Source organism: Typha latifolia, chromosome 12 (genome assembly GCF_019914945.1).
Source record: "Typha latifolia isolate L0001 chromosome 12, TyphaL0001v2, whole genome shotgun sequence".
In the NCBI taxonomy this organism is placed as follows: Eukaryota; Viridiplantae; Streptophyta; class Magnoliopsida; order Poales; family Typhaceae; genus Typha; species Typha latifolia.
The window spans coordinates 690,552-745,985 of NC_133097.1; the positions used below are offsets into that span (position 1 = coordinate 690,552).

Sequence of the window (55,434 nt, forward strand, 5' to 3'; positions counted from 1 at the left end):
TGGCAAAAGGCCTTATTCTCTTAAGCAAATATAAACTAGATAAATAGACTCATCCTAATGAACCCAAAGCTGTGAGTGAATCTAATCTGACCGAGTCGTATCAACATAATGATCTAGAACTTTTTTATTCGGAGTTTCTTCAAATTCGAAATATATCTACAACAAAATAATGAATTTATAGTTTAAGTATGAAATTCGTAGTTTAAGTATGAAATTCTAAAAAAAAAATTCACAATTTAAACTATTTCTAATTAATATATTATTTTATTAATTAAAAAGTGATTAGAGACTTGTATAAAAAAAAGAAAAGATTAAGAGATAGAAAAAGGAGTAGTAGAAGAAGAAGAAGATAAAGAAGAAGAAGAAGAATTAGCAACAACATATGAATTAGAAGGTGAAGAAGATGAAGAAAAAGATGAGTACAGATCATTTGTTATGACCCAAGCCCAAGCTGATCTAGCCTAGCCAAGCAAAATCACTTGATCTAGTATTGGACTCACACACTATCCATCTTAGATTTGCCTATTTCCTTTAAGTTGTTCAATTAAGACCTTATGGTATGTTGCATTTGCTTATTAGACTTAGTTGGTAATTTACTTATTAGCATTAGTCGGTCCAAATGAGGGTTAAACAACCTAATTTGGAGTTAGCCACCTATAAATTATGGTGTGCAACTCTTTTGCTCATTATGAAATGAATCAACTAATTTTAGCCATAGGAGTAGCCATAATCTAAATAGCCACCTCCAACACCTCCGAAATTTCCCTCTACACCTCCATTGCAGCCTTCCACCACTCCTCCACCAAGTCGTGGCCACCCTCTCTCAACCCCAAATGAGAGAATTACCACACCTAGAAGCATCTGCAACTACTTCAAATCCAAATATGCTTTTCTAGAAATTGGGCCACTATATCATGTCTCTCTTCTAATGTTCCGGCAATGTTTAATAAGGCACTAAATGACAGAAAGAGCAAAGTTGAAAGAAAAGTTAAAAAAAAACCTCAAGTGCAAGAGAAACTAAAAATAAACCTGCCTTACCAAATTAAAAACCAAGTGGCCAAATAAAAACCAAGTAGATTTTCCATACAAATAACCCTTTTACAAATGTGTGTTCTTAAAAAGTAAAATTAAAAAGAAACTGTGCACAAAGGAGCTGCCAAAATTCAATAAAGAGAAAGATCTTTCTCATTAAACTTTTTGTTTCATCAAATTTTCTGAGGACTGTATCATTCCAGAGTATAGACAAAAACCTCAGCAGTGTTATAGGTTCAAATATGGCGCGCTTTCCAGAATTGAACAGAGCATTCATCAGCTCAAGAGATAAATGGCACAAAATTTACCAGACATATTTATTCATTATGTTTTCTAGAAAATGATTAGAAAATGAACAGTTGATATGAGATTTATAAATAAATAAATAACTTGCTTATATGCATGAATAGCATGCTCGCTGAGACTACATAAATGTGCAATAATACATGGCTCACAACAAAGAAGAAGCTCAGCTTTGTTCCTTGACACAAATGAACTAGAATTCTCGCATTCTTCCCCAGTAAAAGGAGGATTATTCTTTCTGGCAGCAGAAGCAAGTCCAAATGCCACAGAACAATGGTACCTAGTCTTCCTCTTCATAAAGCAATACAAAAGAAAATGGTGCAAACTTGTATCCATCACCCTCATAGAACTTGTTCTGGAACTCCACCCAGTGAAGCCTCAAGGCATGTAAGAATGCACTTAAAGTTTCCATCACAAGCAAGACACCAATAGTGGCAGAGATGAATACGACTAAGCCAATGATGAGAATGAAGATATTATTGTACCTGATGAAATACCAGTTATTCACTTCAAATAAGAAGAAAAGAATACTAGATGGAAGAATAATAACTATAGGAAATGAATCAAATAAAGGAAACTCACCCCCAAGCAAGTAGGAGGACTTTCTCGTAAAAAACACTGGACAACTCCGAATGGGCAAGACTGCAGGCAGCACATCAAATATGTTGTTAATTACTGTTGGTGTAAGATCATGGAGGAAAGTAGTAATAAGATAACAATACGGAATAAAAGGAACATGAAGTCCATATGGATACTAAACTAAGCTGCTGCTTTCATATGCAGATAGCAGATTGTCTACTTTACCGTGTTCTTTCTCTAGTACAGCCTAGTGACTTCAATCTTGCATAGTAAGCCGGTGAATTTTTCCTAAATATATAGCAGATACTGAAAAAAAAGGAAATCTCAAGAACAATTTGATCACTTTGATACCTTAGAGCCCATAAACGAAGATATGACGCAGTATTTGAGACAGCTTCAAGGACAAATTCGATTGTATGTATCAATTGGTGCACAAAAACTTCAGTAAAGTCAAACTCCTCATGCTCATGAGAATTGTGATCATGGTCCACCTCAAGTGATTCTTCTGTTCTCTGAAGCATGGTATATGATTCCCCTTGATGCCTCTGATTTAACAATCATAAAGACTAATCAGCAGGATTTAAGAACCTAGTCACTCAAGAACAAAAAGGCAATCTGAACAAATAATTACCTCCTGATGTTGCTTCTTCAAAAGCAATGGCTTCGGAATTAACATCCAGGGCACAGAAATAAGAGCCAGAAGAAGTAGCACAAGCTAACCACATGATGATAAGCATGTTAGTGTAAAAATGAACAGAACAATCTAATAGAGATGCATATAAAATTATAACAAACCTGCAGTGTTTTCTGTCCAGGAAATAGCTGGTTCTCACGAAGATCATCTGTTGGACTGAGGAACATATATATCATTACATGGTATAAATCTGCTTTTGACCCAGTGCACCATTTTACAATGATGAGAAGTGACAGATAACCGAATAGACTGTTCAAGTAGATTAACTGAGGAACAAACTGATACCTGTGACAGAACAGCTGAAGCCATTAACTATATACTTATACGTTCATTACTGAATATAAACTTATATTTAAGTTAAGAAAGGTTAAACCAAAACGGACTAGCATTCTAAACGATGCCCTCAGAGGATTACTATAATCTGAGCATTCAAGATGATTAAACAAAATATTAACGCTTTCAAGTTCTAATGATTATATGATCCATACAGATAGCTTTCTAAGACCCCTTCATGATAGATTTAGTTGTTTAGGTGATAATAATGCATCCAGAGTTATATTCAAGTCTTGACTGAAAGAAGTAGATTGTCTTTGACAATTTCAATTGTCCTCTCAGCAACTAGTAGAAGCACATAAGAAACAATACACAAAGTAGCAGATTATAAGTCATAATACTGAACCTAACATCAAATTTATAGAAACTAAATAAGTACAGCAAGTATAGGGAGTGTGTTCATGTGGGAGGAGAGAAAAAAAGGAGAAACCAGACCTTATTAAATCTATAACAATTGGAACCAAAAAAATTTCACAATAGGTAGCATTTTCAAAATTGGATGAATATGATCCATTAGATTAGATGCTATCCATATCCACAGCCATACTCTGAGACAAACAAAGTAAGGAGAAGGATATCAGATCCGCAGTGAGCACTAAATCGAGCAGTGAATCATCAGTATGGAAACTAAAAATGGAAATTAGATTATTGCAATTACCAAATATTAATGCTATTCCTGAAGAATTTTGCATTAAAATAACTCAATAGAATGCCCAGATTCATTTGAGCTACCCCAATGAGGATAGACATCTTCATCTTCAATGAGTTGAGAAATGGCAGCTCACTACGGCTACCATGCCACTCAGGATCCACACCAAATGGGTAAGTACGCCTCACCTTAATCAAACCCTCTGTAGTAGAATCTCTATGAGAAAGACAAAGGAAAACAAAAATCATAACCTACAAAATAATCAGAAAAAAAATATCTTTCTAAACAGACTTGCACTTACCTGCAAGAAGGATCACGACAGGCATAGGCTGATTTACCGAAAAGCTCAAATGGGACTGAGAAGAACTCATTGTAGATTAATCCAGTATAAATCGAAAAAAGTCCCATCATCATAATCACATAACGCCCACCAAACATCATTTCCATGATATCTCCAAGCTTCTGTGAATCCCAAACAAATTTAATAATCATTAAATTATTATAGCAGTCATATAAACTAGTAAATGAACAATATTTAGGGAGAAAAGAAAAGAAAATTTTAATGAGCTTGGAATTGTTCAGGAAATCATAGAGTTTATCAATCAAGACTTCAAGAAAAAACAAAGAAACAAGAACAGCTACAACTATCATGATGATTATTGCATTAGTTAAAAAGCACTTGGACAACTGTGTTCATCATCATATTATAAGAGGAATTTGAGCACATATTAATTTATTCACTCAATGAAGAGAAACAAGATTACTCCACAACTAGCGAAAATTCTAGTTTTTGTCCACAATAATCTCTGTCTTTTCTTTAGAAGACCAACATAGTATATGGAGGGGAGACCAAAATGTGGGATGTTGGAGGAGATTCATTTAATTCTAACCTCACATTTGATGAACCTGCTTTGGAGTCCATCATATTCACTTATGAAGATAATGAGGAGAATAACTTAGATGGAGATGAATGATTAATGTCATTGCCAATTACACTACTGACTTATGGCTACTCTTGTTTTGATGTTATGAAAATTGTGAAATGTTGATCAGTTGATGTAAACTTTATTATTTGGTAGATGTACTTTATAAACTTTAATGCCATGACCCTACGAGTTGCTCATATTGAATACAATGATATCTACTATTTTTATTTTGGTGCATTGTTGAATGTTGATGCATTCGTTGTCTAATTGTCTTTAATATTTACTACTCTCATTTTTACTATTATATGCTTATGTAGATGATAGATATTATTTGTACATTGTCAATAGAATATGAATTTCTTTTTTGCACATATACAAGTATAGGTTGTCATTAGAATATAATTGTTTATATAATTTATTTATTGTTGTATCCGAGACGTACTGTATTATGATTTTTGAGAATTTGCCATATCCCATATCTGTATCCTGTATCCGGTTCCGTGCTTCATTGGTAGTTACAACTGGTACTGATATTTATCATTCTTTTCTAGTGACCGATGTTGATAATGATATCGATATTTAGAGCCTTGGTGGCAATAGATTACATAGAGGTTGAACTACGTGCAAGATATACATCTTAACATGTCACTTATTGGACACTTATTTTGAACACAACTCAAAACCAAGTAAGTGGGCTAGTTTCTGATTATCAAATCCAGCAATGAAATCCAAACCTAATTGATACGATTCGGAAATCACCGATGACGTCTCGAATATGGATACACTTTAGGGGTGTCTTTTATTCTTGTTTTAGTGTTTATTTCACTCTGATACGATCTCCCCTTTAGGATAAGGTTCGATCTCTCCCGATTTCCAAATCTGGACAGAATCTGATACGGAACTTCAGAAATAGATCTCGAAAGATACCGTCATCAGATCGACGTGAGAATTTAATATGTTGTAGCCCCGGAAAAGAGCTTTCCAATAAATAAAGTTTCAGGCAAATCAGATGTAGGGATCTCGAGATATCGTCCAATTAGTGGATGAACGTCAGGGGGTCTGTCTTAGGATCCGTGGATGGAGGCACGAGATCCTAGATGATGGTGGATGGTGGTGGACCGACGTTAATGGGGTGGCACCGGTGAATAAGTGGTGGTGAAAGGATTATAAGTGATGGAAGGATTATGGCAAGTGTTGGATAGATTGAAAGAAGGGGAAGAGTGGGCCGCCCCTAAGGGACTAGGGTGATTGGCCGGTCGAGAGAGGTTAGAAGCGGTGTCGCCGGGGATCGAGAGAACGGGAGCGAAGAAGATGAAAGAGACAAAGCAAAAACTCAATTCATCAATAATGATTCTATGGTTGTCATCCACACTTTTAGAGACTAACCAAACAATTCAAAAAATGACGATTATTAATCCTAAAATAGTAGATTTTCGCCGATCGCGTTCGAACGCACCTGATCGCGTTCGAATGCACATTTTGCGTTTTTTGTATTTGCGAACCTGATGCAGGCGTTCACAAGCGCGTTTGAATATACTCCATCTGCGTTCGAACGCACATTTCACATTCTCTATTTTTGTGAACCTGATACAGGCGTTTACAAGCGCGTTCAAACGCACTCCATCTGCGTTCGAACGCAACATACAAAAATAAGAATAAAAGATACCCATAAAGTGTATCCATGCTCGAGACGTCATTAGTGAAGTCCGAATTGTATCACTAACAGTATAGTTTATTGCATATGACTTATTACATATGAATAAAAGTTTCCTACCAAATAATTTTTCCACTTCAAGGAAAAGATATAACCAAAAATTTTAACATTCAACAATGCAGATAATGTAGTATGATTAAGTACAGAAGGCCATGAATCCCAATTGCATCCTCTTAAGTAGTCCACTTTTATTGTGGTAGCAAGAACTGAGAAACTAGAAGCTAATAGACTTTCTCCCATTCATGGTGGAAAATAGTAAAGGGGTATAGAGCACCCTGCATTTTAGGCAATAAAAGAAAAAGGCAAGAATCGGAACAAGAGGTCTAAATGGCAGTGTGTAAACGATAATAAATGCAAAGTACAAAATGTTATTTATAAATTTTCCTAAACTAAATTGTCTATATGTTTGAGCACAACAGTAGAAAAAGAATTGCACTTTTTCAAATTTTAAAATTTTATGTTTGCACATTATGTAGGGAATAGAATTCACCTAATTTTGAATAAGCACTCATGCATATTACACATAGATAAGAAGTTACAAACAATATTTAGGGATGCAATTGAAGCTAAAAGGCATATGAAATCAAGTCAGTGATTTGCTTAATTTTTGAATTGCAAGTGCAAAGCAAATGGTCTAGATAAGTGTGTCTTCTGATTCCTCAGCTGAATTTATATGTATAATTGACATTTGAAAAGCCCAAGGAATTGAACAATTGAAGTATTCAGAAGTCAGTGATTTGTTTAACTTTTGAATTGCAAGTGCAAAGCAAATGGTCTAGATAAGTGTCTTCTGAGTTCTCCTTAGCTGAATTTATATGTATAATTGACATTTGAAAAGCCCAAGGAATTGAACAATTGAAGTATTCAGAAGTCAAAAGAATAATGAAAGAACTTAAAAGAGCTGACCTGTGAAGAAAGTTTCTTTTCCCGGAATATGAGATACAATGTTGCCAATAATAAGCAAAGGCCATGGCCCCAATCTCCAAACATGACAGCAAATAGGAATGGAAACGTAACAATGGTGTATACACCAGGGTTTGCTTCTTGATACTTAGCAACCCTGCAGTTTTCATAGAATTTGCTATTACTATAAATCCTTCATATAGGCAACATCCGAGATAGAATATCTTTTCATCATATTAAAAAGTCAGAATTGCTTATATATCAGCAGCTACTAGTTTTATTGGAGGGTCAGTGTGTACATTTATAACATAAAGTTGCTTCAAGATCCTCCTCAAGACAAACAAAAAAAAAAAAAAAATATGGATGCTCCAAAGTAGTGTGTCTACATAATGGCAGATAAGCAAAAGCAACGATGGCCGTGCCACAGGCACAGACCGTGCCGACCAACACTTATCGGCCATGTTGTAAGAGGAGGGAAAAAAAAAGAGATGCCCACCTTCGCCTTTGCCTCCGCCGTCGCCGATCGCCTTCGCCGTCGCTGTCGCTGTCGCCCGAGCACTTTGAGTGCCCTAGCCCGAGGGAGGAGAGACCAAGAGAGAGAGAGAGAGAGATAGAAGTTATCGGTTAAAACATATGGAGCCATTTTTTTTTCAATTTTTCCTATTTTCATCAGTTATTATTAAATCAACTGATCAATTGATCATTTAGAAGGCTTAGATGAAATTAATGATAATGAGACTAGAGATGATAATGATGATGATGATGGTGATAATAACGAGACTCAGTCTGGTAGCGGTGATAATAGAGATGAAACATGCTTCCCTATTACACAACCTTTTCAAAGGTATTATTTTTACAGAGGACTTGAATTTGTAGATAACAGGACATTAGTTGAAGTGTACCCATAGGATGATATGAGTTCATCATAATTACCATCATATTAACCACACCCACCAGAGTCAGAACACCATTATTATACTCTATATCTACAATTTGTATATACTTATGGTGTGTCTATGCTTATCCCGGTGCCGTTTATTCCCATGCATGTTCAACATTCATATCATATCATAGGAAAATTATAAAATTTCTATTTATATGAAGACTATGTGAGATGTTACAACGAACAATACTATCAGTGAATGAGTTTTGAATAATATTGACAGTATTTAATACAACATTCTCATGTTATTCTTGTGCTGACAAATGAAGTATTTGATTCTCCTCATCATTTTACATTCAACTAGATATTAATTTTAATTATTAAATTATTATCGATTAATATTATGTTCAATCATTAATATTAGTTTTAATGAATGTCTTCAATCCTAGTATGTGTTGAATAATATTTATATTTAACTGTTGCTTTATCTTTAATAAAATATGTTATTTATAAAATAATCTAAAGATAAAATATTATACTGTAGGTTTTAAACTTTTAATACATATATTTAAACCAAAAATTAAAAATTGACATATCAAAGACCAAAATACATCTTTAAATATCCTAAAAAATTTATTAAAAATATTTTAAATGCGTGCCAGTGGCACACACAACGGTGTGCCACTGGCACGGTGGGGTGTGCCACTAGCACGGCCATCGTTGGTTGATAATTTGGCATAACATACTCAAAAAGAAAACATCTTCTCTATCCTATGGTGCATTAAAGTTTAACCTAAAAAATCAAATTAAATACATCATTTTGAAGATTTGCTTCTCAAGGTTTGACAAATATTGACGTTGGCAAAAGAAAGCATTATGAAATAAGTGCTAAATCAAAAAGAAATAATTACTGCAAGAAAGAGAAGATTCCATTGAATATGTTTCATTTGATCGAACATATCATTGGGAAATCATCCATGATTTATTTCAATGCATTTATTGGATTCATAAGAGGCGCTCAATGCCTATACTTAATGCTGACATCATAGAAATAGAAGACAACTTACTATTTCCTCAAATTGTTTTATTTTTCCTCAATTAACCAGATATCCATCTCAAATTTTAACTTGTACCGCATTCATGAAGTTATTCCTGGACAGACTAACCATCAGAAGTAGACATAACAACTAATACGAATAAATGGAACACAATTTCAGGTCATAAGCGCTTATAGCTTTTGTATTTACTATGCTTAGGAACCTAATCCAATACTTCTAAGCAAAGATACATCGTAATTTGTTCTCTCACTGAGAATTTTCTGCATTCTAAAGTGCTATCACAGCACTAATGCAGACATTCTAGCCTTTTCCAACAGAATGACATTTAAAATATTTATCCTTTCCTAATCACTTGAAGCTGACAACAATGTCTGTGGCATCAAATATCAAGCCCTTATTAGTCTTTAAACACCTCACAAATATCGAAACTTTGAAACCTGTGAATCTAATCACTTGTATTCTAAAACATAGGTTGAGTAAATGTTTCCTTGAGCTATGATTCTTCAGTACCCCAGAATTATTGGTACCTATTCACAGAAAACAGCCGAATAATGCCAATAATAGTATAATATTATTGATTCTGTAATACTATCCAAACAAGATCTGCAATTTCAGATGTTTGCTTGGAAATGTGCAGGAACTAACCCATAAGCATCAACAATTTCCTGAAAAGCGGAAGTGAATTTATTTGTCCGGAAATATGTAGGAGGAGATTCTTTCATGTGAAGAACCTGAAATATTGAGCCAACTTGGGAGTTACTGGCATAGGTAGCGCGCTGCAATGCATTTTGAATCTGCAGAAGTGCATGCAGAGAGATACTAATAAGCCCATACAAAAACAACATGAACATGAAGGTCTGCGGCAAAATAATACCAGAGACATTAGGATTACAAGGGCATTGAGGTACCTGGCCTGTTGCAAAAATAGGGCTCCAGCCCTCGGCAACTAAGCATTTCTTTGTCACATCAAGGCTCAGCATGTTTAAAGTGTGATAAACAGACTTCTCTCTCCTTACCTGTAATAATTAAAATTTAGATACAAATGGAACTAAAGAACTATCCAAGATGCCTATCACTAAATATTAGTACCAAATGATTTGGGTTTCAACTAGCAAAATAAAAAATTGAACCACAAGCCAAGTCACATGAAATAAGATAGAGGGAAAATGTAGGAGTAATTTTATGAACATGAAAAAGAATAAATATGTAATAACTTACCGAGTGATTCCATTGCTCAAACTGATGGCCAATATTTTTAAGTATGTTGTCACGATGAAGCAATCCAACATCAATTGTAGACTTCAGCTCTGAGATCTTTCCTTTGGCCTGAACTTTAACAGACACACAAGTCCATTAGTTCATATTACAATATTATCAGCAAGCAACAATAAGAAACATAGAGAATGCTTCCACTATGTCTGAATGCCTGATCACAAAACATTATGTAACATTATTTTGTTGGCAATAAAGTGAACAAAACTTTATATCAATTGTGTAGATTGTGTAAAGAGCATGATATAGAGTTGATTTCAAGCCGACGTTCGAACGGCCTTTAAGGCGTTCGAACGCATCAGCCCAAGGATAGAAGCCCACTTAAGGCGTACAAAAGGTCCCCTGGGCATTTGAACGCATATGACTGAGAACAGTTGATCACTTTAGGCATTCAAATGGCCCCTATAGGCATTTGAATGCATGAGCTTGAGAACAGACAGCCTCCTTAGGAGTTCGAACGACCCCACGGGCGTCCGAATGCGCCTCACGAGAGCAAATAGAAGGCTTTAGGCGTTCTAATGGCCCAAAGTGCATTCGAATGCAAATGCCCGAGCGCACAAGACACCTTAAGGCATTTGACCGAACTTGCGGGTGTTCAAACAGCCTAGTCTGTATAGTCCAACTTGTTATGTGGCGTTTGAACGGGATTTCGTACCTTCAAATAGCCCTATGGAAATGACTTATCCTAGACTAACTTGAATTAAGTTCCTCATCTAATACAAACCTATATAAGTCCTTGAACCCTAGAAGAGAGGAACTTGATTAAAGAACGAAGATTGAAGCCCTAGTGGAGAATTTGCTGAGAGTTCTTCATTGATCAAACAAGATAAAAGATTTGAGCGCTTAAAGATGCTTCTTGATCGTTTCATCATCATTTGTTGATACAACTTATTGTCTCGAGGATCACTAAGACAAGTCATTCAATCTCAAGCAAGGTTCGTCGGATTGGCCGATCCTGATTAGACCCGATCCCGATCTAGATTTGATCCCAACCAAATGACTAGAATCGGTCGGTTTTGATTAAACCGAGCTAGATCCATTATGTCCCCAAGCTTTTCTCTCTCTCTCTTTACTCTTTTCTACTCACGCTCTCTCTCTTTCACTCCTTTCTCCTTTTCTTCTCACTCTCACTTTCTAACGGAGAGATCTAGCTCCAACAAACTCTGACGAACTCTGGCAACGCAAATCTCATTCCAGCGAACTCTAACAAACTATGATTCATCAAGTATTCATTGTTTGAAACTATCACATGATTCATATGCTGGTTATTATCCTCTTTCGTATCCTCAGTATTCTTAGACAATAAAATCTATTTGATATGAATGATATGATGCAATTACTTTTTAGAGCATTAGACCCTAGATATTATTAGTTTTAAATTTATGGTGATTATGATGACGACAACCACAGAGATTTACGAGAGCCAGCTCATCGAGTTTTGAACTTTGAGTAAGTTAGTACTTTTGTTAAAGTTTTAAGGCTCATATGTGAAAAATTATTATTTTATTATTTCTTTGTCATGTTTTCTAAATTTTTCAAAAAATTTCTGCATTTTTAAATAATATATTAAATTTTACATAATTAAAAAGTCTGATTCAATCCGGGCAACCGATACGGCCAATTCAACCGATATGTCTCGTTTTTCCGGAAGGCCGATCTTGATCCCCATTTTTCAAACTTTGATCTCGAGGGTCAAAAAGATTGATACAATCAATTACATGAAGCAATTCATCGTAGGTTTTAGCGAATAAGAGGTCTTCAAGATATAGTGCGGGATTCAACGAGTAATATGTAAGCAATTCTCGTATTGGCTTTTTATTAATAGTTGTTTTGATCCTAGTGAAAAAGACACATGGTTTTTACTCTAGTTTGGGGTTTTCTACATAAATCTCGTATGTTTGCATTGCTTACTATTTATCGATCATTATTTGCTATTAAGTCTTCAAGTAGGAGGTTGTATAGTTCTTATTAGGGTTTGTCTTAGATTTTTCAATTGGTATCAGAGCGAGTCTTCCTTACTTTAGAAAGAGATCTTTTGGTATATGGATTTTCATAGGGAAGAGTAATCTATGGCTAGACTTCCCTTGCTCGATGGATCTAATTATTTAATGTAATTTTTAGTGGTGTCTCTCCTAATGAATTTCACAAAAATTTCAATTGTAAAGTTGCTAAGAAAGGTTGGGATATTCTTGAGACTATACATGAGAATACTCCTACTGTCAAATTATCTAAACTTCAGAGGCTTACGACTAAATTTAAAACCCTGCGTATGGATGATAATGAGTCTTTCGATGATTTTTATGCCAAACTTAGCGATATTGTTAACTCTAGTTTTAACCTAGGTGAGAAGATTCTTGAAAATCGTATTGCTAGAAAATTTCTTAGATCTTTATCTGAGAGATTTCAATCTAAAGTTACTGCTATTGAAGAAAGTAAAGATGATGATATTAGAGTTGAACAACTAGTTGGGAATCTTCAAACTTTCGAAGCCACTCTTTGTTTTGAATTTTGTGCAAAAGGTTGAGGATGACAGCAATGATGAAAGTGATCTTGATTCTGAGATGATAGCCTCTTTGTTAAGAAGTTTAGAAAATTCTTTAAGAAACCAAAGAATGTTTCAACTAAGATCAATAAGTCTAAGCCTCTTGACAAGAACAAAGGGCCTAGTCCTAGTGGTGGTATCCAACGTTACAAATGTAAAGGATTTGGACATATTTGTAACGCCCCCGCCCGACACTGGCACGTGCATGCCCACACGCCCACATGGCACGCGCGGCACACGCGACAAGTCGGGCGGGACCTATCACGCACAGATACTCTCCTGTGCACATATAATCATGACATCATCAAATAAAACTTGTTAACCTATCCATGATTATATAATCCATCATCAAATAAATCATACTATTAACCAAATAAACCTGTTAACATATGAATATCCCAATCCACAATAATATAATTAAACTACTACATAATCTGGTAGGACCTACACAAGCCACAACAAACCATCAAGATACAACTAAAACAACTAATATAAGAGTACACTATGATTCGACCTGTATTATCCAAATCATTGTCTAATATAAAAAAGTACAAATATCAAATACTGGTACAACTCAATATCTGGTTAAAGTATCATCTATACTGTCTCGCATCTATAGCTCACCTCATCATCGCTCTAAAATATCTTCTCAAGATATCTCAAGTCGCTATCACATACTACATATCTGAGAGGGTTAGAAAAAAAATAAAGAGTCATGAGCTAAAGGCTCAGTGAATAGACCTTACCCCCCGAATCAGTGAAGCCAAACAGAAAATAAATCAAGTACTGGATAATATAAATCAGAAAGAGTATCATGTCATGAATGAATATATAAATGTATTCTCAATAATACATAAATAAAAAGTAGATAACATGTCATAATTGATAAAAGTATATAATCATCGACAATAAGTAAACAAATCTCCATGTCATACCATCATCATAACTTTCTCTTAAATGACACATGATGCATACCGACTATGACCATGCGATGATATCAAATGCAACCATATGATGTATATTGACCACTCGATAATTAGGTAATCAGATGATAATGAAATCATATGCATTTCTCAATATCTCAGTCATTAATGTCATCTCTATATGTCATCATCATACTAGACCACTGTGCACAGTCAACACCTAGTACCCGGTCTCAACATCTTGTCTAAAGGCTCAAAGTATACTCTGCCACCCGCAAGAGTATCTCAAATATAACCATACCCCGCCACCCACAAGGGTATCAACATCATCCAGACCGGGCACCCTTCTAGCTGATAGAAACCTCGTGAGGATAACTCGCCACATATGCCCTAGCGAATGGCATGTATCTGAATGTCTGCTGCGCACACAGACTAACGAACTCGGACGTAAGGCCAACAGGATCGCGACTATGTCGAGCGATCAATCATCTCCAGGCACGCCCTAACCCTCGCGCCCACTCGGGTATTCTCACACTTTCTATTAACTATCCAATCAATCACATTTCATGCTTTCCTTCTAAATAACAGATCATATGCATATATCTTGTACAATAACAAGTCAACGCATAACAGGAATTTAGGTAGAATAGGAATCAAGAGAAAAAAAAATGCAATGTAGTCTCCAACCATGTATCTAACACATGCATACCCCTCCCCCCCCCCGCTCGTCTATCACATACACACTCATGCTAGAGATCATCTCAGTACACAATCATAACAGTGGAATCATCTCTAATCATCTCTATATATCACCAATGTACTCATATCTCAGATCAGTCTAATTAAATGTATGATAAAATATGCTCGCCTGAAATCATCTCTAGATAAAGTCATATATAATCATCGGAGGCCAAAACATGCATGTACATAATATTTAATATATCCTAATTTGAGAAAGGCGTTTAGGGGATAAAACTACTCATAGTTTGATCAGAAGACCCAATACACATATCCCTCACATCCACCGATCAATCATCACAAATCACTAGCAAAGTCCACAGGGGTCTCAAATAAGGGGTTGGGATCTGAAAATGTTTAAGTAATATAAGGTTAGTTATTTATCCAATTAGGATCCGTTTGTATAACATATGATGATTTATTAGGTTTAAAATTTCTTCTTTTATTATTATTAAATAATTTGATCTATATCATATATTTAATTATAATAATATTAGTATGTTATTATTCTAATTGTAGATTTATTTATAAAACCATAGTTTGCTAATTATATATTAAGTATATAATAGTCAATCTCTTTTGATAAAGAAAAACGTAAAAGAGCTCCATGTACAATAATATAATTTAAGATACAAGCACCTATATTATATAATATTACATAATTATACTTTAATTACTTTGTCACTACTACCCTTACTAAACAAATTAACAGTTGCATATAAAATAGTCTTTACTTAATCATGTAATATAAACATTAAGTAAGCCTACTATTATATTACATGCATAATAATGTATAAGTTGTACACATATATATATATATACCTAATTATAAAGACGTATTAATCTTATAAAATATATGAAGTTAAAAATATATTTATGTACAAATATTTATAATTATAATTAACTAAAATTACACTAATTACACTTACCATGTTATTAAATATATTTTTATTTTTGACAAATTAAACTAAAAATCTAATTTAGATTAACTAAATAACATAAGTACTTTACACGTGTTTTATTACCAGAGAAGGTAAAACGAACAGAGGAAAAAGAAGTAGAGGAAAGGAGGAAGAAGAAGAAGAAGAAAAAGGAGAAGACGAGAAGGGAAGGGAGGGAGGCTCACCTCGGCCGTAGCGGCGGCGGCAACGGCGACGACGGCGACAACGGCAAGCCGGCGTCGATAAGCGAAGGAGAGAAAAAGAGAGAGAGAGAGAGAGAGAGAGAGAGAGAGGTGATTGCGAGAGAGAGAACGAGTCTTTAGAGAGAGAGAGAGCTTTAGAGAGAGACGGTGAAGGTGGTATTGCGGCGGCGACGGTAGCGACGGCGACGGTAGGCCGGCGTCGGCAAGAAAATGTGTGTGTGAGAGAGAGAGGGAGAGAGAGAGAGAATATGTGAGAGAAAGAGAGAGGCGGTGGGGATGTCGGCGCTGCAGCTGCAGCACCGGTAGGCCCACCGGAGCTAGCTGGCCCGGTCATGTCGTGTCGTGCCATGCATAAGGCCATGTCGTGCCATGCATAAATCTTTTTTCATGTTGGGTTATTACAATATTCCTCAAGAATGTCCAAACAGGTTGAAAAGAAAAGGGAAAGCAATGAAAGTCAATTGGGATGATTCAAATGAGTCAGGTGGCAGTGATTCTAAATCTAATCATGAAAATTTGTAGCATTTACTGCATCAATTGTTTCATCTAACTATTTTCGTGACAATTTGAGCACATATGAGGAGGAAGACCATAATGAAGACGTGAATATTCAAAAGGCATATGATAAACTGTACCACGAGTCATACGAACTCAAGAAGAACTACATCAAAACTTCTAGCAAACTAAAGCTCTCATAATCAAAAAAAGAAAAATTATAGGTTCAATTGAATAAAGCTTTAAAAAATTTGAAGTTAGAAGAAGACAAAAAAGAGCTTAATAACCTTCCTGAGAAGTCTAAATCTTAAACCGAAAGACTTATTAAAGAAGTTACCTTCTTAAAAGGAAAAACCAAGCTGAACGAGATCTTGAATGCTCAAATTACTGCAAAAGGGAAGTACAGTCTCGGGTATACAGAAAATTCGAATAATCCTAAGACAGGTTTTGTTTTTATAGGCACTCAAGAGAGTTCAAGCAAAAAATATGTACCCATGACTTGTAGTATTCCATGAAATCCAAAGGATATGAAAGCTACATCTTAGGTAAACGAGAAAAAAATACCTTCAAATTTAGAAACTATACTCAGGTGAGGAGATCAAAATTTATACCTATTTGTCATTATTGCGGTGTTTTAGGCCATATAAGACCTAATTGCTATGCTTTTAAGAATTCAAAGATTAATAAAATAGTTGTGAAAACTAGACAGCTATGGAGAAGGAAAAATGATCTTAAGTGCCATATTGTGCATATTCTCCTAAACTTTGAACTCTGACATGTGATACTTAGATAATGGATGCTTTAAACATATGTCTAGTGAGAAATTCTTGTTTTAATCTCTTGAAAATTTCAAGGGTTGTTGAGTGACTTTTGATGAAGGTAGCACTACTACGGTTGTAGGAAGAGGTGTTGTGATCACTCCTAGCTTATTGAGATTAAAAAATATTCTATATGTTGAGGGTTTAAAAACAAATCTTTTGGCTCCTATTTGCTTTGAGTTCGGAGGAACTTGGTTCAGTAACCAAACATCAAATTATATTTTTTTTCTAATCTAGTTTAGTATCCACTTCATAAATAAATACTAATATCATTTCAAATTGACTCAAATTTTGCCCTTGACATATAAGCCCGCAAATGGCTATTATAAACACTATATAAGCCAACAAATATCCACTTAAGCAAATACATATTATAATATACGACAATGTTATTATATTATATTATTAATAATAATATAATATACGAATATTATATAATATTTATGTATTATAATAATATTACAATATAATATAGAAATATTATAATATTTATAATATTTATAATATTTATGTATTATAATTTAATAATATAATAAAATATTATTATATATTATAACACCATTCGAGATCGGCCGAAACTGGAAACCATGATAGTTACATCCTATATAAGTAAATCCCTGCAGATCTTTGAAAAGAATGGAAGAACTAAAAAGGAGCTAAAGATCAACAATGAAGCATGTGAAAACTTGAAAGAATTACTACAGATAATCATTTGACTTGGATCACAAAGTTATGCTATTCAACCACAAGTTCTGTGTAAGTTTAGAAAGTTCTGAAGCTTATTCATTAACAGTACAAATCATCAAACAAGTGTTTGAAGGGAGGAAGGTCAAAAATGCAAGAAAGCGCAAGCACAAACCTCCTCAATCATCTGTATCTGTTTTCCAATGTCTTCTGTGAATGGATAACGGTTTGCTCCAAAAGCTTCGCAGATCTTTAAAATCTTGGTCTTTGCTCTTTCTCCCGAGTAGAAGACAACAAAAACATTTTTGGCAACCTAGAATGTTAAAGCCAAGCAATGGGCATGATGAAATATAATGTAAAGCAAATTGAGATTTACCACCTATCCTTATTGCAAGAACAATAAAATAAATTTGTAAAAACAACCAAAAAACAATCATATAACAAAGGCAAACACCAAGTTAAGGTCACTAAGCCAGACAGGTTATGCAGGATTGCCAAGTATATTTTAATAGGTTTCAGCTAGAATTTATTCTCTGTGTCCTAGTCCACACAAGCGCCACATATGCACAAACAAATACAACAGATGCTTAAACCTGGCAATTCAATTGATTGGGTCAAAGAGTAATACTAATCCTTGAACACTAAAAATTGATTATTTAGGAGAAAGATTGGGACACAACATATATAATTCATCACAAAGTTTATAAGGCAAGAACCTTTTCTCCAGATATGGGTTCTGTGACTAGGTCATCAATTGGTACTTGTCTAAGGAATATGTTGCCCCTAGTAGCACGAAATAGAATCCGTTCAAAAGCCAATGACTTATCTTTCGGCACAAGGCCACTGACAAAGCCAAGCTTGACTTGCTTTGATGGATCCATTAGCATTTCCTGAAAACAGAAACAAAACAAAACAACAACAAAAAAAAGAAGCAAATTTTCAGATGAAAATAAAAATTAATAAATAAGAAAGACTAAATGTTGTCCCCTATACTACCTGCTCCAGTAACAAAGGGCTCTCAAGAAAACCATCACCAGTTTGATGTGCTTCTAGTTCTCTTTGTTGATCTGTAGCACTACTTTGAGCTGAGTAGAAAAATTCACCAGCCTGAAAACCAAAGCAGGTCAGGGTCAGAAGTCAGAACAATATACAGATGAGAACTATGGGTAAGATTTTTCATTTCTATAAGCGTCCTACTATTGGAAACAGGCTTCCTCTTCTAGTGGTCCACTGTGCTCATTTTTTGTAACAGTGGTGTCAGAGAGCATCAAGGAGATGATGAATGGCTTATGCAAGTAAATAGAAAGAATAATTGACTTTAGGTACTTCTTTTTCTTTACTTTAAATAAGATGAAATATTCTTACTTTGATTCCACTCTGTTAATTGCTCCCTGGTTAAATTTAATCCAAGGTGTTTCTAGTGATTAAATAGATGATAGAGGGATTGTGTCAAAGAGACTGAAAAGGTAGGGTGTAAGGTGTAAAAGGTAAAAACACAATTGGTGTTAAAAAAAAATCCCTAACTAGGATAAGTTTAGATATGGTAAAGTGAGTTTTCCTTTATTCCAATTTCTTGATTAATGATTAATGATGCACATACAAGCTTTAGGGGAAAAAATAATTTAAAGTCCAATCAAAGACAAGCAATTATTATCATGACAGAAGTTTCTTAGTAATAGAAGCAATTTGACATTTACTTGCAAAGCTAAAGAGATTACAAGCACTAGGACATTTGCTCACATAAGCACACCATTATGTTCAAACTATAGCATACAATAAAAAAATTAGCATTTACTAAAGATACTCCAATATACGGATTATTTGTGTTAAGATAACGCATACCTTTTGTAGAACAAGCATATATTCCAATAGCTCGTTATAAGTACGTTGCAACTTTTCACTATTTGCATTAATTTCAATTAGCTCAGCTTCTAGTTCTCCAAGTTTTATCTGGTACACACAGAGGTCCAGATAAGGACTATTAATTTATATACTTTGCCTATTTATTCAATAACTGGCATACCTCTAAGTCATCGAGATCAATATAAACTGGTGTCGTAGGCATTGGAGAAGGTGAAATATATGCCTTTGTCATTTGTTCTCGAAAAAACCTTAGCTTGCGAGCCATCTCACCACATCTTTTGATCTGCAAACAATTTCATTAACATTGCAAATGTTATTATCAACTTTTAATTAAATAACCACTCATCGTGAGTCAGACTGTAGGACAAATTTCCCAAAGACTACTGTTTAGCCAATGAAAATAGGGGATGATATGATTGCCGTTCCACCAATAGAAAATCCATGATATCTTGTATTGCATGATCAATATGTACCTGAATCATGAGGCATGCCCTTTATCTAACAGGTCAGTGAAGATTGAAAACCACATTAAATGAAGTTCTTGACTAATTCCCCTATTGAGAGGTCAGCTCCATGACTAGAAGACTCAAACCAATGACCACTTGGGTACAAGAGGTAACCTTTCTCATCACACTAAGCCCTCAACTAGTCAATTGCAATGGATAGAATTTAATGTTTTTATTAAAGCCAATCTTGTTCCTTTTAAACAAGGCATATGAAAGATGGCACGTGTTTTTTTTTCCAGTGTTTTGGTAAACCTATTTATACTAAGATATAACATGAGACCAACAAATTAATTTGCAAATCTCGCTATCAAACTGTTTGTTCCAATTTCGATCAGATTTAGTGGTGTGGCACTTACAACTGGATGTATAAAGTCCAAATTGATGCATAAAGTTAGTTGTCGGTGTTCAAGCATGACAACCAATAAAATGTCGAGGTAAACCATAATAGATGGGATTTGATGATCAAATGCGGCTTGTGTGTTGAGAGATCTTTACTTCTTAGTTCAAAATTTGAAATTATTAAAGATGTTGGTTGAGCATACAATTACATTGTTGCACAATTGTGAAAGTTTAGATGATATAAGAAAGCATTTAAATTTTGCAACTAAAAAACTATGTATGTTTGTTCCCTATCAAGGACGGCCATGCCGCGTCACTTGCTGACCATGCCAAGAGAAAAACGGCTCCATTACCGGCCCAAAGGGAGGGAGAGAGGAGAGGGAGACTTGTTGTGCCCCTTCACCATCACCGCTGCTTGCTTGCTGCCGCTCCCACCTTTGCCCTCAGTTCACTTCATCGTGCCCTAGTCGAGAGGAAGAGAACGGGAGGAAGAAGATGACCCATAACGGGACATATAAAAACTTATGTTAGCGAATCTAACTTAAGGTAGGCGAGAGGGACGACGAGAGCGGTGGCAAAACATGGCGATGGCAACACGACAAGTCTCTTCCTCTCCTCTTATTATCTTTTTCTATCCCTCTAGGCCAATGATGGAGACGTTTCTTGGGGTGCCATGTGGCACCCCTTGTACCTCATGTCAGTATTATGTCAGCACGGCCATCATTCCCTATAGGTAATCCCATTGAGATACATAGCAACAGATTACAGGTTTACAAGACAACATCAAAGAACAAGCAGAAAATATAACAACAATTTAGAAATTTATGCCAATGCTTAAGAGATATAGGATATACCTGGTTAGCATATGTCCGTTGGAAGGGACTTTTATCTGCATTAAGCTGAAAGCATCATATGTTAGTACTGATAAACATTTCAATCTGTACCAAGAAAAAGATTAAAACAAAAGGCATAGGAAAAAAAAATCTCTCAACATCTTGTCAATCTTTCACCAAACTCTGCTACAGTTCAAGTACAATCTAATCCATGACCCCAAATATAGACTACAAAGATAAAAATAAGAAACTCTCACTAAACTGTCACATCATGAATGATTCATCAAATCTAAAGAGTTAAAAATTAGATAAAGGCCTTATAACTAATGTAAAATGGTTTCCTCATCAATGAATTTGGAAAAAGGCAAAGCTTGACCTTACCAATTCAGCATATGCCTAAGACTATCGACTTTGTATTATTATCACAAATACATTTCTGCTAAATCAGAGCTTCACAATAACTTAAGGAAAAAAAATACTAAGAAGTCTGTGTCTATCCCTATATTTCCAACTGTATGCAGAGTGCGTCTAGGTCAACTTCATTGTCATAGATTCCATAATTTCAGAATAAACATTTTCATATTTAACCTTTAGCACTAAGAGACAAGAAATGATAACATAAGCCTAATGAGTTAGTGTAGACTGTATACCCTTCTAGGCACAATATTTCTTTTGGATCATTGTTGGCGGAAATTAAGATTCTTCACCGTGGGGCTCTGTCAAAAATCCATAGATTTTTGCTATATAATCCAAGTTTAAGGTGAAAGTTCCAACAAGTGATCAATCAGCAATAATGAGCAAGTAGCTAATATTTCAAAAAGATAATAAATACATGAACAACAACCATTGAGAATAACTGACAGTATCATCATGGAAACTGTTGATAAACAGTAGTTCATTTTTTCGAGTCAGCAATATATCATACTCGCAATTATGCAACTAGTCATGCAATTAACATCATCTAATGGGTACTTGGCAGCCAGCTTTAATTTCTCAAATTCAAACCACAAAACCCAAGTAAAAAATAATTCAAAAAGAGAATATGCTTTTTCCTTGCCCAAAGAAAAAATAAACTTAAAGAAGGAATTGCAAAAACTTGCACAAATAGAATTTTACTGAACGGTCAAGATCAGTCAATCCCAACAATCGAGCTAAACTATGTATACAATACAAGACAGCCTAGTATTGCAAGAATGAGAAAATTTCTGATGTAATTCAACATTCATAGGTCAAAAGAGATTTCTAGGCCACTATACACATCAGAGGTTGCATCTATAATTCATCAAGGTTGCATACTAAAGTAACTGTATTGAAACAAATCCCATATAATTCACAAACCTAAGAGTTTGATCAATCACAAAAATCAAGCTAAAGAATATGTATCATAAGGCATATCATTTTTGGACCATGAAGGAAGAAAAGTTCCCCAGTCATCTGGTAATGCCTCAACCACATGTAGCTAACAAATTTCTGACTAGTGGGGGATCAAAAGAGAACTCAAAAATAACATTGGAGGTTGCATACCACTACCAATCAAGGTTACAGTAGCTTACCGATACGACATTAAAACTACTTTTCTATCTGTCTCCCAACATTATTGAGGCAGCCAACAATGATAGGAATTACTCAGATGAATAGGGTTCAAAGACAACATAAAACACGAACCAACATTGTGGTGTTTTTCATGGGATAGAGTATAAGACCAGATCTGGAAAGAAAAAGAACAGCTTTGATCATCTAATGCACAAGTTTTATGGAAGTTATGTGCTTTAGAAACACAAGTTCATCTTGTCAAGTTAAAACCCTCATAGCAGCAGTTGTTTAATTCCATGTGACCAACAGAGTAAAATTAGAGACCAATACATGGCCAAAATTAGAGACCAGTAAAATCGATCCTTAGCCTCGGCATGTTGGACAGACATGTTCCCTCAAGCCAAGGTTCTCCATCTTCCTGCCATCAATAGCGACCAAAACTCCTTCTCCTTCTATTGTCGCCTAAGCATGCATTTGAGGAAGTTCAGGTTTTGAGCACTGGTGGGTACGCTCAGGTCGCTTCTTGAGTTTCTGTAGATCAGAGTGGCACTGCCTCTACGACTCCTCCACCCTATCAGATTGTCTTGCTGATCTAGCAAAAAGAATGAAAAGTTGGGCGCCTGTTTGAATGGGCACAACTTGAGGAAAGAAATCCAGGCTATTGAAGCTAAGCTGCACAACATCCAATCAGGCTATGGTGCAAATGTTGACTGGGACAAGGAAAGATACCTTTAGGAGCCTCCATGATGAGCTCCAAATAAAAGGCGAGATCTATTGGAAGCAGCGGTCGAGGATTAACTGGCTTTGGTGGGGAGATCGCAACAGTAGATTCTTCCATTCAACAGCATCCTCTCACAAAAAACAAGGAACACCATCAACGGTCTCAAACTAGACTAGGATGAATGAACCTATGATGATAGACATATAAGACAAGAATTTGTTAATCATTTTAGAACCGTCTTTCGCTCATCTGAGCCTCCTCCAATCATAGCTCTACACTAGGACATTCTCCAAGTTGTTCCAAAAGTCCCGGCTGAGGCCGCGGAAGAACTTTGCAATACTCCAAACGAAGAGGAGATCCACAGAGTGATAAAGAGTCTCAATCTGAACAAAGCGCCGGGCCTCAACGGTCTAACCGCAAAGTTCTTTCACCTTTTCTGAGATGATAACAAAGATGGGCTGTGTCTCTCTATCCAAAACTTCTTCAATGCGAAGACAATGGACAAGGCAGTAAATAGAGCTACGATTGTCCTGGTACTGAAATGTGCCGCCCCTAACACAGTCAATGATTTAGACTGATCAGCGTCTACAACATCCAATACAAAATCATCGCCAAGCTATTGGCATTGCGCATGATGCCACTCTTATCCAATGTTATACCTGAGGAATAAAGTGCCTTTGTGCTGGGGAGGAATATCACTGACAACTAGATCTTGGCCAAGGAAATCACTCACTACCTCAAGGTTTCAGAAAATTGCAAAGGTGCTTTCCTTCTAAAAGCCGACCTCTCGAAAGCTTTTGATAGGATGGAATGGTCTCTCGTCCTAGACTGCCTTCGGCTCCATAGCTTCCCCGAAGTCTTCGTCCAACTGATCAAGGAATGCATCACTACTTCTACGTTAGCCATGGAGGTGAATGGATGTTCTAACGGTTTCTTCAAACTGCCAAGAGGGCAGACAGGGATGCCATTTATCACCTTACCTCTGTATCCTTGGAGCCAACATTCTCTCTCAGTTATTCAAAAATGCAGCCACCAGCAGAAATCTTCAAGGCATCAAACTAGCTCTCCAGAGCCCAACTTTCACCCACCTACTATTTGTGGATGATCTCAACTCTGGAGCAGCATCAGCGAAAGAAGCTGATAGCATAAGCACCGGTCAAGAGATCAACCTAAGCAAATCTGTCATACACTTCAGCAAACTCACTAACCTGGCTAACATTTCGGCGGTTAGGTCCATCCTCGACACCAAGAACCTCGACAACGGGGACCTATACCTTGGCAACCCTCTCCTCATGTCTGGGAGAAGAGTGCAGAATTTCCATTTCCTCATTAACAACTGCAGAAAAAGCTTTCTCTCTAGAAAGGTAAGCTTCTCTCGCAGGTGGGCCGGCTGGTCTAAATCAAAGCTGCCTTAAGCTCAATCCCAATCTATTTCATGGCCATGTCTCTTCTCCCGGCCCGAGTGCTCAACAACATTGCCTCGATCACGAGACTTTTGGTGGGGAGCTAAGGATAGGGTGTGGAAGATGCATCTTTGTAGTTGGCAGACCCTTTGCAAACCGTTATCACAAGGCGGCCTTGATCTTAAGCACCCCTAAGTTCATAAACGAAGCCCTCATTCTCAAGCTAATATGGCATCTGGTAAGCAAACCTAGTTCCAACTGAGCTATGGTGTTAAAGGCTCTTGCTTGCCAAAGCAAGAGCCACTAGGACATGGGGTGTTGTTCTAAAATTAAAAGACTCATTCTCGAGTAACTATAAGGTGGTTATCAGCAATGGGGCATCCACATATATCAAGGATGATCCTTGGTTGCCACCTGTAATGCCCCTGCCCGACATAAGCATGTGCACGCCCACGCGCCCACACGACACGCGCGGCGCACATGACAGGACTGGCGGGGCCCGTCATGCATAGATACACTCCTATGCACATATAATCATGACATCATCAAATAATACCTGCTAACATATTCATACTCACATAATTCAATACCAAATGAATCATATTATTAACCAAATAAATCTGTTAACATATAAATATCCATGTCCACAATAATATACACTAGACCACTACCTAATCTGGCAAGACCCACATAGACCACAACAAATTATCAAGATATAACTAGACAACTAATGCACGAGTGCACTATAATCTGACATGTACTATACAAATTATCATCTGATACAATAAAGAACAAATATAACAAACAACGATACAACTCAATATCTGGTTAAACTAGCTTCTATACCACCTCACGTCTATAGCTCACCTCATCTTTACTCTAAAATATCTCATCAGGATATCTCAAGTCGGTATCACGTATCATAATATCTGTGGGGGTTAGAAAAGAAATAAAGAATTATGAGTAAAAGGCTCAGTGAATAGATCTTACCCCGAATTAGTGATGCTAAATAGAGAGTAAATCATGTACTAGATAATATGAATGAGAAAGCAGCATGATGCCATGTATGAGCATGTATATATATATCATCAATGATATATATAGGAATGAAATCAATTCTCATAAATGAGCATATTATATTCTCAACCAAAAATATATCACATGATGAAATTACTATATAACATCACCGAATATAACAACATATCATGTATAACAATCATGATCCAATAATACTAGTCACATCAATGATGATGCATGATGCATGTCATCCACTAGGTAATCGTATATGTCAGAGGTAGATATAATCCACATATCTCTCACTATCATAATCATCCGTCTCAACTCTGAATATCATTCACCATGCTGGACTATGGTATCCGGCCCCAAACTCGATACTCATCATGCCACAAGCTCAGAGCACACCCTATCATATGCTAAGAGTATCTCTGTAAATAAATCATACCCTGCTATACGCTAAGAGTATCTCTGTAGATAAATCATACCCTACCATACGCTAAAGGTATCTCAGAAGAAAGTAATCATACCCTGCCATATGCTAAGGGTATATTAATGATAGTTGTACCCTGTCATACGCTAAGAGTACAACCATCAGACATCACCATACTTTGTCATACGCTAAGAGTATGTCCAGTACCAGTCCAGACCAAATACCATTCTAGCCATCATATCATATTATATCACATCATATACACATGTACTTTTATGATTTCCTATACATGATAAATTATATGCATATATTCAGAATCATGCAAAATGCTCAACATTTCGCAACTCCATCTATCCGTTAGAGCATCTCCAAAGGAGGGCTCTATATTTGGAGCCTAGTCCATATTTATTAAAAAATTAATATAATATATATATTTAAATTCTTAAATCACTTAATAGGTTCTCTTAATTTTATTATTTTTTAATAAAAAATATATGGTTAGAAAACTTTCATCGAGATCTTTAAAATAAGACTAATATTTAATAGTTTTAGATATAATTTTAAATTATTAATTTTTTAATTAAAATCATTAAAATTATATTACACGAAATAAATATCGAAATAAGAATTATACAAAATAAACATCAAAATAAGCATTACACGTCATTATTAAAAATACCAAAATTATATTAAAGTAATATAAGCAAAAAATTAATATTTAATAATAGAAACAATAAGTATTAATAGTCTGTGGTAAGTCAAAAATAATTTAAAATATTAAAATTACTCAAAAATAATTTAATAGTAGACTCATCTTAAAGATCTCGATGAGATCTTTTCAATGGTATCATTTTTGTTAAAAACTGATTAATAAAACTAATTATATACTCAGTTTAACTAATTAGATTATTTAATAAAAGATACAGATAAAATTAAAATGAAACTTTTAAAAGACAAAATTAAAGTTTCAAAAAGTCAAATATTATTTGGAGTCAGGCTCCAAATTTTTGAATGGGGCTCCAAATTTGGAGCCCCCCTTAGTTGGCTCCAAATTTAAAGCCCCATTGGAGCCCTATTGGAGCTTTATCGAGCTCCAAATTTAGAGTTTTAGAGCCCGGAGCATCTCCTAGGGAGAGCTCTATATTTGGAGCTAACAGCCCGAAGCACTCTAATGCACCGGATTCTATATTTATTATTAACATATATATATTATATTTTAAATAACTTAATAGATCCTCATAATGTTATTATTTTTAATAAAAAATATAGTTAGAAAAATCTCATCGATATCTTTATAATAAGACTGATATTCAAAGTTTTAGAAATAATTTTAGATTGCTATTTTTTTAATCAAATGCATCGAGATTATATTACACGAAATAAAAATAAAAAATTTAAAATAACTTAAAATAGTTTAATATTAGACTCATTTTAAGGTTTCAATGAGACCTTTCCAATAATAATATTTTTGTTAAGAATTGATTAGTAAAAATAATTATATATTCAGTTTAACTAAAAAGATTATTTAATAAAGGATAAAGATGGAATTTAAATTTATGAATTAAGTTTTTTTAGGGCAAAACTGGAATTTAGAAATCTGAATAGTATTGGAGCTCCAAATTTGGGTCACGAGTTAAGAATTCGACTGATAGATAGTGATGAAAACGGATTGGATACGGATCAGATAGTGCTCAACCCATATCCGGATCCATATTTTTACTTCGGATACGGATTTGGATACGAATATTGGATACGAATATTGGACGGATAGCAAAATTTAAAACCATATCCTAACTAAACGAATACGTATAATTTTCGAATAGAGAATCGAATCTTAATCGGATATTGATTGAATTTAAAAGAATTATAATATTTTATTTAGATATAATTAACACAAAAATATTAAGAGTTTTACAACAAATAAATTTTTTGTATGTCAAATATGTAAAATTAGATAAATTAATCTCTATAAATAATATATAATATATTATTAGTAATAATATTAATATTTACTATTTAAGTAAGCAAACTAAAAACTGTAAATCATTCAAAAAAATATGCGGGTAAACGGATATCGGATATCCGTATCCGAATCCGAAAAATATATCCGACTCGTATCCGAATCCGTATCCGAATTTTTTTCAAAAACTATATCTGTACCCGAATCCGTATCGATAGAAATTTTCTATTCGAATCGGGTTGGATAGCGGGTCGGATCGGAGTTAATCCAACCCAACCCGTTTTCACCCCTACTGATAGACGCTTCTTGTACTTAGATTATCTTTATGGGTCCCCTTGCCTCGCGCCTCATCCTACTCGTCGAGATCACCACAAATCAACGCTCAATACGCCATAATCTCCACAAAATCCAAAACCCCTCTGTCTTACCTCATTTTTCAAACAAAAACAGTAAGCAGATCAATCTTTAGATGAGGAAACAGAAAAGGGAAGAAGCAAACTGGTGTTCAAACATACGTCTTTGAATTGGAGGAGGCCGAGATCGCCGAGGTAGGACAGGGTGACGTGTGCGGACTCGATTGGGATAATGATCTGCACCAGCTGCATCGGCTCCGATCGCATCATATCCGTCGGAGGGCAGCACCCGCCCCGAGGTGGATTCAAGACGTCGTAATCCCCCATTTCTCTCTTCTTCTTCTCCGATCGATTCCTTTCTCTCTCTCCCCCTCTTCTTGATATCTTCCCAATTTAGGGCAAAAGGACGAGAAGGATGTACGTTCTACTGGATCCCGTCACCGATCGGTCGGACGGGATCGCTCGCCGCTTCACCTCTCCCTCGCCTTCCCTACCCCTTCTTCTTACTTCTTAGCAATAGATTAGAAAAAGTAACGACCGACGACTCCTTTTTGGGCAGAATTTTTTTAAAAACAAATAACGGAAAAATGCTACGTCACGAAGAGTTTCACAAACTGTCTACTATATAGGTGGCGTGGCATCATCAAGTGAGCGGGCGAGATTTTAGATTCTTAATCTATGTGATTGCCGTTAATTATCCCGTTATATACAAGCCGCGGGACCCACTTTAGAACTTGTGGATGTTATTGGCGCAGAGGAAATGGTACTGAGTACGCATAAGTCGAATGTATTACCAAACTAGCCCGGTTTGAGACTTTATTTACCAAAAGAGTTTGTCCATCAAATTTAAGACCAAAAAGGTACTATAGCATCGGGGTGAAAACGGATACATATCCAATAGTGTTTAACTAACATTCGGAATCATACTTTTAGTCTGAATATAATTTGAATATAAATATTGGACAAATAGCATAATTTAAAATTATATCCAATCTTAGACGTATATGGATTGAATTTTAAACGAACTATGGTCTTTTATTTAGACATAATTAATACAAAAGTATTAAGAGTTTAAAAAAAAAATTTGTATGTCAAGTACATATAAAATTAGAAAAATTAATTTCTACAAATAATATATAACACATTATTACTAACAATATCAATATTCACTATTTAAATAATCAAACTAAAACTATAAATCATTCAAAAAAATATGTGGGTAAACGGATATCCGATATTTATATCCGAAATTATATCCGACTCATATCCAAATTCGTATTCGGGCTTTTTTAAGGAACATTTTACCTATTTTATGATTCATATCCATCTTTGAAGATTTTATAATCTAACCCTTTCTTTTTCCTATATTCTTATTTAACATCCTGGGTTAACTTTGACAGTATTAGAAAATGAATATTCCGTTATAATATACAAAATAATTTATAAAATACCTAAATTATCTTTATGTTCTTCATGCTATTTCTCTCTTTCTAAAAAAGAATAAAACGAAGAAGAAAAAGGAGGAGGAGGAGGAAGGGGAAGATGAGGAAAGATGGTAGTAGCGGCAACGACGGCGACAATAGGTGGGGAAGATGGTGGAGGGATAGAAAATAAGAAAAAAATAGTGAGGATATTTTAGTAATTTAATCAATATTAGTTAGTCAAAATAACGTCAAGGTGTTAAATGAGAATTATAGGAGAAATGATGTCGGGTTACAAAATCCTGAAAGACGGGGTGCGAGTCACAAAATAGGTAAAATATAGGGTGTGATTTGTAAAAATTATTTTTTAAAATTCTATCCATATCCGAATCGAATAGAAATTTTTTATCCGAATCGAATAGAATAGCAGATCGGATTGAGTTAATTCGACCCGTTTTCACCCCTAACTATAGCCCTATATAAAAGACTTAGGAGTGATTTAATTTCTTGTATTTAAAAAATATATATATATATATATTAAGAAATACATGTTACTTTAGATGTTGTATCTAGAGAAACAAATAAATTATTTGGTTAATTGTATTTTATAATACTATATTGGATTATTTGCACCGAAAACCTACTTGGTTCTCAATTTAGCAGCCTAGGGTTATTTTCAGTTTTTCTCGCACTTAAGGCGGGACACTATAAGAGAGAGAGAGAGAAATAACCCGTACTCATCTTTTTCTTCATCTTCTTCATCTTCTTCATCTTCTACTTCATATGCTGTTGGTAATTACTATTATTTTTCTTTTTCTTCATCTTCTTCTTCTACTGCTCATTTTTTTTATCTCTTAATCTTTTTTTATGTAAGCCTCTAATTGCTCTCTAATCTCTAATCTTCTTCTTATATAAGTCTCTAATCACTCTTTCTACTTTACCATTGAAGTTTTTAAAAGACAACGAAATGTAAATTCTCTCCACTATCTCTAATTAATCTCTTATTTTATTAATTAAAGAGTGATTCTAAAGACTTGTATAGAAAAAAGATAATAATTAATAAAAACTTGTATAGAAAGCGTATAGAAAAAATAACGAAAGTTGTTATTATATTTGCAAAAGTTGTTATTACATTTATGAAAGTTATTAATATGTTTTTCTTCTGCTTATTTTCCTGTTGTTGCTCATTATTCTTAATCTTCTTCACTACTGAACTTATTAAAATACAACGAAATGTATATAAAAAAAGAAATGAAAGTTATTAAAAGATAATGAAATATAAATTCTCACCACCATCTCTAATTAATCTCTTACTTTATTCATTAAAGAGCGATTATAGAGATTCGCAGAGAAAAAAAAAAGAATGATTAATAGAGACTTGTATAGGAAAAATAACTAAAGTTGTTATTATATTTGCAAAAATTGTTATTATATTTGTGAAAATTGTTATTATATTTGCGAAAGTTGTTATTATATTTATGAAAGTTATTAATATGTTTCTTCTTCTTATTTTCTGTTGTTGTTCCTTCTTCTTAATCTACTTCACCACTGAAGTTGTTAAAATACAACGAAATGTGTATAGAAAAAAATAAAAGTTGTTAAAAGATAATGAAATATAAATTCTCACCACTATATCTAATTAATATCTTACTTTATTAATTAAAGAGCGATTATAGAAAAAAATAATGATTAATAGAGAGCACACCGACAAGGAGGACTCAATCCACAATGATCCTAACCGTGAGGCCGATTCCTTTGGAGCGACCACGGCAAGACCGAGTCAACCAACGTCCATGAGTGTGAATATGAATGAAATTAGGGGCATGTTCTATACATTGATGCATAGAGTTGACTCAATTCAAAAGGATCACAAAGATTTCAAGGAATATGTCAAGAACTGATTTGATTCGTTATCTCCTCGAAGGCGATCGGAGTTCCAAGAAGGACTAGCGGTGGGACTCCATCGAACTGATACCTCACAGGTCTAGGTGCGTCATGCGAGTGTCAATGATCCCCTCTTGCCTATGCCCACACATCATTCACACCTCCGTTGCAAAACCCAAAGCCGACGGTGGTGGAACCCGAGAGGCGTGCAGCACCAGCGCGCTTCGTCGATGAGGAGGATTGACACTTTGAGGATGAGGTTGATCCCTATGGAGATGGTGATGGACGTGCTCGAGGGTTTAGAGAGGGTGATCAACTTGCACAAAGGTTTAGACCTGAATCAAAGATCTTTCGCGAACCTGATAATACTATTCGGGGGAGAACCGCATGCTTGAACTTTCCCAAATTCCAAGGCAGTGATCCAACGGATTGGATGTTTCAAGTTGAACAATATTTCGATTGTCAAGGTACAACAGAAGATGCAAAAGTCCAGATGGCAAGCTTTTACCTCCAAGGAACAGCATTGCATTGGTATAGATCGATTCTTCGTGGTGGTAGATTTACTAGATGGGTTAATTTTTGTAGGAGGATTACATGCAGATTTGGGACATCGACATATAAAGATTTTGCTGCCACATTAAGCAAGATGGTCTAGAGGACAACCGTATTGGAGTACCAAGCTGAGTTTGAAAGAGTTAGTAGTCGTGAGCCACCGTGGCCCGAACAGATACTAATGAGTACATTTATTTCAAGGCTACGGGATGAGATACAAGCGGATGTTCGTGCTCTATATCCTACTACTCTTGAGAAGGACTTTGAGAAGGCCATGAAGATGGAACAAAAGCATAGGTCTCTAAAGATGGCAGCGAAAACAAACTAGGGCAACTGAGATGGGCGGTTTGCACCTAGAATGCCGGTTGGAAATTCTGCGATTTTAAAAATAGCAGCTATGAGTACTAGACTATGACCACCTTTGAGACATTCTTTCGATGTTCTGCTGTCAGGTAGCGCACAGACCAAGTTCTAAGTGAGTGGTCCGCTTTCAGCTTAAGAGCGAGTGAAGCAAAGTCTGTTAGAGGAGGCACAAGACCCCCGGTTCGAACTCTCACACCTGCCCAGCTGGAGGAGCGAAGAGCGAAGGGACTTTGCTTTCGATGTGATGAGCGTTTCACCCCCGATCATTAGTGTTCTAAACCGATTGGGAGTGTGATGCTTATCGATGGTCTTAAGGAGGATGATGAGGTTGTTGATGATGGAGAGTGTCCAGAGGAGGTCCATGAGGAGACTGTTGAGGAGGGCGTGGAGAAAGATATCCAAGCTGAAATATCGATGCATGCATATTCGGGTACTTTCGCACCGAGGACCTTACGAGTAGACGGACTCGTTAGAAAGCATTGTGTGCACATCGTTATCGATTCGAGGAGTACACACAACTTTCTAGACGAGAGGTTAGTGAGGAGATTAGGTTTGGATGCCGAGCCGACCACGAGATTTGACGTTGCTATTGGAGACGGCATGAAGCTTAAGGTAGAGAGCTTATGTCACCGGGTCGGTATATGAGTGCAAGGACACGACATCATTGTGCACTTGTATCCATTGGCGCTATAAGGAGCGGACATTGTCCTTGGTGCTTAGTGGTTACAGAGTTTGGAACTCGTCGCATTTGATTTTCGGAGCATGTGGATGAAATATAAATAAGGAAACAAAGATGTGTGGCTTGATGGTGTTCGGTCTTTACCGATTCCTGTGATGCAGCCTATGATGGGGCTGCCTTGTGCGTATGATTTGGCCTATCTTCTTCAGTTAGGACTAGCAGGAGATGAGCCTCAAACGAGTTCATATACTACCATTGAATTGTCTAATTTATTAGATAACTTTTCTGGACTGTTTGAGGAGCCATAGGAGTTGCCACCAAGGAGAGCGATGGACCATCGCATAGAGATTGTACCTAGGACTACACCGACGAACGTGAGGCCATATCAATATCCACATGTGTAAAAGGAAGTTATCTCAAAGATGGTTGCCGAGATGTTGGAGCAAGGTCTCATTCAACCAAGTCATTGCTCATACTCATCCTCCGTGCTATTGCTGCGAAAAAAGACGGGACATGGCGTTTTTGTGTTGACTATCGGGCAATAAACACTATTATCGTCAAGGACCGGTATCCCATTCCGATTATCGAGGAGTTGCTGGACGAGCTTGCAAGGGTGACTATATTTAGTAAGCTTGACTTGAGGGCCGGGTATCATCAAATTAGAGTTCACCCAGCGGATGTGCACAAAACTATATTTCAGACTCCGAATGGGCATTACGTGTAACGCCCCTACCTAGCATAGGCACGTGCACGCCCGCGCTCCCACAAGGCATGCGCGGCGCACGCGACAAGTTGGACGGGGCCCGTCACACACAGAGACACTCCTGTGCACATATATCATGACATCATCAAATATTACCTACTAATATATACATGCTCACATAATCCAACACCAAATAAATCATACTATTAACCAAGTAAACTTATTAACATATGAATATCGAAGTTCACAATAATATACACTAGACCACTACATAATCTGGCAGGATCCACATAGGCCAAAACAAACCATCAAAATACAACTAAACAACTGATACACGAGTACACTATAATCTGATATGTATTATACAAATCACCATTTGATACAATAAAGTATAAATATCAAATAATTGTACAACTCAATATCTAGTTAAACTATCTTCTATATTATCTCACATCTATAGCTCACTTCATCTTTACTCTAAAATATCTCCTCAAGATATCTTAAGTCGCTATCCCGTACCATATATCTGAGGAGGTTAGAAAAGAAATAAGAGAGTCATGAGCAAAAGGCTCAGTGAATAGACCTTATTCTGAATCAGTGATGCTAAACAGATAGTAAATCATGTACTGGATAATATGAATCAGAAAGAGTATCATGTTATATAAATGTTCCTCAATAATACATAATTGAAAAATAGATAACATGTTATGTCATAACTGATAAAATATATAATCCTCGACAATGTATAAATAAATCTCTATGTCATACCATCATCATAACTCTCTCTCAAATATAACACATATGATGCATGTCGATCATGATCATGCTTTAATATTAAATGCAACCATCTATGATACATATTGACAATTCGATAATCAGGTATAACAGATGATAATGAAATCATATGCATTTCTCAACATCACGACCATCACTAACATCTCAGTATAATATCATCATACTAGACCACTGTGCACAATCAACACCCGATACCTGGTCAACATCATGTCCGAAGGCTTAGAGCATACTCTATTATCTGCAAGAGTATCTCAAATATAACCATACCCCGCCACCCACTAGGGTATCAATATCCATCCAGACCGGGCACCCACATAGTTGATAGAAACCTTATGAGGATAACTCGCCACATATGCTTTGACGAATGGCATGTGTCCGAATATCTGCTGCGTACACAGACTAACGACCTCAGACGTAAAGCCAACAGGATCGCGACTATATCGAGCAATTAATCATCTCCAAGCATGCCCAAACCCTCGCGCCCACTCGGGTATCCTCACGCTTTCTATCAACTATTCTATCAATCACATTTCATGTTTTTTGTAACACCCCCGCCCGGCATGGGCACGTGCACGCACACGTGCGGCGCACGCGACAGGTCGGGTGAGACCTGTCCATGATCACATAATCCATCACCAAATAAGTCATACTATTCACCAAATAAACCTGTTAACATATGAATATCCCAGTCCATATTAATATACATTAGACCACTACATAATCTGGCAGGACCCACACAGGCCACAACAAACTATTAAGACACAACTAAAATAACTAATACAAGAGTACACTATGATTCAACCTGTATTATCCAAATTATCGTCTAATACAAAATAGTACAAATATCAAATTCTAGTACAACTCAATATCTGGTTAAACTATCATCTACACTGTCTCACATCTATAGCTCACCTCATCATCATTCTAAAATATCTTCTCAAGATGTCTCAAGTCGCTATCACGTAACACATATCTGAGAGAGTTAGAAAATAAATAAATAGCGTCATGAGCAAAAGGCTCAGTGAATAGACCTTACCCCGAATTAGTGATGCCAAACAGATAGTAAATCATGTACTGGATAATATGAATCAGAAAGAGTATCATGTCATGAATGAATATGTGAATGTATCATCAATAATATAAGTGAACAGTAGATAACATGTCATGACTGATAAAAGTATATAATCCTCGACACTAAATAAATATGTCACCACGTCATACGATCATCATAACTCTCTCTCAAATATGACATATGATGCATGTCGACCATGACCATGATATCAAATGCAACCATATATGATGCATATTGATTACTCGATAATCAGGTAACCAAATGATAATGAAATCAGATGCATTTCTCAACATCACAATCATCACCAACATCTCGGTATAATATCATCATACTTGACCATTGTGCATAATCAACACCCTGTACCTGGTCTCAACATCATGTTTGAAGGCTTAGAGCATACTCCGCGACCCGCAAGAGTATCTCAAATATAATCATACCCCGCCACCCGCTAGGGTATCAACATCCATCTAGGCTGGGCACCCACATAGTTGATAGAAACCTTGTGAGGATAACTCGCCATATATGCCCTAGCGAACGGCATGTGTATGATTGTCTATGCGCACAGACTTAATTGACCTCGGACATGGGCCAAGAGATATCGCATATCAGCGACCATAATCATCACTCCAGGCACCCCTAACCCTGGTGCCTACTCGGGTATCCTCACGCTTTCTATCAGCTATCATATCAATCCCATTTCATACTTTCCTTCTAAATGCCAAATCACATTTATATATCCAGTACGATAACGAGTCAATGCATAACAGGAATCAAAAGAAAAATGATGCAATGTAGACTTGAACCATGTATCTAACACATGCATACTCGTGCTAGTCTATCACATTCACACTCATACTAGAAATCACTCCGACACAAGGTCATAACAGTATAATCATCTCTAATCATCTCTATTTATCATCATCATACTCATATCCAAGATCAGCCTAATTCTATACATGATAAAATTATGCTCGACTGTAATCATCTCTAGATAAAGTCATATAATCATATTGGATGCCAAAATATGCATATACATAATATATAATATAATATAATTTGAGAAAGGCATCTAAGGGATAAGACTACTCACACTGATCAGAAGGCGCAAACCACGTATTCCTTACATCCGCCAATCAACCAAGTAACACTCATCGCTAGCATGGTCCCACGAGTCTCACATAAGGGGGGTTCGGGATCTGAAAATATTCAAGTAATATTAGTTAATCGTTTATCCAATTAGAATTAGTTCAAGTAGAATATAAGGTTTATTTGATTTAAAATCACTTCTTTTATTATATACATAACTAGATTCACATTATAGGTACGATTCAAATATTATAACATACTATTATTATAAAATGCTAATTATAACATACGGAGAAAGGTTCGATTCTTTTTATTTAATATTCTAAATATATAATTATAAATTAAAAGCTAAACAATTATAAATGGGATATAAGTATAGATAAGATCTATTTATAATTAATTTATATTTCTTAGTCTATTTTGATTAATTAGAAGTTATATAGTATTTACTTAATTATATAAAATAATTAATTAATTAATAAGACTAGTATCTTATTTTACACATGATAGTATATAATAAATTGTTAAGATTACTTAAATTATATATTATGAATATCAGTACATAAATCTAATGATTATAATTTACACTATCTATTAATCTAATAGAAATATAAATACATAGTTAAATCAGATTAAGTATTACCTATATTTATGCATAATAGTTTATAACCTAGTTAATCATTAATTATACTAATTATAATCAATAATCATCATGTTGAAGAATATACATTATTATTAAAATAATTAATGTCTAAATAATTTATCTACATTAATTAAGGAAGTAATACCTAATTAAATAAATAGACAAATATAAAATAAAGTAGATAATAAAATAATGTCACTAGTGCTGGGCTCGGCCCAGCACTATTCTAGAAGCTGAGGGAGGAGCTAAGAGAGAAAAAGAATGGAAGAAGGAAGAAAGAAAAAGAAGAAAGAGAAAGAAGAAAGAAGGAAGAAGAAGAAGAAGAGAGGAAGAAATGAAGGGAGTAGGAGGACTTGGCGCCGGCGGGAAGGGCACCGGCCATTGGTGGCCAGCCCGCGGCCGGCCTCTCGACGAGCCCGAGTTTAAGAGTGCAAGCAAGTGAATAAGAGAGAGAGAGAGAGAGAGAGAGAGAACAAGCGAGAGAGAGAGAGAAAGAGATATTTAGAGAAAGAAAGAGAGAGGCAGTAGGGGGGATTTTGGCGGCGCCTGCGGCAGCGTTGGGGCCCGCCGTGGCCAACTGGCCGCAGCCAGATGGTTGTGGCCACGCTAGGGGGTGCGTGGCACCCCCACGCTATGCCTAGCTGCATGGGCACGAGGCCGACCACACTGTGGCCGGCCACGTCGTGCCCATGCAGAACTTAAATTTTTTTTTTAAGGATAGGTTGTTACATTTTCCTTCTAAATGATTGATCAAATGCATATATCCTGTACAATAACAAGTCAATGCATAATAGGAATTTAGGTGGAATAGGAATCAAGAGAAAAATGATGTAATGTAGTCTTCAACTATATCATCTCTCATCATCATATTCATATTCAAGATCAGCCTAATTATATGCATGATAAAAATATGCTTGACTGTAATCATCTCTAGATAAAGTCATATAATCATGCTGAAGGCCAAAACATGCATGCACATAATATATAACATAACCTAATTTGAGAAAGGCGTCTAGAGGATAAGACTACTCACTCTGATCCGAAGATGCAAACCACATATCTCTTACATCCGCCAACCAACCGAGTGACACTCATCGCTAGCAAGGTCTACGGGGTCTCACATAAGGGGTTTAGGATTTGAAAATGTTTAAGAAACATAAAGTTAGTTGTTCATCTAATTAAAATCCGTTCGAGTAAAATATGATGATTTATTAGATTTTAGAATTTCTACTTATCTTTATAACTAGCTAGATTTTTAATTACAGATAAAAATAAAAATATAAATATAGATGAAAACCTAACTATAATTATATCTTGATTAATTAGATATTACTTTATAAAATAATAAATAAATACATAAGCCTAGTATTTTATTTGTTACAAAAATAACAATATATAATAAATTAATAGAATTACTTAAAATGTATATCATAAGAATATTAGAATATAAATCTAATAATTATAATTTACAAATCTATCTATTAATCTAATATACATATAAGTAAATAAATAAATATAAGTATTACCTATATTTATGTGTAATAGTTTATAACCTAATTAATCATTAATTAATTATAATAAATAATGTTTAAATTATTTGTATTAATTAAGACAGAAATACCTAAATAAATAAATAATAAAATTAAAAAGAATAAGAGATTACTAGTACTAGTGCTGGGCTTGGCCCAGTACTGGCATGCTATAGTGATGGGCCGAGCCCAGCACTGTTGCAGAAAAACAAGAAGAGAAGAAGCAGCTTAGGAAGAAGAAGAAGAAAGGAAGAAGAAAGAAGAAGGAAGAAGAAAAGAGACGAAGGGAAGGAAGATGAGGGAGGTGCGGACTTGGGCCGGCGGGGAGAGCACCGGCCGCCGCTGGCCAGCCTCTCGCCGGCGGCTCTGCTCTGACGAGCCCGAGCTCGGGCAAGAAAGAGAGGGAGAGAGAGAGAGGAAGAAAAGGAAAGAGAGGGGCAAATAAGGGATCTCACCAGCGGTGGCGGCTTCAAAGGAGGTGGCAGCGGGCCGACGTCGGCAATGAGGAGAGGAAGTAGTGCGAGAGAGAATGGAGAGAGAGTAGAGTGAGAGAGAGACCAAGAGAGAGATAGATAGAGAGAGAGAGATTTAAGGAGAGATAGGGAAGGCGATGGAGGAGGGGTAGCGATGGCGCCGGGGCCCGTCGCAGCCGGTTGGCTATGGTAGTGGCAGTGGGCGCGTGGCGCCCCACCACGAAAGCTGCATGAGCAGCTTGCATGGGCACGAGGCTGGCCACACTATGGCCGGCCATGTCATGCCCAATATTAATTAATTAAATTTTTTTTTTAAGGTTGGGTTGTTATATTTTCCTTTTCCCCTTATAAAAATTTCGACCCTAAAATTTAAATCACACTAGTATTGTAAAAAAATCCACATATCTAGTTCGAGTACCTTCTAATCAAATCGACAATTGCACAATCTTACTTTTTAAATTTATTACCACAAGTGGAGTATTTAGGCCACATCATTTTAGCGGATGGTGTAGCGACGAATCCTCAAAAGGTTGCATGTATGACCGTTTGGCCTATTCCTACTACTACTACCGGATTGAGAGGATTTTTGGGGCTGATCAGATATTATCGACGCTTTATTGCCAGATATGGCAAGATCGCTGCTCCTCTCACTTCTTTCAAGAAGGACTCTTTTAGATGCATGGATGAAGCCACTTCAGCCTTTCTAAAACTAAAAATAGCAATGACGACGACAACCATTCTAGCGCTACCGGAATTAACTAAAGAGTTCATTGTGCAATGTGATGCATCGAGTGTTGGCATAGGAGTTGTACTAATACAAGAAGGACGTCCCATAGCCTTTCTTAGTAAGGCTTTTTTACCAAAATCTCAGCAATTATCGACTTATGAGAGAGAGAGATGTTGGCAATTCTGCATGCGGTGACAAAGTAGAGGCCTTATTTGATCGGTAGACGATTTATTATCCGAACTGATGAAAGGAGCCTTCCATACTTTATAGGACAGCATATACACACTTCGGCACAGTAGCGATGGGTCATAAAATTGCTGGGATATGATGATAAAATCCAATACAAGTAGGAAATAGAAAATAGAGTGGCGGATGCACTATTGCGCCAACCCAATACTACTCAGCTTGCATCCTATTCATCTCCTACCTTTCCCTTCCTTAATGAGCTGAGCTATTCATGTTCATTTGACCCAGATATTTTGAGATTGTTGTAGGAGGTGATGGATGATTCAGAGTGCCATCCAGAGTTGGAAAATCGAGGCGGGTTGCTGCTTGACCGCGGATGCAAGCTGGAAGACATTTCTATGGATTTTATAGAGGGTCTTTCGCTGATACATGGTTATTCTGTTATCTTTGTGGTGGTTGATAGATTGAGCAAGTATGTGCACTTTTCGGCATTGTCACATCCGTTTTCAGCTAAGTCGGTAGTTGAAATTTCTGTTAGAGATATTGCTCGGTTACATGGCATGCCACGCTCGAATCGTGATCGTGTATTTATGAGTAATTTTTGGACCGAGTTTTTTAGATTGTAGGGGACTCGATTGAACTTCAGTTCAGCCTACCATCCATAGACGGACGGCCAAACCGAGATGGTCAATCGAGGTATTGAGCAGTACTTGAGGTGCTTTGTTGGAGAGATGCCGAGACGATGGTTGGAGTTCTTACCATGGGCGGAGTGGTCTTATAACACCACCTACCATAGCAGCATTGACATGATTCCATTTGAGGTGGTGTATGGACGCACGACTTCGACGTTACGCGTTTATGATCCAGTGACATCTGTAGATCGTACAGAGGTAGACTTAGCTTTGATGGATAGAGATGCCACATTGAGGAGATTGCGTGCTCATCTTAAACTTGCTCAAAATTGCATGAATCAAGTTTATGATCGTAACCATAGGGAGTAGAAGTTCGACATTGACAGTTAGGTGTTTGTGAGGTTGCAACCATATCAATAGGTGACCTTACGTCCGATACGTAACTAAAAGTTAGCACATCGCTACTTTGGTACGTTTCGGGTGTTGGAGCGTATTGGTCCTGTTGCATATTGTTTGGAGCTACCGGAGGGGTCAAGAGTGCATCCTGTTTTTCATGTTTCATTATTGAGAGAGCGCATTAGAGATCATGAGATTGTTGGATCAGTTCTACCGGAGCCATTGGAGGAGATAGAGATCGTAGAGATAGTTCGAGTACTTGCTAGATGTCGACGACGACATGGTACTCGATTGGAGATGAAGATTCTAGTTGAGTGGCTTGGCAAGCCATCTGATGAGGCGACATGGGAGTTGGAGACTGATATCTTGGAGCGTTTCCTTGACTTTTCACCTTGAGGGCAAGGTGGGGGAAGCATGGTGAGCTGATACACTTAGATAAGATCTTTTCTTATTGCATTAGCTGTTTATTTTTATTAAAATAAAATTTCTGTAGGTTGCGTTCAAACGCCCTTACGAACATCTGCATTAGGTTCGCAAATACAGAGAACGCATATGGTGCGTTCGAACGCGGTTGTGCGAGTTCGAACGCCTGCGGTTGGGCAAGTTCGAACTTCCTCGAACACTTGCATCGCGTTCGCACATATATAGAACATGTTTTGGTGCGTTCGAACGCGATCGACGGGAATCCTCTAGAATTAGAGTTTCATATTATTTTAGGACTTGTTGGCTAGCCTATATATATATATGGATGGCAGCCAAATTTATTATGCAATTGAATTATTTATTTCTTGCCTCTTATCTTCTCTTTAGAATTCTCCCTCCTCCCTCTTCACCAACCTTCTACCTCTACCGTTGGCAAGGCTTCTCCTAACTTCTAATCTCCCTCGACTGTCGAGCCACCTCTCTTCTTTGGGATCTCGACCACTTCGTTCCCTTCGTCTACATCCTTTAACCACTTCCACAATCCACTTTCATCTCCATATCCATCCATAATCCTAACATATACTCCACTCGTCACCACCACCATCACCTGCATTATTCTATATTTTAGTCCCTACTACAGTTCGAATCTGCGAAGGGCGTAAATATAAAAGTTGTAGATCAGGAAGTTACGGAGTTAACCCAATTTGTTTCATAATTTTCTGACTATCTGAAAATATTTGACGAATATTTTTCCACAGTCGCACAGACTGATTCTTATAATACATCCATATCTTAAAAAAATTATTGCGTAACCTATCTTTGGTATCAAATCTTATCAAGTGGTATCAGTGCTTATCAATTGGTATCAGAGCATAACAGTTATCCTGAAGTAGCTCACTAGTAGCAACTAAAACTACATTAAAGTATCTACTTACGGTTTCACTAGATCGAATAAAATTGTGCCTAATAACCGTATTACGAGCATTGTGCCCAATAATATGTAAGAACATAGACATTTTCTCCTAAATTGAGATATTGTTGGAATCCCTCAAGAGACATTTCTTTCTTAAAATTGTGCATAAATTAAATTAGGTAGATCTCTTTAATTGTATCATATCTATGCTTACCTTATATGTACTATGTAATAGTCGATTGATATACTTTTCTTTCTCCATTTGTCGATATATAATATGTTTCATATTTAATTGATGTCTTTTTCTAAACCATGAAGAGAAACAAATCCAATAGCCATTACACTAAATGATATAGCTTGCATATGCTCAATAGCATCTTCCATCAATGTCCATTCATACCAATAAACTCTTTTTTAATTCTATGCGAAGAGTTATGCCGGAGACTATAAACATACGCATGATGTGAAATTCACTATACAAGCTAATAAATCCACCAATCTATGAAAACATGTGTGATGTATTGTTATAGTTTCAAATGTATTACAAAAGTTGGCACTAATTTATTATCAGATAGATCACTCAAATAAAAATTTAGCACTGAGGAAGTATCTTCACCATTTATATTAGCACTAGCTAATAAAAAAGTACGCCATGTCCTTAGATAAACAAATTTTATATGTAAAAATGAAAATTGAGAAACTAAAAATGCTACATAAACCACGAAGAGGGAAATTTTTATCTTCTTTGTTTGATAATTTTACTGAAACACATGAGACCTGAAGTAAAATTACTTTGCAGAACTTCTTATGCATATAAAATTGCAAATGTATGTGAGATTTCTATTTTCCTCATCTATGTTCTCATCTAAAAGAAAATCAAATTTCACATGAAATAGGAAAGAAGTTGTTGAAGATAATTGATCAACCAATAATAATAAAATCAATATGTTTCCCTTCAATCAATAAAACCAGTTCTCTACTTCTATGCTTACCAAAACTATTATATTACCTTGCATAGCTATGTAATGAAACATCAATATCAATCGTCTTTAATACTCTCCCTCTTGTCTCAATTTTAAATGGACTGATTGTGAAGTGAATTTTAAATGTAATGATTGTGAAGTGACTTGATTGGATAGTTGTCCTCTCTGCATATATAGACTATGGTATGGCTGTACAACATACAAACATCTAGTTAGATACATAGCAGAGAAGGAAGAAGAGGAAAGCCTATTCTCTTCAAAGCCATCCTCACCATTAACTCAGTCTTTTGTCTAGTTTTCCTTCTAGGTAATGTGAAACCCCCATCAGATATACTTGCTCTTCATGTGAAAAGTACCCACGTGGTACTCACATGACCTAATAGTCAACATTTTCACAAGGTATTAAAGTATTAATTAGCTTTACTAAAAATATAAGTCCAATACCCAATATAAAACACGGACGACAACAAATCTCCAGAAATACATGTCCATACAACCTAAAAAATCAAGCCCATGCAGGTGCGACTATTCATCTAAACAAAGTAGACATAAACAACTGATAATTAAATTGCAGCAGCTATTCCAAGATAAACGTGCGATCCACCACTAGATCTACAACATATTCTACCAAAAGATAGTGAGTATAAACATCCAGTAAGTGCAATCCACGATAGTCTAAAGATAATGTAAATATAGCAGATGTACATTTCATACTTAAACTAATAAGGTAGGAAGTAAAATACTGAATGAAAGAAATAACAAAAATCATAACTATCAGATATCCATAGATTATGTCTTAATTTATCATATAATTTATATATCATAATGAAAACTCATGCAGAGTATATCCATTCTTATTTACTCCATCATAGGCTCACGCAGAGCAATTTCATGTCCATTCACAAATCATACAAGCGACGATATGGGAATTATATATCTAGCGGTAACATCGCTTGCATATGCTTGGCGACACTACATATGATCGGTAGTCTATGGCCATCAGACTAAGGACTCCAATCGTAAGCCCATAACCATATATCTTTATCACCGCATACAACGGAATAAAGAGCACATAGCTCATTATCACATGTAGCGGAATAAAGAGCACGCAGGTCAATAGACGTTGTAACTCTACTTCATCAGATACTGCTTGGACTAATATTCCAACTTCACATACAATAGTTCATATTATTATGTCATTATTAATCTAATCAATATCACACGTCTCTAAAAAGCATGAATTATATGAGCAGAATATGGTGATAACATACTATAAATAAAATAATAGTGAAATAAATACTACATATGACAATTATAATTGAATTAATATAACACTCATTAATAACAAGCTAAGATTCACATTATCCCTAAACTATGAAAGATTCACTTGCTTGGAAAGTATATCCGGATTGCAATAAGCTCTTCTTAAATATAGATCTCCTCATGTGTCTCAAGATCATCTTTGTACGATAGTGTATCTACTAGTATATTGACGAGCATAATCGAGCATGAGCCAACCCTAATTCAATCTTATGCAATATATCATACTACAAGCTATTAAATAATATTTCTATGTCGGGTTACTAGGGTTTGGGATAAAGCTTTTTGGTCCAAAATTATAGTTAGCAAATTCTAACATAAAGATTTCAAGGCTTTATAAGAAAGAAAATGACAAATATTATCATTGAAGTGTGTCAAGATGTTTACTATAGTCCAATAACTAATATTATGATTTGAAATACCAAATTAAAATTTGAGTTTAACAAAGTAGTATAGTCGTATAGATTAACATGATTAATGCTAACATTAAGGTAAAATAATTGTTGAGAAACTAAAGTGGATGATTAAAATAATACAAATAATCATCTAACATAAGTAATGATGATAGCAATCCTGAATAATTATTTAATGTATAAATTTCATTAGCAACCATTATAGTATTCATTGACAACTCTTAGTAACTACTCATATAAATTAGCTTGATTAATTAATACTGATTCATATCAATAATATTCAATAGTGATTGTAAAAGAATTATCTAATTTAATATAATATGAATATATGATTATAATAGATAAAAATACGAAGGGAACTTAATTTTTAACATTAGTTTTCCTTAAGAAATAAGATTTTGAGAATATAAATTAAGTTTAGCTATGCAATACGACTTCAAAAAGAAACTTCAAAAGTCAACTGCGGGAATGGGTTTATAACCCCTTTCTTTCGGGTTGAAAATAAAAAAAAGAGGTGGGCCCAAGAACTCACCTTATTAAGGAAAAAGTGGCTTAACTCGAACAGAGCGAGGGAGAAGCCTTGAGAGGGAAGAAGAAAGAGGAGAAGAAGAGAAACTGTTAATGAAAAAAATTATGATTTGGCAAACTAGAAGGAAAAAGGCACATAGGATTTAGTCTAGAAGGGGAAGGGGCGCACAGGAAGGAGACAACCAGCGGCAGCATGACAAGGTCATCGGTGGTGGCTAATGACGAAGCCAAGAACCGGCAAAGCAAAAGTCTCATGGCAAAAATCAAATGAAAAGTCTAGGAAGCTGGTGGAGGGTAACTAAACGACGAGGACGATGAGGATGACGAGACGAATCTTCTTGGGTAGACACAAGGTCGAACGGTGGTCATCGGGATCGGAGAAGATGGAAATCTAATTTTTTTTTGTGTTACAGGCTTCAATACCCAATAAATTATAAATTAATTGAAAGGATCAGGATGGCGCTCACCTGCGGATCGATTGGTGCAATTGGATTTCCATTTTCTTTTACTTCCCCGTCCTCGTTCTTGGGAACTTGGCATCTCATGACCATCACTAGAAGTGGTAATTCCTATACCATGAATCCTAACATAGAACACAATACCAACACAGCCAAGAACCTTGCTTCGAATCCAAACCTTAATTTAACCCGACTCAGTGAAGTTCTACAACTAGCCATACAACAACTCCAAACTGTGACCCAAAGAGTGGATCAAGTCTAGAATAAGGTGTACTCAAGTGAAGTCCATTATGCCGAGCAGGATTGGGAAGCCCAGGGAGATGAAGCGGAGGTCGGCAATGATGACATTGTCCATGTCAATCGACATAGCAATGTTTTTGCCAGAGGAGGTGCAAATCATAGATATGATCATGGAGGAGCCTATGGTAGAGGTGGAAATGTTAACAATCAGCAAGGGAGAAACGACACCAGAAACCAGCAGCGGCATAATGATAATGCACAAGAAGCATTCGATGAATGGATTAAGAGACTGAAGGTAGAAGTATCTGATTTCTATGGCAAATTGGATCACCATTCTTTTCAAGATTGGTTAACTTCTATGGAGGATTATTTTGACTAGTTCACAATATCACCGATACGAAAGGTACGCTTCGCAAAAATGAAGCTCAAAGGCCAAGCTCGTGCTTGGTGGGGAAGTATAGAGGAGAAGCTGGCAAGGACGGGCCAAATACCCGTGATTGACTAGGAGGAGATGAAAATAAAGATGAAGGAAAAGTATTTACCCATTGACTACCAACAGACTATGTTTGAAGAACTGTTGACTTTAAGACAGGGAGCTTTATTAGTAGATGAGTATATTGATAGATTCCATGACCTTACAATTTGAAGCCAAGATATGGAGACTAAACAACAGTCTATTGCTCGATATCAAAATGGTCTTCGTGAAGACATCAGACAGGAATTGTTGACAACCAAGTTGTGTAGTGTTGAAGAAGGCTATCGGTTTGCTTTACGGATTGAAGATCAAGCAAAGTCTATGAATGTTATGAAGAATATTGCAAGTGAAACTAGAAATGGGCGAGCTCAATCTTTTGCTCCATCTCGAGCCTACTTGGGATCTAATAACACACCTTCTAGTGGGGTAAAAATGGACCTAAAGGGAAAGCAGAAAGTGATCGGAGAAGGAGGCCCGCAGTGCTATAGGTGTGGAGGCCTTGGTCATTTTGCAGTGGTCTGCCCAACCAAGGGGCAACGGATTGCTCTGGTACATGATGAAGATATTCTTGAATCAGAAAATGTAGCTGAACAAGGAGAAGTGCATATTGAGGGGGATGAATTGGAACAACTAGAAGCTTCAAACTTGCCAATATGCATCATACGACGTGTCTTGATGGGCCAAAAGAAGGAACCAATGGAAGAAGATTGGCGCAGGACAAACATTTTTCACACACGAGTACAATTTGATGGTAAGGCCATTGACATGATTATTGATAATGGGAGTGGGATGAATGTAGTCTAGTAGGAATCCGTTGAAAAGTTACAACTAGCTAAAGAAAAACACCCAAGGCCTTATAAGATAAGTTGGATAAATGAAATTAGCATTCCGGTTAAACACAGATGCTTAGTTTCCTGTTCTTTAGGAAAAGTCTACCAAGAAAAGGTCTAGTGTGATGTCATTCCAATGACGGTGTGTCATATATTTATTAGGGAGGCCTTGGTTGTTTGATAGGAAGGTGGTCTATGACGGGTTTGCTAATACATATGCCTTTGATTTTAATGGCCAGAAGATTATATTGAAGCCTTTGAAACTTGCGGACTTTTCAAGGGATAAAAAGCCAGAAACACCGGTCTTGACCCTTGGACGATTTGAAGCAGCCAGTAAAGAGAAGGAGATCATTCTTATATTAATTGGTCGTGAGACCACTCCTGCTTGTAAGTTGCAGGAACCAGAGGAGGTGCAAACAATCCTAGAGCAATTTAGTGACATTATGCCTGATGAATTACCAAGGGAGTCACCACCAATGCGTGACATTCAACACGTCATTGATTTAGTGCCCGGTTCATCCCTTTCGAACCTAGCACCATATCGAATGAGTCCCCGAGAGAATGAAGAGCTGCAGCGGCAAATTGGTGATCTAATTGGTGATCTACTAGATTAAGGATTCATTCGTGAGAGTTTGAGTCCGTGTGCTGTGCTTGCCCTCTTGACTCCAAAGAAAGATGGAAGCTGGCGTATGTGCATGGACAGTAGGGCGATCAACAAAATCACAGTCAAATATCAATTTCCTATACCAAGACTTGATGATATGTTGGATCAACTCAGTGGTGCTTTAGTCATCTCAAAAATTGACTTACGAAATGGATATCATCAAATTTGAATCAGGCTAGGGGATGAATGGAAGACGACATTTAAGACGAAGGTTGGTCTTTGTGAATGGCTAGTTATGCCATTTGGATTGTCAAACGCTCCAAGCACTTTCTCAAGATTCATGACACAAACACTACGGGCTTATATTGGGAAGTTTATTGTAGTTTATTTTGATGGTATCTTAATCTATAGTCATTGTCTGCAAGGCCATCGTAATCATTTAACTCAAATACTCACTGTATTAAGGGAGGAGAAGCTATATGTACACAAAAAAAAGTGTTCTTTCATGCAGCAAAAAATCACTTTCTTGGGATTTATTATCTCTAATGAAGGAGTAGAAGCAGATCCTAGCAAAGTGACAGCAATAATTGAATGGCCAAATCTTTCCAGCATCCATGAAGTATGGAGCTTTCACGGTCTAGCTACATTCTACCGACGGTTCATTTGTAACTTCAGCTCCATCATGTCCCCCATTACAGAGTGTATGAAGGGCAAATACTTTGAGTGGACATCAACGGTTAATAAAGCTTTTGCAGAAATTAAATCTCGGATGACATAAGCACTTGTCTTACAGCTGCCAAAATTCAACAAAGTCTTTGAGGTGGCCTGCAATGCATTGCACGTGGGAATAGGTGGAGTTCTTAGCCAAGAGGGGCATCCAATCACCTTTTATAGTGAGAAGTTGACAGAAGCTCGGCAAAAATATTCCACTTATGAAGTGGAGTTTTATGCACTGATTCAGTCCCTTAGGCATTGGAGGCCTTATTTGATCCACCAAGAGTTTATACTTTATACAAATCACGACTCTCTCACATACATCAACTCCCAAAAGAAATTGAATGGTAAGCATGCTAGATGGGTGGATTTTCTGCAACAATATTCATTTTTTATTCGAGACAAGGCTGGTGTTGAAAATAGAGTTGCTGAAGGGCATATGTTCTTAATTCTTTTTCTATGCAGGCTAAAGTTTTTGAAGGATTGAAGGGGTGCTATGCTGGAGATGTTGATTTTGGAAGCATTTGGGAGAAGCTATCCTGCAATGAACAAGTGACACGAGACTTTGTGCTAGTTGATGGTTACCTCTTCCATGGGACCAAACTTTGTATTCCTGTTAGTTCCATGCGAGAGCTAGTAATTCAAGAGTTGCATGGGGGGTGGACTCGCCGAGCACTTTGGGCATAATAAGACATTTCTCTTGGTATTTGATAGATTTTATTGGCCTAAGATGAGGCAAGATGTACATCGACTGGTGGATATGTGTAGAGTATGCCAAGTCAATAAAGGAGGGAAGCATGATACTGGGCTATATACCACTACCGGTTCCACAACGACCGTGGGAGGATCTCAGTATAGATTTTGTACTTGGACTTCCTAAGACAATTCGAGGATTTGATTCAGTGATGGTGGTAGTCAATCGTTTCTAGAAGATGGCCCATTTTATTTCTTGCAACAAGACATATGATGCCTCGCAGATTGCTACAATTTTTCTCAAAGAAGTTGTTCGGTTACATGGTCTTCCGAGCTCTATTGTATCTGATCAAGACGTCAAATTTACAAGCTACTTTTGGAAAACTTTGTGGGCGAAGCTTGGAACAAGATTGAAGTTTTGTAGTGCTTTCCATCCTCAAACAGATGGACAAACTAAAGTGACCAATCAAAGTTTAGGAAATCTGTTGCGATGTTTGTTCAAAGAACATGTCTCCACTTGGGATTTGATACTACCACATGCAGAATTTGCATTTAACAACTCCGTTAACCGCTCAACAGGATGTACACGCTTTGAAGTAGTTGCAGGAATAAAGCCCAAGACTCTAGTAGACATGACTGCCATACCAACACCACTAAGGCCAAGCGAAGGAGCTCTGGACTTTGCTGAACATTTACAGCATGTTCATGAAGAGGTGCGAAGGAAGATTGCTTTGAGTAATGAAGGGTATGCATCAAAAGCCAATGCGAAGAGGCGAGACAAGCAGTTCGAAGAGGGTGACTTAGTTATGATTAGGCTTCGTTTGGAACGTTTCCCACTAGGTTCATACCATAAGTTACATGCTAGAAAGGCTGAACCTTTCAAAATTCTAAAGAAGTTAGGCTCTAATGCTTATGTGGTAGACATGCCTTCTGATTTTGGTTTTAGTCCAGTGTTTAATATTGAAGATTTGACAAGTTATCCAGGTCATGATGTTGAAGTAACACCCGACTCGGTGTTGTGACAAATTAAGTAACACTCGCAAGTGCACGAATCTATGGAGTAGATCGGCAAGCAAGGTATCAATCCCACGACGACTTGTTTGAAAATTTGAAGTGTTTGAAAATTTTAAAAATAATTTTAACCAAGTTGGAAAATGGGTTTAGGAGATTTATGGAGAAAGAAAACTTTCTTGCAAATTTATTTTAATTAAGTGTGAAAAATAAGGTCTTGGAATCCCCTTGTAGATAACACATTTCTATTAGATAATATAAATCTCTTCTTTTTCTACGATTCACCAAGAAATCAATCACTAGTGGATCGGAAGATTATCTTTGAATGAACAATTCAATTTTCATAAAAATTACATTCTTCCTTCATTTTTAGAAAATATGGAGTAAGAATTTTAAATCATTAGAAGTATCTTTTTTAAGAAAAACAACTAATATTTAAATTCTAAACAACAAATTTAAAGCAGAAGAAAGAAGAATCTATTTAGCAATTAAGAACACATAAGAGATTTAGAATAAAAGATATATGTTCTCAACAAGCTTCATCTTCAACCTTAAAAAAATTAGAAATTTATGTTAGTAGTTAATAACACAACTTGAATAAAAATAGATATGAGATTTAACACTAGAGAGTTGCAGAATACTTCTTTCAAAAATAAAATCCAAATCCAAAAACAAGAGATTACGCTAAAAGAAGATCAGAATATAAACTTTGCTGATTTACAAAGATTAAAACTTCTTCGAATGTGCTCTATTGTTGCTAATTGAATTGAAACAATTGTAAGTTTGAATGCTGAATTTTAAACTACAACTCCTCAAAAGAAAAATTTAATAGAAAATATACAAGAAAATATATTTTTCTCTAGCTCTCAACCCCTCTATTTATAGACTTCTTGGAGCATGAAAATCTACTTGAAATCAGCTAGAAATTTGCTGTGATTGTGTTTGAAATATGCTAAATATGTGTATGAAATATAGTAAAAATCTGCATGAAATATGTTAGAAATCTGCCGCATTAGGTAGGTAATTTACTTGGCTGGAATTGCTGCTCAAATAGAAATTTAAAATTTGTTTACTGCTGTAATTATTGCTGAAATTTTACCTGAATTGGAGATAAAAATCTGCTGTATTAGGTGAATTTTTTTTGCTAAAATTTTACAACTTGATAGAGATTTGATTCCTAAAAATCTGTTGCTTGATAAAAAAAGAAATTTTGACTTATTCTGATTTAGATAAGAAAGAAAGTGATTAGTAGATCATGGTTTGACTTAAGCATGACTAGAAAGATGGGAAGTAGGTTCAGTTGGTTAGTAGTGATTAAGCTTAATTCTGGTTTGAGCCCAAATTTGACCATTTTTAGTGATTAAATAAGATTCTATTGATCAAAGGTACATATAACTAAAATACATTAATTAGTTAAAATAAAATATTAATATTTAATAATTTGGTCATAACAAATATTACAATTATAAATTTAACACTCAGCACCTGCAATTTGTGTGCCATCCCATGTAAAGCCAAGGGATGAAATTGACTGTATTTTGGAGCATCAGTTTAAGTATATGAAGTACTTAATACAGTGGAAGAATCGGCCAATTTTCGATTGTGTTTGGCTCCAAGCTGATGAAATCATTCGCTTGCATCCTGAGTTACTCAAGCAATATCAAGCTAAAAACTTGACAGAGTCAAGTTCTATCAGGGAGGGGAAGAATTGATGCAGTTAGTAGCAATATTCTTCGTGACAAATTTTACAGCTAGATATAAGCTGAATAAGTCCTAGTCTTCTACTATTTTTTTTAGTTCGAGTCTTTAGCTAGTTTCCATTTGAATAGCTTGTTCGTTTGAATTATGTTATTTGCTTCTCCTACCTATAGCCATGTACTCTTCAGATAGGGGATGATGTTTTTTTTTTTCTTTGGTGGTCGCATTCTTTGAGTGAATCAAAATTCTAGAGTGATTCCTGTTGGAGAAAATTAAAAAGTGGAGATGAAAGAAATCAATTTGCTAGGCTATTGCAACGGTCAAGCGAAAGTAAATCTATCTTTTGAACAAATTTGCTGTCCACTTGTTGCGATTGAAAATTACGAAGGCAATTTATTCTCGAGATACAAGACCATTACGAATCAAAGTGCAACTCGCAAAATTGAACCTTGATCTGAACAAGAGTTAATTGTAACAAAGGAAGCACTAAGGTCTTTGGAATTATCCAAAATAATAGCACCATCTTCTATTTATAGAAAATAAAAGGACACCAACTAAAATGTGCTAGTAGTTAGATAACTAAAAATTAGTTAGATAACTAAAAAGTAGTTATGGTAGTTAAATAACTAAAAAGTAGTTATGATAGTTAAATAACTAACAAATAATTATAATCATGAAAAGGTGTCTAATCTAAATATCTACTCACAAAATTATTTATTTTAAAATAACACCATAGAAATATTAATATTTCTAACAATCCCCCACTTATTTTAAAATAAATAACAATAACTTTAATTTCAAATATGCTTGCTGTTACACAAAAATATTAATACATAAGTGAAAATACTATATGATTTGAATTTTCATGTAGTGTAAAATCTTCAAAGTTGTATTAGGATGTTAATAGACATAAAGTCCTTGAATTAATAAACTTTACGACATAACCGAAGAATTCACATATCTTTATCAAAATCTCAATGTTCTTCCCAACTGCACGTTAATGGCCATGCGCTGATCCTGACTTCATGAGTGTGCTAGGAGTTGACTTCGCACTCACATAGGTAGAGTTCTTCTAGGTGCTTTTGTAGATTAAACACGCATATTATATGAACTCATTAAGAGTTTAACTCAATCTCACTTGTTTATCACAGGAACATAGCACTTACCAAATAATTTCTAAATAGGTCCAAATAGCGTGTTACATCATCACCCTCTAGATTTGTTTTTCCCTTTGAACCTACAGCATAGAAATCCATAGTTTAGATAGGGTTGTCATCTTTTGGTGATATTATTCAACTGGTCTAAGACCCCTCTCATAAGATATTTTTCTAATTAGATCCTTGTTAAAGCCTTTAGTCAAAGGATCCGCTAAATTTGTGCACGATCGAATGTAATCCACGGTGATTACTTCATCTTCTAATAGCTATATCACAGAATTATGTCTAAGACGTATATGTCTTAACTTTCCATTATATGATTTGCTATATGCTTGTGACAAAGTAGCTTGATTGTCACAATGAATTAAAAAAGGAGGCATATGATTTGGTCATATTGGCAAATCAATCAAAAAAAATTTTAACCACTCAGCCTCTTTGCCTACTGCTCCCAAAGCCACTAACTCAGGCTCTATAGTAGAATGAGTTATACAAGCCTGTTTCTTGGATCCTCAAGAAATAGCAGCACCATCAAGAGTGAAAATCCACCCACTCGTAGATTTATAACCATTATCTACATAGTTCCAGTTTGCATCACTATACCCTTCAATAACAGATAGATTTCCTCTATAGTATAGTGCAAACGATTTAGTTCCTTCCAAATAGCATAATATAATTGATATTGCTTTCCAATGTTCAAAATTAGGATAACTGGTGTATCAACTCAATTTACCTACGGCAAAAGCAATGTTTAGACGTGTGCAATGCATTGCATACATCAGACTTCCAATAACCCTTGAATATTCAAGTTGTGATACACATCGGCTTTTATCAATATCAAACTTCAAGTTTGGATTATAAAAAACTCTTGAAATTTTATCAAATAAATGAGAAATTTTCTTTAGAATTTTCTTAATATAATGACTTTGTGACAATGCAAAAATATTTCCATCTCTGTGTATTTTCATATCAAAAATAGTATTTGCTATACCCAAATCTTTCATATCAAAGTGAGATGATAAGAAATTTCTAGTTATATTAATGCATAAATTATTCTTGCTAAAAATAAGCATATCATCCATGTATAAGCATATGATCACAATGTCATTATCAATCATCGTATAATAGGTGCATTTGTCCATCTCATTTGACCGGAATCCATTAGAAAACAAAACATTGTCAAAATTT

General features: G+C 35.9%; 1 protein-coding gene across 8 annotated transcripts; it reads right to left on the minus strand.

Moving 5' to 3' along the window:
• Positions 1-1,325: 1,325 nt before the first annotated feature.
• LOC140799382 (V-type proton ATPase subunit a3-like) lies at positions 1,326-29,185 on the minus strand. Of its 8 annotated transcripts, none has more exons than XM_073153706.1 (19): positions 28,811-28,938; positions 25,756-25,817; positions 21,253-21,297; positions 19,714-19,836; positions 19,533-19,640; positions 18,687-18,797; positions 18,407-18,580; positions 17,866-18,003; positions 10,293-10,400; positions 9,983-10,090; positions 9,720-9,868; positions 7,137-7,290; positions 3,892-4,052; positions 3,600-3,806; positions 2,710-2,893; positions 2,546-2,629; positions 2,266-2,459; positions 1,918-1,977; positions 1,326-1,820 (listed from the first exon to the last, which is right to left on the minus strand). In XM_073153706.1, exons 4-19 carry the CDS (start codon positions 19,816-19,818, stop codon positions 1,616-1,618), a joined length of 2,250 nt encoding a protein of 749 aa, XP_073009807.1. In that variant the 5' UTR covers positions 19,819-19,836; positions 21,253-21,297; positions 25,756-25,817; positions 28,811-28,938; the 3' UTR covers positions 1,326-1,615. The 8 variants fall into 8 exon arrangements, with proteins under 8 accessions (XP_073009807.1, XP_073009805.1, XP_073009803.1 ...); XM_073153704.1 differs by lacking the exons at positions 25,756-25,817; positions 28,811-28,938 and adding exons at positions 23,113-23,351; positions 23,494-25,461; XM_073153702.1 differs by lacking the exons at positions 25,756-25,817; positions 28,811-28,938 and adding exons at positions 23,113-23,356; positions 23,494-25,461.
• Positions 29,186-55,434: the final 26,249 nt, after the last annotated feature.

Coding starts and splice junctions, on each gene's coding strand:
- LOC140799382 (XM_073153700.1), bottom strand. CDS start 28,975: ATGGGGGATTACGACGTCTTGAATCCACCTCGGGGCGGGTGCTGCCCT. Junction 19,837..21,252: donor AACGGACATATGCTAACCAG/GTATATCCTATA, acceptor AATTGTTTGCAG/ATCAAAAGATGTGGTGAGAT. Junction 18,798..19,532: donor ATATGCTTGTTCTACAAAAG/GTATGCGTTATC, acceptor TTTGGTTTTCAG/GCTGGTGAATTTTTCTACTC.